This window comes from Oryzias latipes, chromosome 7 (genome assembly GCF_002234675.1).
Source record: "Oryzias latipes chromosome 7, ASM223467v1".
Classification (NCBI taxonomy): Eukaryota; Metazoa; Chordata; class Actinopteri; order Beloniformes; family Adrianichthyidae; genus Oryzias; species Oryzias latipes.
Genome location: NC_019865.2, coordinates 18852968 through 18918043, shown reverse-complemented (window position 1 = coordinate 18918043; position 65076 = coordinate 18852968). Strand labels below are relative to the sequence as shown.

The 65076-nt window shown below is 39.8% G+C and overlaps 3 protein-coding genes and 1 non-coding gene across 10 annotated transcripts; 3 read left to right on the top strand and 1 right to left on the bottom strand.

The window, feature by feature from the left end:
- Nucleotides 1-8555: 8555 nt before the first annotated feature.
- Nucleotides 8556-16136, bottom strand: LOC101155768 (translocating chain-associated membrane protein 1-like 1). Its single transcript, XM_023957144.1, has 11 exons — nt 15623-16136; nt 14951-15011; nt 14761-14879; nt 13610-13726; nt 13437-13495; nt 13084-13168; nt 12185-12255; nt 11958-12062; nt 11737-11880; nt 11504-11664; nt 8556-11412 (listed from the first exon to the last, which is right to left on the bottom strand). Exons 1-11 carry the CDS (start codon nt 15740-15742, stop codon nt 11339-11341), a joined length of 1116 nt encoding a protein of 371 aa, XP_023812912.1. The 5' UTR covers nt 15743-16136; the 3' UTR covers nt 8556-11338.
- Nucleotides 16137-16849: 713 nt separating this feature from the next.
- trnak-cuu lies at nt 16850-16922 on the top strand. The gene has a single exon. It is a non-coding gene; the product is annotated as a tRNA-Lys (tRNA).
- A 425-nt stretch (nt 16923-17347) lies between these two features.
- Nucleotides 17348-35915, top strand: LOC101161311 (protein kinase C-binding protein 1). Of its 5 annotated transcripts, none has more exons than XM_011477386.3 (21): nt 17348-17499; nt 17594-17828; nt 23448-23518; nt 24517-24680; nt 25965-26186; nt 27106-27219; nt 27342-27434; nt 27572-27659; nt 27754-27809; nt 27881-27958; nt 28048-28163; nt 28245-28720; nt 28804-28926; nt 29024-29170; nt 29875-30387; nt 32010-32441; nt 32617-32681; nt 33446-33526; nt 33616-33694; nt 33795-34034; nt 34781-35915. In XM_011477386.3, exons 2-21 carry the CDS (start codon nt 17815-17817, stop codon nt 34957-34959), a joined length of 3351 nt encoding a protein of 1116 aa, XP_011475688.1. In that variant the 5' UTR covers nt 17348-17499; nt 17594-17814; the 3' UTR covers nt 34960-35915. The 5 variants fall into 5 exon arrangements, with proteins under 5 accessions (XP_011475688.1, XP_011475687.1, XP_011475684.1 ...); XM_011477385.3 differs by having other exon boundaries at nt 17349-17499; nt 26043-26186; nt 32536-32681; XM_011477382.3 differs by having other exon boundaries at nt 17349-17499; nt 32536-32681.
- An 889-nt stretch (nt 35916-36804) lies between these two features.
- Nucleotides 36805-63986, top strand: LOC101161056 (death-inducer obliterator 1). 3 transcript variants are annotated; one of them, XM_011477380.3, is made up of 16 exons: nt 36805-36921; nt 38413-38453; nt 39118-40255; nt 40353-40599; nt 40695-40955; nt 41092-41272; nt 53672-54197; nt 54347-54506; nt 54583-54699; nt 54779-54883; nt 54977-55133; nt 55257-55854; nt 55967-56120; nt 56192-56281; nt 56373-56568; nt 57176-63986. In XM_011477380.3, the coding sequence occupies exons 2-16, from the start codon at nt 38414-38416 to the stop codon at nt 63373-63375; spliced, it is 10170 nt and encodes a 3389-aa protein (XP_011475682.2). In that variant the 5' UTR covers nt 36805-36921; nt 38413; the 3' UTR covers nt 63376-63986. The 3 variants fall into 3 exon arrangements, with proteins under 3 accessions (XP_011475682.2, XP_011475681.2, XP_011475683.1); XM_011477379.3 differs by having other exon boundaries at nt 53669-54197; XM_011477381.3 differs by lacking the exons at nt 53672-54197; nt 54347-54506; nt 54583-54699; ... (5 more) ...; nt 56373-56568; nt 57176-63986 and having other exon boundaries at nt 41092-43910.
- The last annotated feature ends 1090 nt before the right edge of the window (nt 63987-65076 follow it).

The following is a 65076-nucleotide window of genomic DNA, read 5'->3' as shown; positions in this document are numbered from 1 at the left end:
AAAAAAAATTCAGCCCAGGTTTATTTTGAAAAAAGATTTTATTTTTGATTTTATAATAATAATAATAAGAAGAAGAATTGATACTTTATTTACCCCACGATGGGGAAATTCTTCTCCGCATATTGACCCATCCCCTGGGGGGAGCGGCGAGCTGCAGACTAGCCGCGCTCAGGGGGCAACAGCTGGCTGGGGTGAGCGGGGATCAATCCGCCAACCCTTCGGTTGTTGGACGACCTGCCTGAGCTAAACTGCCGCTCATAGTTGAAAGTAACATGTAATTTGTGTCAATGAACCACAAAATATTGTGATAATCTGGTCTAACAACATGAGGAAAAGACGTGGAAGCTTCCCAATGAAAGAAAACCTGTGACAGAATTGTTTTCGTTTGCTGCTTTTATTGTGAAATTTAAAACAGTATTAATAAACTTAAAGCAAGTCTTTGTAACAGATTGTTGCAGTTGCAAAAGCTGAAATGTGGCCCCACATCCTGCAGTTTTTTCCCTGGAATGAGCCTTTGTTGAGCAGACTTTGTCTCACTGAAGGACTCCTTCAGGCCACCTATCTTATAGATGAGTCCCATACGTGAGCTCCATATGCGAGCTGGAAGGGTCAATGTTCAGCGGTGACGTCGGAACTGCGTGGCCTATGAACCGGGACACGTCAGAGAGGCGCTCCGACTGCTGCCAACACTCACAAGGCAGGAACAGATAGCACCAAAACCCATCACCATGGAGATTCCAGGCAGAAAGGAGCCCTGAAAGACGGACAGATTCACGTGCAGGCGCATGGACACATGCAAAGTGAATAAGGACCCTGTTGAGTCGACAATAGTGGGAATGAAAGACGAAGAAGAGGGAAGCGAGACGAGATGATGAGATTGCGGAGTTTAGTTGGAGGCAGTTGGTGAAGGCGTGAGGACATGATCACATATTATGATAGATGTGCCTATTACCAGAGGAGAACGATAAAAGAGGGAAAACCGAAAGGTGTTAAAGAACACAAAGTGGAGAAAAAGAGGAGAGAGAAGGAAAGTGTGAAATTGTAGGTGTGATGAAGGACAGGAAGAAGTGTTGATGTTCAATAGAATAGAAATAAAAAGCCAGATGAAACTGCACTATTTTGATGTGAACATTGAGAAAAAGAAAGACTCAAAGGGGAGGTAAGTCGGACGGCATGAAAACAAGCTTGATCAGAATTTAAAAGTCTCTGGGTTTGTAATTACTCATCTTTCAAGATGAGTCACAAATGAACCGAAACCTCCAGTTTCAAGAGTCTATAGACTTTGGAACAGAGGATGTAAAGGATTTAGTAACAATTTTAGTTCAAGACAATGTACAGTCTTGACACAAGAACTGTTGGTGAGACATCTGTGTGCTTTAAACACTCCCATAGAGAAGGCCAAAGACCTCAGTTCTGTCTGGTAGATAAACTGGTTCCTTTGGTGAGTGGTCAGTCAGTTGGTTAGCGCAACACATTTTAGGATCATCATTTAAAAAATGCCACAAAACATGTTAAAAAACCACCACCAGAGTGGGTCTTTAAATGTTTGAGTTTTTTCTCTGGTATCAAAAATTCAGGACAAACATTTTTAGGTCCCAAGGTGTTAAGGTAATAACAGCTTTTCAATTTTATTGAATACAGACCTGTTTCTAACATATATTTCTGTGTCCTTTAGGTACACACTATTCATGATCAGCTGCACTCTGATAATAAGTCTAACTGCTGTATATTGAGGCAGACAGGTCAGCATTCCGATTTTAAGGATGACTGACACCAAGCTCAGCATTAATTGAATCTTTATAGTTAATTGGAAAACAAGGACATAAAAAAGCAAACAAGCTTATTATATTTGAAGATGAAAAGTGATTTTTTTTGTCCGCTCCAGCATTAATGTGCTGTAAGAGTAGTCATTAGTGAGTATTATCTCTGTGAAATCTGTTTATCCACCTTAATCTCTTGATTTGTTAAGGATGAGTTTTAGTGTGCTCTCTGAATGGTTGAACACATGAGACAAGTAAATAAAAAAACTAAAATATTTAATGAGTTCTAAGATTAAAACATCTTCCTGTGTGCATGGCTTGATTTTATTTTAAAGGCACGTATTACATTTTTGCAGATAAATCACATTTCTGCACAACACGACAATCAACAGATCTTGCCATTCTAACCTTTGCCCGTCAGCCCCGTTACCCTGAATGGTGCTTTGTTTCCAAACTTTGAATTCTACACATCAAAAGGTTTTTTAAATATATTTTATGAGAAAAGTATTTTTACAAACTTCTACAACCTGTCAATGGATCAAGAAGCCATTTAACTTTAAATGTCATGTTCATTTTTGACACCTCACCTGAAATAATCAATATACCAAAGCAATGTAGTCCTCAATAGGGTGTATGGAGTGTACTACTGGGTGTACCTGATGACCTCAAGAAAGTACAGCAAAAACAAAACATAAGTGGCATTTTTTTAATCCCAAAAGCCAGATATAATGACCAGGGTCAGGTCACAGAGGCCTTTGATTGCCACCCAGACTACATTACACCACCCCATTTTGAGCTTTCCTGTGGGTGGTGGGCCCACAAGGGAGTGATACCACATCATCCCATTAGGTGGGTCCATGGGGAGGGCCACAGCCACCAGGTGCTCCCGTGAGCCCCCACCCCAGGCTCGATGACCTCAATCTGAATCTTGATTTTGTCTACCCAAAAGGGTTTTTGTGTGCTGCTCATCCCCAAGGACTTGTCTGCCATGGAGACCCTACCGGGGGAGTTAGCCCCAGGCAGCTTGGCTTCTAGACTCTACTGGGAGCTAAGCTCTCAAACTCCCCCACCACGTTAAGGTGGAATTTCACAGTGGGGCTCCTCCACATTGAAAGGAGCCAGTTGAGGTGACTCAGGCATTTGGTTCAGATGTTTCCTGGACGTGTCCCTGGGGAGGTGTTCTGGGCACGTCCCACCGGGCAGTGAGCCTGTGGAAGACCCAGGGGAATCCCTAGGAATTCCTAAGGATTCCCCCAGAGGAGCTGGACGAAGTGGGCAGCGAGAGGGAAGTCTGAGCTTCTTTGCTCAGATTGCAGCCCCTGTGACCTGGTCCTGGATAGGGGGAAGAAATTCAATGAATTGATAAATATATTTTAAATTTTTTATCTTTTTTAAATTTGACAGATGCAACATATTTTTTTTGTTTTTTCCCAGTAGGAAACATTTTGCACTTTTATTTTATTTTTAATTCTTTGACTTTCCATTTTTTCTTCTAAAAATCAATCAGATGTGTTCATTGTTTTTTTAAAATTCTGCCTTTGATTTCTCTTAAACTCCATGTGTGAGAAAGGTGCCAAAGAGATCAGGCTGCTTTGCTTCGGGGGTATTTCACTAAAAAATAAAAATCTTTCACAGGGGGGTTCATTACAGTGGGGTAAATTATTGCAAAAAGATTAAGAACAACTGCAGTAATGAGTGTAAGCAAATGCTGCAATTCAGCCAGAAGGAATCAGTAAGAATGTGCAAAAGCAAAGGATAATTGTTTAATTCTTTCAAAGTGGGCACTTATGATTTAATGAAATTAAAATGTCATGCTAGCTAAACTGAAACAACATTTCAAGCAATTTCAGATCTTTGATTGCAAGACATTTCACTGAAATCTGTTTACTGAGCAGTTGAATGCCTATGAGAATGTCTGCTAATGAAGCTAAATGAACATTTTTCTGTTGATTCCTGAAGTGAAAGGCTGACATTCCTCTGCTTTTTAAATGGTGCTCAGAAGATAAGAGTGAGCCTTTCACAACCAGATGGCTGAAGGTTAGTGTCCCATGATATCTAAAGAAACATTTCTGTTGTTTTCAGTGTTTATCATTTAGAAAAAAGAACAATCTATGAGGATGCTGGAAGAAAAAAATGGTAATAGTTACCATAAATACGGGGGGGGGGGGGGGGGGGTGTGAAATGAATAAACACACAATAGTGTCACTGCAAAAGTATCTGAGATCACATTTAAACATTTTAGAACAACAGATTTAACGGTCAAAGATGGCCAAGTAAAAGTCAGCAAACATGTTATGAAGACATTCTATGAATGGGAATTCTGGAGACAGATATCAAGTCTCAGGAAGGTGAGAGGAATAGGGAAGCTGCTTAAAATTCCAAACAGGTAGGAAAGAGCCTTCAGGAGGGTAGAGGAATATCTTCTATCACACACACGTTCATGTCGATCCTTCTGTTTCCTGATGACACAATGCATTCCTCAGCCCTTCAAGTGATGTTAGTCAAAGCAACCAGCAACTAGACTTTGGCTGATTTCACACTGAGATAGTCCCAGTTTGAATGGGGGGGGGAATGCAGATAAACGTTGCCGCGTCTTTTTGTTTGGTTTCCCACCCAAAATGATACAGTTCCATCAGCTGCGAGTTATGGGGGCAGTATTGTCAATCCTGAAAGTTCTGAGTTTAATATGATTTAAAGAGGTCAATCAGAGGTCATTTGCAAGGGAAGCAACATCTACCTTTCTCCAGAAGACCAGGGTTCACTTGTTTGATCTGCATCAGACTTTAAGGGCGTTCTTTAATGACTCCTGCGGGTCCACAACACCAGTGTGTTTACCCTTTAAGTACAACCCATAGTAAAGACCCACTCCTTTCATCTTACAAGCTATTCTAAGTGTTCCCAGTGGTTTTTTTAATTATGGTTATGCTGAATCAAAAACGTTTCTGTAGAACGGCACACTTTCATTAAAAAAGTGTGGGCTGTGACAAGAAGAGGCAGAGGGCTGGATCCAAGTGCAGCAGGTTTATTAGCTCAGCTAAAAGCTCAAAAAGCTAAATCAGGGTCAGGCAGGTGGGGGTCAACAGCCGGCATGAGATCATCAGAGGAGAGACGGGGTTGTCAAGATCCAGGCGAGAGTCGGGGCAGGCGGCAGGCGGCTGTGAGGCAGTGAGGCAGTGAGGCAGCATCTGAGAAAATTGTCACAAGAACATGTTAAAAACGCCAAAAGCACAATTTTTTTTTTTTATCAGAGTCGGTCTTTAGCAACGACACCCAATTCAACCAAACGGAGCTCCTGTTTTCAGGACCAGCTGGAGAAATGATATTTCTCAGATGGCCTTAAAGTGCTTCCGTTCATCTGAAAGAAACGGCTGCAGAGAGCTTTGACTTTTACTCCCTTGAAAGCTGAACCCAGAAAAGTGGGAGACAATGGATGTTGTACATTTATGAGAAGCTATATATACCTTTGTACAGTAGTGTTTCTATGTTTTATAAAAGAAACTAGTCACATTTAGATATTTATAAAAAATATAGCAAAATAGTCACTTATATTTATACCCCATTCTGAGGCGACAGTACATTCATAGTATTATGCAAACGGTAAAGTGAATACCGGTACTTTACATTCTGTCAAAGTGTGATATCTTTATTGTCTTCCTATAAATAAATTACAACATATTACAGAAATGTCAGGGTCCTACCTGCTTTTGGAGATACTATATGTTGGACTATTTCCCCCCTAACTGTCTCATATTTTGTCTTGGATTTAGAATTAAAAACAGATTTATTGAAAAATTTCTTTTTACTAATTAGACACAGTTTAATTTTAAGGGTCACAACATGATCAAAGGTGAAATTTGACACCTTTAATTGCCTGATAATTTTATAAAACTATATTAAAGACATAAAAAACAAAAAACACTTCCATCTTTGTTGAAAAGAAAACATCAGAAAAAGAGAACGTTTATCAGGTAATACTTAGTGTCCATGTTTGTGCTTCTTCTCCCTTAAATCTGTTTTAAAATGACATTAATAGAAGAGTTGGTTCAACAAAAAGAAAAGTTCAATAAAAGACATGATGGTGATTTAGGTGACACCAACACATGGCCAACAAATGACTTTTCCCTGCCTCCAGTTTCGTTTGTGAAACTCAGCCTCCATTATAGATTCGCAAATCAATGTGACTGGATTAAACAGATAAAGTGCAGAAATGGGGTCAGTTGTTGAACGGCTAGCTTCAAAGCCTCCACACTGTTCGAGCTTCAGTTCTGTAAAAACAATAAAGCTAGAGCAGGACTATGACTTAAAGAAAGGCTGTGTGCTCTTTATCTCAACGGCTGTCTGTCGAAGCAGGTAAAGCCTTAAACTGTCTGTTGACACACGCTGACCCTGTTTGTCCTGCCAGTTGTCCTGTTTACCAAGTGTGCCAGTGCAGCTCCATGTGCACTACAGTGTATTGCACAACTACATGAAGATGTCAAACAAGGAAAACATGGCTGAAAGTGGAGCCTGGACCTTAGAAGGCCTTTAAATGGATTTAGATGCTCCTCAATCTGTAAAAGCAGTAAAGAAAGTATGCTGACCTCAAAACAGAACATCAGGCTTCCGTTATGCAAAGAGCCTAGCAAAATCAAAGTGATTATTTTAAACAGATTTTCTTTTCTTTCTAAAACTACTATAATGCTTGTTTTTTGGTCATTGTTTTAACATCTTAGGGTTATTTTTCTCATGATGGAGGACAGGAACAGACAAAAAATTGCAGTCTGAAGCTCCCTGCTCTGCTTAATTCTGATGCATCAGATTGCAAACAAATGGATTCATGGGCGTCTTTGTTTTTCCTCGCCTGAGCTGGAATCTGGCTCAAAACTGTAAAGCTGAATATCTCCGATATTGCTCGCCATTTTTGTTGCACCAGTAATTAATTTTGGGTTGTTGTAAGGGACTGTAAGCTAGTGGGAGAGAGAGTGTCAACAGATGGAAAGGGGGAAGTAGAGGCAGGCTTATTTCACACAAACTCAGAGGCAAATTTCTACTTAACTACTGCTGCTCTGCAGAAACTATGTCCTAGAAAGCGACACAGGATTCTTAAATTTGGGCAAAAAATAGTAATCCTGTGTAAAAAGATCACTGGGAACAATTTTACAGAAGATCAAAAGATGATTGGAGTAGAGCTTAAACATTAATGTACTCATTTTAATACTTACAAATATGTCAGATGGGGATGAGAAAAAAAATAAAAAATTTTACTTCTTCTTTTCCTCCTCCAAATGTTTTCTCCTCTTTTCCACCCTCTTGATTCCTGGTGTGCACCTGCTCCATCATTGCCCTCACCTCCACCCCCTTTTTTAATGCACCCAGAGGTCAAAGAAGCACAAGCATCTTGGGCCTTCCTCCATGGAAGCACCTCAGGTGGACACAACCATGAAAGCAACAGCTGCTTTTGCTTGTAAGAAGAAACTCTAAAAACAGCAACCAAGACCGTTGGGTGATAGAAACACTCACCGTCTCCGGTACTTCCAGGAGATCACACACATACACACACTCCTGTCCTGCTAATTGTTGGCTATTAGTCTCCAAGTCTGGGATTACTTGTCTTATTAAATCCAGAATTCAAAATGAGCTCCGTTAAACAAGAAAGTGCTCTAATTTTAATGAATCTAATTTATATGGAAATTGCACATAATTCTGACGATTCAGCAAGAGATTTATCCTCCCTGGGAAAGGCGTAGAGGACTGCAGAACAAAACAGAGATTTTTTTTTCTTGTTGTTGCAGTTTCAGTCAAAGATGAACACTGCAGTGTTTTTGTTGACTCGCCTTAGATCAGGTTAGAGTTTGAAGCACACCTCTAGAAGGTGAGGGGGTCATGCACGCCTGCTCTGGGCACAGTCAGCAGCACCCCTGTGAGTGTGATGAAGAGCATGTGAATGAACTTCTATCCTTGTGCACCCCCTGCAGAGCTGCAGCCTGCCTCTGTGCCTCGCTCTGATCAATCAAGCTGTCTGATTGCCTGAAGAAAAGCCATTAGTCTGAAACAACACAAGACATTAGCTGTGAGCGCCTGTCTCCTGTCTGTGCCGGGCTGATTCCTCACCGCTCGTGGATGAAGGCCGTACTGACTGGCCATTTGATTCCAGATAACAGTAATAAAATTTTTACACCATTAATCTATGTGTAAATGCATGTGGATTCCTTTTTCCTGTTACCTTTTGTCTCTTTTAAAGCATATTTTGTAATCAAGCCATAACATGACCACATCTTTCTCTGAGGGAAGAGGTTCGGCGTTGCCCCCTAGTGGTGATTACTTAAAGATCTAAGGATGGCAAAAATGTTCTATTGTCACAGGACTAAAAAAATGTGGGAAAGGTTTCCAAACACACTCTAGCAAAATGCAAATGATTAAAAAAATGTAAGATAAAATGTAATTAAAAAAAATCTTTGATTTTGCTTCAGAGCTCCTCCCTAAAATGACCTTTAACCTCAGTTTGAGATTAAATTGGGAAAACAAACTTAATACTGTTGAAATATTCTGTCCATGCAGCATAACCCCTTTAATTATTTATATATAGAAAAGCAGGTAAAATGTGAAACCAGGATAAGTTTAACCACATCCGGAAACAAGACTTCATGACAGAGGAGGTATCAGACAATTATTATCTGCAACCTTTATAATTTACGGTGCACTTTTGCAACCGCAATCTTTCAGCGTCCTTTTGCCTCCTGTTACCTTGGAGACAAATGCATTATTCAGTGTATGCCCTCAAAGACAACAATGGAAACAAATTAAATGATCAAATGATACAGGTTAACAAACAAACGCTTTATTCAAAACATCAAATTAAAAAAAACAAAGTCAATGATTAAAAGTGGACAGTAGTGTTCAAAGCTATTAGAATTTAGACAGCAGATTTAAAAAAAGGAAAGTATAATATTTGTAAAGTTAATCAATTGTATAATTATAATGAAAATGCCATCTTCATAGACTGCAAGTGTATTTTACGAGCAATTCTAGTTTTTAACTCTACCATCCTACCATGACAAAGTTGGATAAAGGTGGAAAGATTTCATGTAATCCATGGACACCAGTGAAGATCACAAATCATTGAAGAAAAAAGGTTCAGAGCACTGTCTAGTGGGTCTAGATGACCCAACTCCCAATGTTAAAGTGCCTAGGATAGCACAAGGGTTAATACTTACAAATATACGTCAGATAGGGATGAGAAAAAAAAAGGGTTACAAGAATAAAGAATCCGTTGAATTGGGAGGACTGGCGCCATCTAGCGGCTGCTCGTGGTATAAATCCATTATATTATTGACAAAATTAACATTTATTGGAACAATCCCAGTCAATACGTGCCGAAAATACATGGGGGGGGGGGGTATGGGAGGAGCCTAATAAATTATAACAGCAAAAGGGAACTCCTGTAGGATCCGACAGGCTAAAAATCATTTTCCAGAGCCACATCGATCGCTGATGTTTAGATGGGACAACATGAATTTAAAAAAAATATTTACTTAAATTAAAAAAAAAGAAGAAAAACAGTGTAGGTTCGAGTCCTGTAAATCATGAATACAAAAACCTGCATTGTACATCTGCAGCGTTAAACAACCGAGTCCACTTAACTCTAATAAGGCCATGAAGTTACAGAAAAGAAGACAGTCGTAGCACAAAGCAAACACACATCCACAGGTCAGCAAGCTGCATCCTCACTACATACAGAAACAGGAGTGTAAAACAAATACTCACACATGTATACGCAACAACAGTCAACTTCAACAAGTTTTCTTTTATAAAAATACTTTTAAAATCTGACACGTTTTTTAGTACAGTGTAGGGTTAACGTTATATATTTTCCTTCAGAGACATGTTAATAAGAGGCTGGTACAGCAGTCCTCTGCTCCTTTCCTCCTGTGACATTGCCACTTGCAAACATGGGCCTCGACCGACCGGGAAAAGTCCAAAAGAGCGCCAGACCATCTCCTCCCCGCTGGAGGGCTGAGAGGAGCGGCTCGCCGCACATGTGGTGATGTCACGATCACTGAAAAGGTGTGGGCATGGAGCGCAGGGGGGGGGACAACATAAAACCGACCGACCGACCCGTCTACAGTTCAAAGCTGGAGCCAAAGAGATCTTCAGGGCAAAAAAAAAAAAAAAAAACCAAAGGCAGGCAGGACAAGGTGGACAGATTGTCACTTTTTCGTGTACAAGCATTTGGGGGGGAAAAAACGAGCGGTTACATCGTCGCTGAGCGTACAGTCAACTAAACAGCACTGTACACGCGTCATAAAAGGTGCACTGAAAGCCCCTGAACCCCTATAATCAACTGCTCCAAAGCCCCAAGAACCGGAGAGAAGAGAAACCGAGCACAACACAGGCAGGACATGTGACCAACATCGTAAGGACACTTGAAGAAAGATTGTATTGTTTTGCTATGGACCGCTGTTTGCTGGTTATAGCTTTTCCAAGCATATAAATATTTATCGCAGGACAAAAATAAATAACTGAACCCTCTTGCATCAGTTGTAAAAAAAAGGCCACTGAATGCTGAAGTGTGTGATATGCAACATGTGAAGTAGCATTGAAGTCCTCAGCCTTTTAAACCACCATGCATTTAAAAAAAAAAAAAGGGGGAAAAAAAGCAAGCTTAGAGATGCAGTTTCTTGCAAACATTACCAATCATGCCCATCGCAACAAGGTTTAACAGGATGCAAACAGCACAGTGTCGCCTCCTCGCCCTGCCAGGCAGGCTGCTCTGCCAGCGAGGAGACGGGGGAGCCGCAGAAAGAATCCGCTCAGCTTCAACGCTGTCATTTAACCAGCAAGGTAAAAAAAAAAAAAAAAAAAAAAAGTGGCAGTAAAATCTCACTCGTCACCCTTTCTGAGAGTCCACAGTTGAGCATTAAAGGTTGAAGTTCTGCGGTTTGGCTTTTACGCTTTCTACTCGCCTCAAATCACTTCCCCTTTGACCTGTGGAGAAAGAAACTTTTACATTTGGAAACTTTCTCCCACTCACAATGCTTCGTCTCTTTGGCTCAGACACCTGAGGCTAAGTTCAGGTTTTTGTTTTTATTTATGTATTTATTTTTAATAAGAAGTTGCCCCTTTAAGGACAGCCACTCCACTTAGTGTTAAAACGACATGTGGGCCTTGAGCAGCCTTCATCTCTACACCATATTTTACATTTGACCATTAGCTGAGGGCCAACAAAACTCGTTCTTTCTCGAAAGCGTCATAACACCGTAAGGTCCAAACTCTGGACGCCAACACCTTCCCGGAGCTGCACTGAAGTCGGTCGCCTCCACAAAGTCTTGCAACGTTAAAATTTCGGAACTTCTATTCCACAAAGGGACGCCTCAAAAGAGGTGCAGAGCCATCCCCGTTAAAGCATCAAAACCAGCGATCACCCTGCGGCCAAAGAATGACCAACACCCACAGCAAACCGCAACACGCAGCCTTCTCAGAGGAGGAGCTTCAGCTCCAGACGGACGCTTTAGCGCGGTTTAAATGTTGTTTTGTTTGTTTTGGAGAGCAGGAGACAGAAAGCAGGTGTTAAAGTGAAGAAACTGTGCGCCGCTGCGTCCTCATGAAGCTTTGGCTTTTCTTGCCCGCGGCGACGTTTTATCCTCGGATTTGACCACTCCGTTGGCGGCGCCGACTGAAGACACAAGTCAGTCCAAACATTAGGAGGGAGTTTTGTCTTCATGACCTGAAACTCAAAGATGGAAGAAGATGAAGCGTCTCCTCACCCCTCGTTGGTTCCCTTTTATGAAGCTTGCTCTTTGGGCTAAACGTCTTCTTCTTCGACGCCTGACTCTGGCTGTGCTCTCTCCACTTCTTCAACTGGAAATTAATGAACTTCCACATCATCCAGGCTTGAGTCAGGCAGATGGCTGCCAGGCACGTCATCCTAAGGGGATGAAAAAGTTGGCTAGAGTTTGATCGTTTAACTAGATTGAATCCCCCTTTTCCCTGCACCTACCTAACGGTAAGCACGTTGAAGTTCCCGTCCGCTAAGGAAAAGCCGAGGTTTTCCGTGCGGGGAAGGCCGAAGCCAAACGTCAGCACCGAGAGCGTGAGGGTGAGGAGACGGGCGATGACGAAAAGAAGAGCCCACAGGGTGAAACTGGAGGAGCAAAGCCAACCACAGATTGAGAGAGAAGCAGACCGCCACGGAGAGAGCGATGCAGAACAAACGGATACCCTTTTTGCTTGTTCTCGTCGCTGAAGTAGAAGAGGCGGGAAGCGTGGAACAGGAGCTCCACAAGGTAGTGAGGAACCAGCAGCACCAGGCCCAGTCGGTGGAGGCTGAGAAGACAAGAGCGATGGAGAATCAACGACATACATAACACACCTGAAAACCGGATAACCCATTTCAAAAACTACAAGCTACTTTTATGCTCAATTTCTTAGTGACCAGTGGAACTCACTTCAGAACATAGGCACCAGTGATGTGGACGATGTAAAGGCAGATGTAATACAGCTGGCGCGGGATGTCTTCCTGTGGAAAAAATGACAGTTTGTTCCGTCAGTTCATTAAAAGTCTCACCGTGAAAGTCCCTCTTTGATCATCTTCTGATACATTTTCAAGGTGGTCTTTTAGTAAGAATGATGCCACTTTGAGCTAAATTAAAATTAAAATAAACTGTAATGTTTTCTAGGACAAAGTTTCTGCAGAGCAGCAATGGCTGATTTGTGGGCGGGGCTGTTTCCCATGCAGACAGTTCCTCACTATTTGATTTAATCTCAGTGATGTTTGGGGAATTCTCCTTCCTTATGTTTTTTATTTACATTTAGGGTTTGAGTTTCTATTGTGGAAGCTTAAGAAAAGGGGTTTAAAAATATCAAATGTAAACGTAAAATAACCAGGTTATTGGGAAATGTGAACTTTACATTTATTTTTTCACAAGGATTCTAAAATAAAAGGCAAATCTATGAATATGACATGATGGATTTGGTTCGGTTGATCGTTTCACAAACCACAAGACGGTGTTTTTCTGCAAAGAATCAGCGTATGTAACCCTTGTGCTATCCTAGGCACTTTAACGTTGGGAGCTGGGTCATCTAGACCCACTAGACAGTGCGCTGAACCTTTTTTCTTCAATGATTTGTGATCTTCACTGGTGTCCATGGATTACATGAAATCTGTCCACCTTTATCCACCTTTGTCATGGTAGGGAGAACCGTCAAAGTAAGGGTGGGGTCATCTAAGATAACACAAGGGTTAAACCAATATCACTCTTAATAACAAGCTCTTCTGGCATTAGATAATATGAAAACCTAAACACGGAAAAACATCTTGTTCAGGAAAAAAAAAAACAGCACTTACCTTTCGCACTTTCTGAAAGTACAGCTCAGGAAGAGCGTGGAGCCAATATGCAATTTGGCAAATGTAGAAGAACTTAACCTGAAAACTGGATCAGCATCAACTTAGGTTAATTATGAATAGTTTCTTACTCCAGACTATGATTTACAGGCTGTTTTTCTGCATTTATTTCAGACGTTACCATCATTTCATAAACTGAACAGGAAAACAAAATTTAGAAAATGCATCACATTTAACTTCTTTATACACTTACTCGCTTAAAAGTCAAAACATGTGCTAACATTTGTGCAGTGGGAGACATTTCTTTGTAAAAATGTGAACTATTGCTGAACAGAGATGTGTTGGTTTTTACTTACACCATGCGAGTGTGTGGGTAGCCCTCCCATAAGAATGTAGGATTTTTTGCAAAGTCCTCCTGCCATTGAAAACATAAACAAACCAAAAAAAAAAGAAAGACTGTGAGTTAGACAAAGCCCTCTGCAGCAGGAGAGCGCATGTTTTGATTTTTGGGAACAAGTGAGCCTCGTACCGCTGTCAGGATGCTGCAGCCCCAAACAAAGGAAAACAGGTAAAACGCTGCCAGCTGTCCAGACTCATTAAACTTGCTGTGTTTGGTTTTAGACAGATGCAACCTCCTGTTTATTTTCTGAAATACAATTAAGAAAAAAGCACATATAAAAACAAATGGTGCAACTTTCTTTATCTTTTTTTCTTCTTATCTAGCATGACTTTTTGCTCTAACGGGTCCTGCAAAGATCAGATGAGAGAAGTCCTCTGAGGGCCTTCGGGACGTCTGTGTAGAGCTCATCTGGATGAGAAACTTTAAAAAAAAAAGTGCCTTTCTTTGGTATTAAAATAAAACAAAACACTTGATTTTTCCCATTTTTTTCCTCTGCCACATCTGCTTTTTTTATGTAACGGTAGCTAAAAATGTATTTACATTTTTGCTTTTCATTCAACGCTGTCTGTTATTTGTATTAACAATGTACCCATATTATGGAGGCTTCGTCTTCATGGCCCAATTCACGAGATTCTTTGTTTCCGTGGACATAACCAGCAAAGTATAAGAATCATGGGGCTAGCACTGGTTTGTAGGAAGGTCTCCTTTATTTGGCAATACCAGGGAGGCTGTGGTAAAGAATAAACCAAAAATTTATTGTGATATTCCTACAAAAACTACATTTTTTCCCACAAGTAGCAGATTTAACGTGAAATATTTTCATTGTTTTGACATCTGCAAACGTTTTAGTCAGTTTGCAAATGGTGATAGTTTTTTTTTTTTTTTTCAAATAGACGGTGGTGCAAAAATTTCCCCATGTGAACCACAAACACGTTATTTTATTATAAAACTTTAAAAAATGAATAATAAAACTGAGTAATTACTTATTTTAATAGTTTATCAGAGGCTGAAAACTGAGGTACAAGTGTTTCAACTCAAAAAAAGGTCAAGTGTGTAAGATGATCACTTGCAAACAGAAATCAGAGTCGATTCAAACACAAGTGAAGCCTGAAGTTGGATATGATCCATGACTAATTCATATTTTTCCACCAACTTCATGTACTCACCAAAAGTCAATACAATGTAGAACTTTTAAAGCCATTTGGGGGGGTTGCATCACAAGTTAAAACTGAAAGAAGGCTAAACTAACAAAGCTATGGTTTCCGAACAAATGCACTTACATCGAGAATGTATTCCTGTATCAAGGCGTGAAGGATGACCGCTATCAGCAGGTAGAAAAACACAGTCGCCACGTCTTTGGGGCCGTATTGGTAAAAGTTAAGCGGCTCGCTTTTCTCATCTGCAAAGAAAAGACCAACGATGAAAGAGCGACTTCTGGAAGGATTCAAATTTAGATTCACGTCAGCGCACCAAGGACTTCAGTGACGTTGTACTGGACCGTGATGAACATGATGGCAAACTTTGCTGTGACCTGGAACCAAAACAAAACAGATGTCAATGAAACAATGACATCAAAATGTGCTTTTAGATCTATCTACATCAGGAAAAGGACACATCCTACATTCATTCTTCTCAAATAAAACAAGAACTCTAAGATAATACGTGGATCGTGCATACAATAGTAGAAAGCACAGCCAAATGATGCCAACACATAAATATTATAAGCAAGGGTTCCTCACACGGTGGAAGGATGCTGACAGCCGCATATTTCTGTGGGTTGAGGGTGCACACCATTACTTTACATCGCAAAGATGTTTTGGGTGGATTTGTAAGTTGATCTGAAAGTTTCAAGGCTGTGTTTGGGAGGAGACTTACTAGCTACTGCTATTTTGCTCTCTTTAGCTAGCTAAGCTACAGTCCCTGTGTAAAGTGCAGCAGGCTGCATGCATCGATAAAAATCACATGCTTATTATCTAGGGGGCATTAAAAGAGTCGTGTTTACAGAACTAGTGTCTGATGGGCTTTTAAATTATCTAAAAAAAAAAGGCAAGACGCGCGCGCCATACTCTGCTGTCATGCATGCTAACGACAGCTAGCATGCTATGAAGAAAGCTGAAGCAGAACTCCTAAACCAAGCGGTACCTCAAACATCAGTCCGAGGAGGATAATCATTGCCAAGCACGAAACCATGTCGGCGTGATTCTGGATCACGAACTCGTGGCTCAGCACCGGCGGGCTCTTATTTTTCTTGCGAAAACCCATGGCTCGAACGGCGGGTCCTGTTTCCTCCGTTGGACTGTGTTATTGCTACAGATGCCGCGCGCCTCAGCTGACAAACGCCAGGGGCCGATTCCTTCACTGCTGTGCAGAAGTCCGGTGAAACACAGCACGCTTTTTCTTAAAAACACGCATGGAGACGCGTTGCAGCGAGCACAGCACAACACCCAGTTTTTTCCTGCCTGGAAAAGTCAGAGTACTGGGCCCTCCCACTTGAGAACCCCATTCATGAACCGCCCCGTGCCAATGACGTAAAGGAGAACCCATGACTGCGATGCCTTCACGTACCTCACGTAAAGGTTTTTGCTTTTTTTAAATTAGCTTTTCAGACGAAAATCACAGTAAATCACGTCTCATATATTTTAATTTAATATTTAACAACAACAACAATAATAATAAATTAGTTGTTTTTATTTGTAAATGCAAATGTTCTTAGATTAAGATGTTGCACATCTTAATGTAATTCTGCTTGATTTAGTTACTTTCTTCACTTTCTGTATGTGCTGGATATATAAAAAAAAAAGAAAAGAAAAAAACACGATTTCAAATCTCCAGCAATATGCATTTTGTATGTAATTATCAGTCATTCAGTATAATGAAGTGCTCTCTAAAACTGCTGAAGTGATTTTTTGGTTGACGTTCATTACAAAAACTTTTAAAGAAAGAAAATAAAGAAATGAACACCCTCTCCCCTCCACACAAACACACAGAACACAGAGATGCATTGTTGCCAAGATTTATCATTTTCTTGTTTTTATACTTTATAAGTTCAAGGGGAAAGTATTAATTTCTTACATGCTGCTTTGGTACCGTTATTATTTTTATATATATATTTTCACGTCTGTAAGTTTTAACTTAAAGAAAAAAATCTTCTCGTGGCTAAATGTACATAAAATGTGCGTTATTGACATGACGACATTTCTTGTTTGCCAATTTAACAATTGACATTTTTCCCCTAAATAAAGTGACATTTGGCCAATAAATAGTTTTTTCGTTTTATCTCCTTTAGAGGGCGACATGACACAGACCTGGAACGACAGCAATGGTTGTTCCGGTGGTTAAGTAAACTATGTGATCGTTCCTGTTTTCATTGCCCGGCTAGCTCAGTCGGTAGAGCATGAGACTCTTAATCTCAGGGTCGTGGGTTCGAGCCCCACGTTGGGCGTAGATACTTTTTTCTCCCATTGAGTTTCTGTCTTATGGCGATTTTGTGTCGAATCTCGCATTACGTTATTTTTGATCCCCCAAAATAAGTTGGACATTTCTATCACGTCCCTGTTTGTTTTTGTTGATAACATTACTGTATGTACATTCTCTGTGCTTGATTGCATTTATTTCCCAAATTCCAACACAGAAATGATTCTTTGACCAACCAAAATCATTGTCTTATGTTTATGAACGGACTGCCTGTGCATTTACTATTCATAAACTTCTATGATCAAATTGAACCCTTAGTTTAAACTGTTCATAAAAATTATTGCTCGCTTTTTGCGACTTGGTTATAGAATTTGTTCATTTGAACAGGTGTAGGTGGATTTGGTGGAAAACTCTTTTCTCCCTTTGAGCCTAAGTAAGAGGGCGGAGTTTAAACAAAGGCCCTCTGCAGATGAAAATGGAGGCTTGTGTGGAGAAGCCATGGAGCCCTGTCTCTTACTGCACGTGAAACCCTACCAGCTCCACCTCACGAGGCTTCTATCTCAAAGACTCCACTCCAGAAGGTTTCACAACAACCGTCACAGAAGGTTTGTATATCAGTATCCTTGTATTCGTCTTGTATTTGAGCAGTTTAACTACGCTTAACGCTCACTTTTCCTCCCCTGCGTCTGGCTATGACAGCGCTGCCCCTGCCTGCACCGAACAAAGATAATTACCCAGGAAACATTTCGGCCAATCAGACGCGGCCTTGTATCTCGCCTGTGAGGAAAGCGACCAGTCAGGATCTGGCTACCATCGCTGGGCCTGATCGCCTTGCCTGAAGAACGGAGGCTTCCCCAGCTCAGGGTTGAGAGTGTCCTCCATGTTTTATAGGTGTTGACATAACAGTGTGTCAGGCAGCCATGCATCCACAGAGGTAAGCTCTGTCTCTTTTACCTTCACCTTCCGATAAAAAACATGGCTTCCTCGTTTTTGCTGCGGTGACTGTTGGTTTCCAGTGATCAGTGTACACACTTTTAAAGCCAGTTCTGTTGTGCAGGAGGAGGAGGAGCTCGGGTGGATTGGAGGCCTCATCAGGCCTCTGCTCTCCACGGGGCTGAGGGTGGGTGGGTGGGTCCCTCACCCTTGCTCTAAGGGTCACATGGGTGCCTCGGACAGCCAGGCTACCATGTATGAGGAAGGGTGCACCATGACCAAGTGTTTCCCTTTTCAGAGCAGCATTTAAAAGTGGGACTCACTGTTCCTCTCTGTTTAGTGCCTGGCATGGACAGACCTGGGGGGGATGGGCATTGTTCTGTGAGGAGTGTTATGTTCTGTCATTAGACTTTTCTGTTCTGGTTTTAGGTCTAATATCATGATAGGTGAGAAACACAAACATGCTACAAGGACAGGACGATTTTTTTCTTTTAATGTGAATATAGATATGCTGAACCGGACGTCATTATTTTGACACTGCACACTTTGTACAGCTCTGTCTCCCTTTAGTCATGAGGCAATCTCACATTGATTTTTCCAGAGTGTAGACAAGAACATTAAAAAAGGACAGACATCTTTGATCTGAGTCACAGGCCTTGACTTTTTTGCACCTCACTTCCTCAGTTCATTGTCAAAAGTGTGACCCTGTTGGTCTATTGCTCAGTAGAACTATAGGCTCTTCCAACTGATAGGGAATAAACACCAGCTTTCCTTTGTTTTTGTTTTTTATTAATATAACATGTTGAATTGGGGTCTTTACTGGAAATGCTGTTTTCCTTTTTCTTTGGTCAGGTTTTTCTCTCTTCCCGTTTCCACTCTTCTTCTTTTTCAGCTTCAAACTGCAAAAAACCCAAATGTACGGAACCACACTAAAAGTGTAACAACTCCAGACCAGACAAAAAAAAGCCGTATAAAAAAGCTTGTAGTTGTTATAAAATCTACAATCGGCAGCCCACAGGTTCAGCTCCGCACCATCCCACTGATCCACTTCCAGACAAGAAGGTCCATTTTAGTCTTCATTTTCATTGTCAGACATAGCATTTGGGTCAAAACTGTACAGCTGAATAGCTAGCCATTGGCGTTGCACCAGTAATGTTAGTTTGGGGGTGTCAGGCTGTAACTAGCGGGAGAGAATGTAAACAAAGTGATGATGGGGAAATGAAAGCAGGCAGTCCCGCCCACAACTCAAAAGTGAATTTCTGATTAACGGCTGCCGCTCTGCAGAAACTATGTCCTAAAAAACAATAGATTCTGGCAAAAAAAAACAACTGCATAATCATAATTAAAAGACCACTGCAATTGCTTTTTATAGTTTAAAAGATAAAGAAAGAAAATAAATCCTTCTAGATTTGGAAACCACGTGATTTAACACATTTAGTATTATTGTGGAACCTGTAAAAAGCCGTGTGACTCACGCTTAAGTAAAACATTACAATGTTTCCTTTTAGATCAAAGGTAGTTCAGTCGGAAACCACAACTGACATATTATTAGTCACATGGACCAAATAAGCTGACCTTATAAATGTTTTATCAATATGTCAGGAATGTACCGCATCCTGGAGTTGAGAACTGTTTGTGGAGAACTCTCTGTGGTTGCCTTTAAACGGGCAAACACATGCAGTGGTGCGTAACTCATTCCCTCTGACTTATGCATTACGGCCAGTGAACTAATTTCCCAGAAGACCATTATCCCCCCCCCCCCCTCCAGATTTATATTATCGTGATCACAAAAGGAACCAAAACAAGCTGCATATTGGAGAAGAAATCTCTGCATTGCAGCAAAAATTATATAGGCTTTCTGAGAGTACGAGGCAGCCTGCACTGGGTGGTCGGTGTGGCACAAGGCAGCCGACCAATAGTGTTCCAGCCTGTTGGCCCTCCAGCCAATTGTAGCAGGAGCTGAGGTTAAAGATCGACAATCAGGGGGGAAACAGCACAGAGAGCAAGGGCCTTCTGGAAAATTCCACAACCATCTTTGATCCACTCTCAACAGCATTATGCAAAATCCAGGTCAAACCTCAAGAAAAAAAGAGTACGGTATATGCTGTTACTAGCAGCAGAGCAGGATCTGGATTCACACAAGAACAGGCATGTTGGTGGCACACAAAATACTGTTGATATCACCCTGGTGTTTTGTTGTATGACGAAAGCAAACTATAGTTGTTGTTTTTTATTATGAAGTTGTCTGAGTGTCATAAAATGTTGGTATGGGGTTTAATTTCTGGGATTTCACAATCTCCGTCGACAATCGGACATTTTACTAGCGGAGAACAGACTTGTTGGGTTGTAGTGGTCACTAAACATTCAACAAAACCGTCTACGACACTAGTGTCCACAGAGAAGAAGGGAGGAAGGGCAGGCGGGTGCGCCTTACTTGGCCAGATTTTCCAGTCTGTGTGTTTCTCCTCCATGTGTGACGGTGAAGGTCTGTCCTCTCGCAACTGCTCGTGGGTTTTGTTTTGTTTGTTTTAATGACAAATTTGTACGGCTTTCTGTAGATCTCTCCTGGTCCTTCTGCGTGGATGTGCCAGTGCCTGACTCTCAGCCTTGGAGTGGGGGATGGGGGGGTGGAGAGGTGGTGGTGGCGGTGGGGGGGAGGGGAGCAAGCTGTGGCCTCCATTTTCTGTGACGAGAGAACCCTGCTCGTCTCTCACAGGAGCTGAGTCTGAAGCCACTGGCTCAGTGCTGCTTCCTTTTTGTCCATCAGGTACTAGACTGCTGACAGAGGGGGAATTCAATGTTTTCTTGAGCCGACCTTCTTTGGAATCTATTCCACAAACTGCTGGGGATTTATTCGCCTAACTGTCTTTGCCTAGTGGATCATATTTCCTGATCTAAGAAGAACCATCTGGATCATACTTTTTCTTTATTTAAAAAAAACCCAAACAAACCTCTGTCTGTTGTTGCAGCAGTGTTTGACACCTAGACCTCAACAAGACATGAGGGTGAGGGTTCTGGGTTGCAGTGATGGTGTGTCAGAATCGTAGACATGCTGTCTTTTCAGGGCTGTGGTGAAGAACGCAGATTTTGGCTAATGCTACATTTTCATGTGGGCCTTGTTTGTTCACTCAGTCCGGAACAGGAAGGCCCTGAAGGCGTGTGTGTTTGTGGGTGTGGGTGTGTGTGCATACTGGCAGGCTGAAACATGAAACCTCTGCTCTAGATTTCCTGGGAAACTTCATCCAGCCAATGTTTGACATTTTCCAAACATTGCAAGACATGATCTTCATTCCCTGAAACTTTGGGTCGCTGTAGATTTACTGTTGTTGGGTACAGTGTGTCCAAAAAGGGGCATGAATCGGCAGAATTTCTTTGTTTTGTTGTTGCTTTTTAGAAACTTTCTGTCCATACCAAGCTCAGAACTGTATAGGAACTTACTCAGCTTTAGACAGATTACAGGGAGATGGAAACATTCCTTTAGGTTTCCCACAAATGCGGTTGACCTTTCTTTTTTCCCTCATTCTCTTAAAAAAGCTATCATCTTAGCTGGAAGCTAGCTGTAGCCGCAGCCACAAAATGGTCAAGTTTGTGACTGGTCATGAGGTTTGTGAAGGGATTTTCCTCTGTGGGCCTACGGATAAAGGATCTATCCTTGAAACGAGTTCCTCTTGCTTTGACAAAAGAGGAGCCAACGTTTCAAAGACCCTCTTTAATTACCAGCTCCCCAAAACCTCATCTGTTCTTTCATTTTTCTTTTTTTGTGTATCAGTGTATATCTAAATGAATGAGGGAAGGAAGGGCTAGGAAATCCTGCATTTTTGTTACTCCTACATTAGAGACTGATGTTAGCGTTTGTCATAACGCTTTTTCCCTACACCTAAAACATGTAGGATCTAGATAACTTGGTTTATTTCGAGCCGTTGTTCTAAAACTCTGTAAACCAACAATCTTAATGTTTCTGGTGAGCTTTCAGGACAGGAGTCTGCAACCTGATGCTCTAGAGCATTGACTGTATATGAGAACTGGACTGAGGATCCCTCCTTTCTTTGCGTTCCAAACAGGAAGTACCCACTGGTCCCAAAAAGCCAAGATCCATAGACTCCAACAGAGAAATATACAGCTATTACTCAGTCATTATGTTTGTCAGAAAAACCATTCTTGATCTGCTGGCTTTTTTTATTTTTTAAACGTTCTTGCTAATCCTAATTTTTTTTCACGATATTTTTGCTTTAGTGCAAGTTATTCAATAAGTATTTCTCAATTAAAATAGGTTAAATTGCTCCTTACTGGTGATTTCTGGTTCCAACATGGCGACCACGAAAAAATGGCAACTGAATTTTCCAGTCTAGTCAATTTTCTTGTAGACACATGCGGGTCTTTTATTCCTCCATTGGGGTTCTCCAGCTTTGAAGAAAATTAATATCAATTTCAATAAATAATGGGTTTGTAGTTTTGGTTAATTGGGTTTGATAATCAAGTTTTTGGTTTAGACTTTTAAAATGTCAGATAACTGAACAAAATTATGGTAAAAGGTTTAATCTATTGCCAGAGTGGTTCATTGATAAGATAAAAGCACATATTCTGATCTGCTGCTGCACAGCAGTGTGTAGTTGGTGTTCTTATAGTATATTTATATACCGGTATATGTACACACTCATTTACATGTGTAGATTTAAAGAAAATGATTTTACCTTATTTTACAGGAGAATCTTATTTAACACAGGTTGTATTTTATTTTGAAAGAAATATGTATATGCTGTGTTAGAAGATAAGAATGTTATATAAACCCATAGAACAAATAACACTTTAAGATTCTATTATTGTAAATATTTAAAAGCTACATGTCATACATGACTGTATTGACCACAAAAACATATATAACATATGTATAAAACACAGTTTTGTAGTTTTAACAATTATTTTTTTAAACTTTTTGGCTCTTATTGGGTTTTGGTTGGTAAGAAACTGGCCCAAATTGCTCTTTTAGTGTTAACGCTTGCAGACCTCTGATTTATGGTAGCGATATTCAAACACACCACATTTTGAAGATCATTCGAGGGATTTGTTTCATTTGGTCTGAAAGAAAGGGCCCAAATCCTTTGTTACTGAAGGGGCTTTCATAAGGCAGTTGTTCTTAGCGTCCGTGTGTCTTTAATGACACCAACCGTTTTGCTGTGATTAAATATTATATGGGTGGGATATGAAAGCGTAGGGCATCATAGCCGTAAAGAACAGAGATGCATAGTAATATTGGCGAGACGACCCAATGTGTCGGCGTGCATATAAACGACAGCCTCACAGAGAGGACTGTTGCCATGGTGATTACTACTTTTCCTGGTCCCGGAACGTAAAGAACCTTTTCTTTTGTGTCTTGATTGTCCCTGACGACAGGAACAGGGGTTAAGCCTCGGCCTCAGACGGCAAATCAGCTGAAAACAATAACAATGGATGAAGGCAGAATCCCCGAAAGACAGATCCTCAGGGACCTAGGTGTCTTCGGTGGTGCTCCACTTGTTTACTATACGCTGATATGGTTGCTGAACACCCTCGCTGACTTTGTGTTCGCCCCTCTTACCGTGTGTGTGTGTGTGTGTATGTGCTCTTGTTTGTTGCTCTGCAGTTTGGCTGAGGACGAGATAAAGACTGAATCTGATGTGGTAGAGGGGATGGATGTTTCTCTGCAGTCCAAAGGTAAGTCTCGAGGCCAAGAGTCTCTCATTAGCTGACAAACACCATATTTTTCAGACAAAACTGGTGCTGGTTTGTCTTTATGAGAGCACAGCCTCGTTCATTAGACTATGGAGAGCTGTTTGCGCTGCAGCAGAACGGTTTGTTTGGAGCCTCTGAATGTTTTTGTTACAGATACTTTTGTAAATGTAACTAGTACTTTTTAAATGATTGTTGTCCAGATGGAGATCGCTCCACTGAAATGTTAATGACATTGAGGTTAAAACGCACAAGCTGTGAACTGAGCTGCTAAAAGTGCACGCTTTCTTTTGCTTTACATTGTTAGTACTGATTATTATAAGATTGTTTTTTTTGTACATTGTTGGATTAAATCTATATACTTAGTCTTTTGTGTACAGAATTCTTCGGACCATAAGGCGCGCCTGTTTATAGACGAGCGCATTACCGAAACTAAACAGTCGTATAATGTAGTATGACTACAATATCCAGAATGCCAACGGAGGCCAAGTGGCAGGCAACTGGTCAGAGGTGTTGATGGGAAGTTTTCTGTCTGAACTGTGTAATTGTTCATGTTTGTCTCTTTTATCTGTAATAATCAGCCTTTGCAGAAAGTGCGACACGACAGATAAGTTAAACCTTTTTGACAATAAGTCAACATTTTTCTATTGTAACATAAAATACAAAAAACAAAACATTTCAGTTCACGACGTTGAGGCACAGTACTTATCATTTCGCCAACCCCTTGACTGCGATAGCTGTAAAGCTCCGACAATCCATTAACTGCAGCGTCTCCGTTGTTGACTAAATTTGTACTAAAACATCTGTGTGGTTTGAGGTCAGTAAGATCCACCAGAATTCATAAGGTGCATCAGTTTATAAGGCACACTGTCCATTTCTGAGAAAAATAAGGCGTTCAAAGTCTGCATTACGGTCTGATAAATGAAGTAATTAGTTGGACTTGAGTGATTGAAGCTTCTCGCTGTTTGGTTCTTTGCACCTAGTCCCTGATCCTCCAGGGTCAGCAGAACGGCCCGCTCCACCACAGAAGCGAAAGGTGTCGAGTCCCACCCATTCTTCCAATGGACACTCTCCCACAGATACCACTCCCAGCCCAATTAAGAAAAAGAAAAAACCAGGGGCTGTGAACTTTAACAGCAAAGACCAGGTAGGACCTCTGGTGAGAGCAGACCTGGCTTGTTCACAAAGGACATATTGCCTTTTGAAGGAATTGTGTGCGTGCGTGTGTGAGTGTGTGTGTTTTTGGGGGGCACAGGGGGTAGTTTATAAAAATGGAGAAAAATTTGCTTTGAAAGCCAAAGTAGAAGATTGCATGTGATCACAAGGCCTAAACCAGCACATATAGTGGTTTTTGTGAGTCTTCTGGAAAGTTTTTATTTTTTATTTAAAATCTTTTTTTATTGTTTAGGTTAAAAAGAAGTTCCACTTTATTATGTTTTTAAAGCTGCTGCTTTTCCTTGAAACTGGTCATTCTCTAGCATAGTAATCATGCCTAGCATAAATGAGCATCCATGGTGCTAGACATTGTAGAATGCACTGATTAGAACACAGTTAAGTCTCTTAAATCCAGCTTAAAACGGCATTTTTCATGAATACAACAATTATTTAAAAAAAAAAGAAGAAGAAAAAGAAAAGTACAGAGGCAGTCATCTGCCCTTAAAGTTTATAGCTTTCATATTACACTACAATGGGCGGCTCTTCATCGTACAACACTGTTGATCACTGAATCGGTTCTTCAATGCATAATTTATTTTGCTCACGTCACTGTTTTACAAGATAAAAGCTGAAAAGAAACCAGTTTCAATGAAAATGAGCAATAAGAAAGATCTGTAAACAGTGTGTGGACTGATAATGAATTTTGCTTCAAGTCTTGTTTGTTTTTATTAAGCTGTATTTCCTTTAAAGACCCACTCCGATGAAAATCGTGTTTCTAACGTGTTCTTGTGGCATTTTTCTGATGACATGCATAGGGAAAATTAAGCTTAAAATTAAATTTCCAAGAATTTCTTTATTTAAATTGTTGTGAATCAGGAGCAGATGAAAAATGCCCTTGGAAAAAGATTGGATTTGTGACGTAGAAAAAAAACAATAGGCGTCCCACATGCTCCCTGCTACGCTCCGAGGAGCGGAAGTGGGGCGGGGTTGCTCTTCGCCAACTGTCATGCCCATAATTCAGTCCTAGAAAATGACTTTTTGTGTGTGTGTGGCTAAAAACATCATTAACATAGATTTTTAAATTGAACAAAAGATGATCAGAGTGGGTCTTTAAAAGTGTTATTGTTTGCAGAAAATGATGTTGTGTTGAGCTGAATGTGATTGATGCTGTTGAAAGTCCTGCTTAATTCCCTCACTGTTGTTTTTCTGTTGCACCTTTTTGTGTTCCTGCGTGTTTTTGAAACCTACTCCCCTGTTTCTCTTACCTGCATTTCAGTCAGAGCTAAGACATGGTCCCTTTTACTATATGAAGCAGCCAGCACTCACAACAGACCCTGTTGATGTTGTACCGCAGGACGGCAGGAACGACTTCTACTGCTGGCTGTGCCACCGCGAGGGCCAGGTGCTCTGCTGTGAGCTCTGCCCCAGGGTGTACCACGCCAAGTGCCTCAAACTACCAGCCGAGCCCGAGGGCGACTGGTTCTGTCCAGAATGTGAGGTATTTTGCTAAAAACGTGGACGAGGACTAGCCGGTTTACCTTTACTCTTAGCTTTGTGTTTTTCAACCTGTTTTTTCGGCCAAGGTCCACTTTTTCCTCTGCAAAAACCCCAAGGCACACCAAATATTTGAAAAAAGAGAACCTCTGTAGACTGTAATAATGATGTAACAGTCCCTCTAGGATCTCTCATGCATTTTTTGTAATAGCTGCGGCACAAAAAGTTTGAAGTTGCAGCTGTTTTTCTTAAAAAATTGCGATACATTTCAATTATTTTCAACTAAAGGCTGCAGGAATATTTGCAAACTGTTCTAACAGACTGGTCGATATCTTCATTTGTTTTTCTTCATGACAGTTAACAATAGCACAGTAACAGATCGCATTAACCCAATGAATCATGGGAGATGTAGTGAAAAAAATGGTGGTGCTGATGCCAGACTCGCATCTTTACGCTTCATTCTAACTCTGGCTTCTGTGAAGCTTCACCGTGATACAGTCTTTCTTATTAAAAGTGCCTTGAAAAGAAATCAAAGAAACGTCTTTTTATGATCTTTCTTATTTCTGTGAAATCTGGTTCCATTTTGATTAACGCAGCGTGGATATCCTGGAAATGGGAAAGGCTTTTTTTAGACCAATTAGGTCAAATTGCACACTAGTGCACCCAGGCCCACTGGTTGAAAAACACTGCTGTAGCGTGACTAAACATGGCCTAACTTTTGCAAGCATGATATAATGCTGCAAACTTTAAAAAAAGGAAATTTGCTTGAAAGATTGGTGCATTTTTGAAGTGCAACTAATAAAAGAGGGTGCGACATGTAACCTTTTACCACAGTTCATACTCTATTTGGATTTATTGAACTTTACATGTTTGTGTTCTATTATAAAGCAATGCAAAAAATGCACTTTTTTCTTTTGGTGCAGAAAATAACAGTTGCGGAGTGTATTGAAACGCAGAGCAAGGCCATGACAATGCTAACAATAGACCAACTCTCATACTTGCTCAAATTTGCACTCCAAAAGATCAAACAGCCTGGGGTAAGAGAGCTGTAATCGTTTTTCTGCATGTTTAATATTTAAACATATTTCAACAAATATGGCCAAAAAAATGGATTTCCAGAAAATGAAGAATTGAAATTTCAAATGTTTTGTCTTAAAAGACGGAGCCCTTTCAGAAGCCTGTATCTCTGGATCAGCATCCAGATTATGCAGAATACATCTTCCATCCTATGGACCTGAGTACCTTGGAGAAGGTAAAGTGCCATTCCAAATGAAAAAATAAAACTAAAACATTAAGGGAAACGGCAGAAACGGATTCCAATGCATATCCGAGTTTAGAATTTCCTGCCCCTAACTTTTTTTTTTCCTTCCCCCGTCTCCTTTGTGATAGAATGTCAAAAAGAAAATGTATGGCTGCACTGAGGCTTTTTTGGCTGACATGAAATGGATTTTGCACAACTGCATCATCTATAATGGAGGTTTGCTTTCTTTTACTCTACATATGTCTCCTACTGTTCGATTTTATGAAGAAAACTGAAGTAAAACCTTTTTTTTTTTTTTTTTTTTCCTCAGGAAATCACAAATTAACAGCAACAGCAAAAGTCATCGTCAAGATTTGTGAGCATGAGGTAAAAGATTCTTGAAATCAGTGATGGCAGCAGCTGTTTGAGACTTGTTAACAGGACTTTTTGAACTTCAGATGAATGAGATCGAGGTGTGTCCAGAGTGTTATCTGTCTGCCTGCCAAAAACGGGAGAACTGGTTTTGTGAACCATGTGTAGGTCCTTTTCACAAACTATTGTAAATCGGAAACAGAGAAAACTCTGCTTTTGAATGATTTTATTTTGTATTTGTCTTTTGGATTAGAGTCAACCCCACCCCCTGGTCTGGGCTAAGCTGAAGGGCTTTCCGTTCTGGCCAGCCAAAGCACTTCGAGAAAAGGATGGTCAGGTGGACGCACGCTTCTTTGGGCAACATGACAGGTGAGGTGAACATTCGGTATCTACCGTTCCTCCGTTTGAGATGTGCTTTCGGTGTCGTTTTTATGCTTCGCTTCTCTGCAGGGCCTGGGTTCCCATCAACAACTGCTACCTCATGTCCAAAGAGATCCCTTTCTCTGTGAAGAAAACGAAGAGCATTTTCAACAGCGCCATGCAGGAGATGGAGGTGTACGTTGAAAACATCCGCAAGAAATTCGGGGTCTTCAACTACGCGCCCTTCCGCACTCCCTACACACCCAACAACCAGCTGCAGATGCTGTTGGACCCCTCCAACCCCGCTGCTGGGACCGTGAAGACGGAGAAGCCAGAGAAGCTGCGCTTCAACTTCGACATGACCTCTTCCCCAAAAATGGTCCTCAGTAAGAGTTCTACACACAGCAGCATGAGCCGGCGTGTGTCCATGACGGAGATGCCCCGCTCACCAATGAGCACCAACTCCTCGGTCCATACTGGTTCGGATGGGGAGCAGGATGGGGAGAAGGCCAGCAGGAACCCAGCCTTCCACTACAGCACAGGGGAGGAGTCCATGGACTGCACTAGTAAGCAAACTTTCTCAGGTTGCAGACATTTCACTTTGTCAAATGAAAAATAAAGATTGTAAACTTTTTTTTTTTTCTTTTAGCATCTCCTGCCTCAGGAAAGATGGGTCCTGCTGGCAGCGTGGCAGAAAGTCCAAAGTCTCTTAACCCTCTCCCCAAGCAGGAGAGGACCTCAGGAACGGGCGGCATCCTCAATCTCAATTTGGGTCAGAACCACCAATCTGTGTTTTCTTAAAAGATGCTGGGGCAAACGTCATCGGTAATTCTTGAATTTATGTGGGCTTTTTCAATGCAATCGTGCAGATCGAGTAAAAGCTGAAATGGATCTGAAGGAGCTGAGTGAGACTGTGCAGCAGCAGCAACAGCATACGCTGCCGGCTGCTGTCACCACGCCAAAGAGACCCATCAGGAGTCTGGATAAAACTATAGAGAGCTGCAAGGCACAGCTCGGTCAGTATGCAAACACCAGACACATGGGATTCTCACGTTTAAAAACATACTTCAAAGAATATTGGCATACATTGATGCTAAAAGTGTAAATTTGATATTTGAAAACCTATTCCGATCATCTTTTTCATCTATTTTAAAAGCCTTCCCAGTGGTCTTCAATTATGATTTTTTTTTTTTTTTTTAGGTAAAATCAAAAAAATCAGTGTCTTTTTCTAGATTATCCATTCTGCATAGCAGCAAGAGTTCATTAGAAATTCACCTCTGAGTTGTGGGCGGAACTGTTGGCATGGAGGAACACCGCCCCTCTTCCCATCCCCGTTGTTGAGCAGAGCCGAAAATAGAAATTGTGGCCCCCCCCCAGTGTATTTTCTTCGTCACAATTAAGCTCTTTTTCCAGCCACATTTTTTCTTCTGCTCCTGATTTACAACAGTTTCAAATAAAACAAATACTCAGACATGTAATTTTAAGCTTGATTTTCTTACATGTCCTTCATAATCAGAAAACTGACACAAGAATAGGATTAAACGGTTTTCATTGAAATGGGTCTTAAGTCATTTTTGTGCAATCTAATAATAGCTGCCATTTGTTTTTTTTACCGCAGGATCAGTTTATTTGTGTATTTATTAGGAATTTTGATCAATATTTTATATAATCTGTTCAGACAAACATCTTTAAAAAAACAAGTGTTGGTTTTTCCACACAGGCATCGATGACATTTCTGAGGATGTTTATAAAGATGTGGATCACAGCGACTCCGAAGACTCTGAAAAATCGGACTCAAGCGACAGCGAGTCGGCCAGTGACGAGGAACACAAAGCAAAGAGCTCAGTCCAGGACGACAAAGACAAGGCAAAAATGTCCAAAGCCAGCGCAGAGGGAGAGCACAAGGAGGGAGTCGCAGGAACAGGGGATAAAGCCACCTCTGAACCCCTGGTGAAAGAGAAGCAGGGCAGCAGTGGGGCAGATAAAGATCAAGACAAGCCCAGGACGCCCCAGTCTCAGCCACCCACTGAAAAGCCTAAACCCTCCGAGGAGGGCCGAACAGCTGCTGCCCCCGCCGCCGCACCCGTGACCGACCAAGACTCTGACTCGGAAAGAGAGCTTGTGATTGACCTGGGGGAGGAACATGGAGGCCGTGACCCAAAGAGGGCAAGAAGAGAGCTGGGCTCTTCTGTTGCCAAATCCCTAAAAGAGTCCAATGTTGCCAAGCTGGATGGTAAGACGTTCTTCACACTCAAAGGTCAAAACGATCAGAGGAAGGGAGAATGCTAGTGAAATGAGTACTCATTATACTAAAACATCTATTAATTGTTAACTGATTAAAAAGCAAAATAATGACTTAATTCAGGTGTTGGTATTGGCTTCATAACAACCATTCTATTTTTTGGTCGCCTGGGTAACAAACAGGCTTATGTCATTTTTAGAAGAATCGGCAAAAGTAAACTTTGGGATTTCCTCGGCAGCTGAGATTGTTAACCACGCCCACAATCCTAATGTCTTCACATCATACGTCATATCGTTCTGTTCAGCTTGAGCCAGGAATCTGTATATAAAAATTTCACATTTTACCAGCACAAAATACGCGAGCAACAAACGCTCATCAAAAACATCATATTCCAACATTTTAATAACTCTGGAGGAGTTATAAGGCAATCAAAATCCCCAGGAGTTTAAATTTGTAGCTAAAACTAGAGGCAATTTTAAAAAATGTATTTATTCAACCTATTAATCAAAACAACTTGTGTTGGTGGTTGTAGACTTAAGTTGTCAAATTTCACACTTTGTTACATAATGACCACCAAGCCCTAGGCATAGGCTTCTATGGCCATCCCATAATGGATTTCAAAACTTTGTTTGGATAACCCTGACAGCGTGTGTTGTAGTTTCGTTAGAGGATTTGAAAAATCTTTTTGAGTGCCGTAAAGATACAGACACGCTGAGCGTGTGTCGTGGGTTCTTGGACACAAACACACTCTTTAATAATCAGACAATGTTTTTTTTATTTTTGTTTTCATTGTGACTTTCATAGTTTAGGTCTATCTCTCTGTAAGTGGGGGAACTTGCACAATTGGTGGCTGACTAAATACTTTTTTGCCCCAATGTATATGAACAAATGAAATATATAGTATTATATCATTCCATTCAGGCACAAACTGCAATTATTCATTTCTCCGTCATGATCAATTTTTCAAATGGTTGGCACTTCCGTAAGTCGTAAGGGACGACGCTACCAGATCAAAGTCCCTGATTGGTTAACTGGTTTTACTTTCAACTCATGGAAATTGGCTGCGCGTTTTGCACACGCAGCCCGAAGCGGATGTGGAAACCTCTGTAGCTACGTGTGACTTTTCTTTGGAGGTGGATGCCTGATCACACGTTTCCAAGGGTGGTGTGAACGTAGCTTAACCCTTGTGCTATCTTAGATGACCCCACCCTTACATTGACGTGTTCTCCCTACCATGACAAAGGTGGATAAAGGTGGAAAGATTTCATGTGATCCATGGATACCAGTGAAGATCATAAATCATTGAAGGAAAAAAGGTTCAGCGCACTGTCTTGTGGGTCTAGATGACCCAACTCCCAACGTTAAAGCCCAACTCCCAACGTTAAAGTGCCTAGGATGGCACAAGGGTTACGAGATTTTATCCCCATTCATTCAAAGGTGCAGTAAGAATGAAGAATTGCGAAAACAATTTGGTCCTTTCAGTCCTAGACTGCTGCAGGCCATGAATGTTGTTTTTAGCCGTACGAAATTGGTGTGTTTTTTTTTTTTTTTTTTTTGTAGAGATTTTTATGTTTAGTTCACCCTAATTATTGAATATTTTTTTTCCCACCCAGGCAAACTGCCGTCTGCTGCGCCAGGTCCACCTGCACGAGAGCCTTCCTCCCACCTGAAAGAGCCGTCACAACCGCCTGTGGCAGCGGCTGTTGCTGCCAGCGCTGCGTCCACTGCAGCAGCCGGTCAAACCAGTTCTACCGCAGCTCCCAGCGGGTCCTCCACAGCGCCGCCCGCTCCTGCAGCGGTGAAGAAACAGCGCCCACTGCTGCCTAAAGAGACGAGCCAGACCGCGCAGCAAGCAGCTGCTTGGAGTCCTAACAAAATTCCGACCTCTTCCCAGAAGTTGCAGGTGCAGAAGGTGCAGAAGCATCAGCAGCATGCAGAGCAGTCAACTGCGCAGACACAAGCCCAGAGTCAGGTGCAGTCCCAGCAGCAGAGCTCCTCCAGTGGTTCCTCCAGTACTCGCTATCAGACCAGACAAGCAGTGAAGGGTAAATACACCCCCCCAGTTCTGCATGTTGATATAACTCCAGAATGTCTCTAAAATAATTTCTCTCTCATTTCTGCCGATGTCATCATCTTCAGTGCAACACAAGGACTCATCTCATAGTGTATCTCCTTCAACAGCTGGCCAGCTCACATCTGCCACCTCCTCTTTAATTTCAGCAGACCTGCAGATCCCCACAGTTTCAGCAGATGTGGCTGCAGATATCGCCAAATACACCAACAAAGTAAGCCAACATTCCCAGCTCCCTTTGATGTCCCTTTACTCTTGAAGCAAAAGCATCTCACGTGGCCACTGAGGTTCCAAATCTACTTTTCAAATGGAAATAAATAAAACACTATCAGTATTTAGAAGAGCAGAGGCACAACATCAAAATTTCTTGAGGTTTAGAGTTGAGTTCCCCCCAGTGCCAGTGTGTGTGTTGGCCTGAGACGCCACCGTTATGTCAGCTTAAGGTCAGCACAGCCATCAACTGTCTTTTGGAGCACTTCATCCTGTCCTCACCAGCTTTATGGAGATGCTGATTTAATTTTCCAGCGGGAACTCTGGCAAAGGATGAGTGTCTGGATTACAGACCACTGTCTGGTTGATTAGCCACAGAATTCATAGAAGCTCCAAAAAGATCCAAGAAGTTTTGTGAAGAGGAAGATACAAAGATGGCTGATAATGCATTGCTGCAGCAATAGTTGCAGATTTCAGAAAGTTAACTTTAGTTGGTTAAATTGTCCAGGATTCAGATTTACAGATTTTAATTTGTTAAAATGTATACATGTCTGCCTTTTTGTTTAATAAAAAAAACTCAAATGTAGTCTTTATTGAATATGTATACATTCCCTCTTTCAACTAAATTACTGAAAGTCATCCACCTCTTGACACCGACTGAAAGGCATTTTCTTTGTTAATAACAGATTTTTAACATTTTCTTATGTGTGCATTGAAGTTGTGTATTTCTTATTTTTATAGTTTGAGGTTTTTCTCATCATTTTTCAGATTATGGACACCATTAAGGGGACAATGACTGAAATCTACAACGATCTCTCCAAAAGTACATCAGGAAACACCATTGCAGAGGTAAAAATCCACCCTTCAAAGTATGAAGCACATATAGTTGTCCTTAAAATAACAACAAATAAGTGTAACAAGGTTTACTTTTGCCTCAGATAAAACGGTTGAGGATAGAGATTGAAAAGCTCCAGTGGCTGCATCAACAGGAGTTATCAGAGATGAAGCACAATCTGGGTACGTTGTTATGTTTCTGTGAATGAATGAGGGCTTGGCCTCCTGGGACGGCATTTGAACATAAATCCTTGTTCTTCCTCTAATTGTCAACATATTCAAGAACTGACAATGGCAGAGATGAGACAGAGTCTGGAGCAGGAAAGAGAACGTTTGGTGGCTGAGGTGAAAAAGCAGATGGAGCTGGAGAAGCAACAAGCAGTAGATGAGACCAAAAAGAAGCAGTGGTGTGCAAACTGCAGGAAGGAGGCCATCTTCTACTGCTGCTGGAATACCAGCTACTGCGATTACCCCTGCCAGCAAGCCCACTGGCCAGAGCACATGAAGTCCTGCACGCAGTCAGGTAACACATTACAGTCAGCTCTGTTTTAAGTGAGACAGATCAAAAAGTGCTCTGTGTCAAACTGGACACAGTTGCATGCGTCTTCCTGAAACTTCTGTCCAATCAGAAGGTCTGAATACTGTGATGTTGCCTAAGCCTGCTGGAAAGCCCTGCTGACACCAACTCAAAATCTGATTGGTTTGAAAGAAATGAATGACTGAAATTGAGTTCACATCACAGGACCTTCAGAACTCTTGGTGAAGGCCCTTATCCTTCCTGGCAACAGAGGACAGCTAAAATGCGATTGGTTTCCTTGAAGTTTTGTGTCTCTTAACTTGTCAGGAGGATAAAGCTTGGGTCCATTTGGGGAAACTAGTCTTACACTGAGGTTGTGCACAAACACTAAAATCAAATCATTACCTGATTTCTTGAGTTATTCCATTTTTGAGTCACCATATTAACATAATAATCCAACAATCTGACAACAGCAGGTTTTGGATGTGACATTGGATGAAAGCGTGTAGAGTTTCCCCCCCTTAGAGCCAATATTTCTGAACATGTTTATCCTTTTACCAATTTATTTCGTAGTTCTACATCTGAGCATTTGGGAATCTACTCTGTTTGAGAAAAAACTGAAGTGCAGCAGCAATACATCACTTTCTTCTACTTGATGCTTGTTTTTATTTTTATATATTAAACCACATAATTCCAGAACTGTCTTCTTTAGGGTGCCTATTCACGTGTTTTTGTGTTTTTTTTTATTCCAGCCACAGCATCCCAGCAGGAAACAGAAGTGGAGTCCAGCTCAGACCCTTCACTGAAACCCTCCAGCCACTCCCCTCCCACACAGACACTGCCTTCTGGGTCAGCGTCCTTATCAGACAAAAGCAACTCGCCTGCATATGTGGACAAAAACAGGGACAATGGCGGCGTTACTGTGACCTAACAGTTTCACTACAAACACTTTTGTGCACCAACTGTGGGGCTTGTGGCCCTCTGTACTTGAAGGCCTGTATCTCTGTGACAAATCACTGTTTGATTTTATTTTTTTAGTAGTTTGCATTCCTTTTTTTAACATCTTCTTGGTGGAGATCTATAAAGTTCTTTCATTCATCGTATTCCCTGTTCTGTTTTCAGGTCAGCTCACCATGTGAAAGTAGTCGGTTTGGAGAAACAAGCTGTACGTCTTACTTTTCACACTGTACTTTTGTTAGCTCCGTTGTCATTTTCCAGCTCCAATGAATGATTGTATGGATGCACAGAATAGTTTCCACATGATCCCTTTTTATGCTGCTTTATAGTTTTTTTTATTTTTCCTGTTTTCTTCATTCTTTGCTTGTTTATTGTTCTCCATATTGTGAGACAAAACAATCAAAAACTCCCATTTATCACAATCGTATCATTAAGGCATTTAAACTAACTAAAGTTTCATTTCTGACACTTTTCAAATGAGCCACATTTATTTGAAATGTCTTGGTTTAAACATTTCATGTTGTGGCATCTTTGTCCTAAAGCAGCTTTGTATGTTTTTGTTGTTTCACCATAAATGAAAAGACCTGATTTATAAAGAAAGACTACAAAATTTCAAAGTGTATAAAGCTTTTGTAAGAAGATACCTGAACAATATTTATAGTGTTATATGTTTTTATAGTATGTTTATTGAAATCCCATTTCTATGTGTCCTAAAAGTTATTTGAAAAGAATTACTCCATATGAATGTCATCTCTTGGTGAAGTCTGTGTGAGGTCGGTTATCTGAAGCTGATGCCAGTTTATAAAAAACGAAAGCTGCATTTTGCCCAGTTCCTTCCAGTGGGTATGTTTGTGTTCAGTTGTCTTGTTCTTTACGTTCTGTACATACAAGACTTGTGAAAGAAACAATAAAAGCTCTCCTGTAAATGCATTGCTTCATTTTATTAATTTCCCATTGTTGATGGGGAAATTCCTAACTTTACAAAACAAAATAAAGTGGAAATGAGTTTCTCTAGAGCTAGATAATTAGATGTACTTAAGTACATTTGTAAGGGGAAAAAACTATTTCTAAAAGTAGTCCAATTGCACTGGAGTAACTTTCTTTGGTAAATGTATAATAAATACCAAAGCTACTTATTCTACTCACCAGCAATTATTTTAAAATCAGAATTTAATTTGTGCTATCAAATACCACAACTCTGAAATGAAAAAGTTAACGAGGCTTATTATTTTCATGCAGTGTAACCAAATTTGAACCCTGGAGAACCCAAAAACCTTTTCTTCTGGGTCTTTAATTTAATTACTTTTTTTTGTTTGTCTATTTGGGTAGGAGCAAGTAACAGGAGCTAGAAAATATAAACAAACAAATCATAATAGTCTAAGGAAAAATCAATCTGTCTTGTCTGACACAAGTACTAAGAATATACTCATCTAAGTGAGTATTTTACTGGAAATTATCTTGCTCTTACTCTGTGAATTTTGTTAAAAAATTAGTTTTTTTGTATTGCTTTAGAATTTAGTATATTAGGCGTCTGTTAAAATGTCTATGGCAGAAGATAACTTGATTGGTAACAATGAACCTAATTAGGTATTTGATTTAAAGCAATTACTACAAAGAAGTGTATTCTTTGACAATATCATTGTTTTATTTGAGAACATTTGTAATAAATAGACATAATTATTTCTCTACATGGGCTATACTGACCTACTCACTAATTTTGTTTTACTCAAATTTTATTTCATATATTTAAAAGTTCTTAAACTAAAATCAATTGAAGTAGGTACTCACCATAGTTACTTCAGTTGGGGGAGGAGTGTTTGGGTTTATGAACAAGTCTCGCGAGATGTCTGCAGTGGGGCAAAGAAAATGGAAGCTTGTTAGCATGATAGCACCGCCGTTGACACAATAACTGGAAAAATAACAGTTTACAACGAAGGTATGACATTTGTATTGATGTGTTAGTGTCGATATCTCATTACTTCAGTAGAAAATGTTACAATATTCGTAATACTTTCATTTGTTTTGACTTATTGCCGAGCAAATGGCTGATAAATAGCTTAGCGAGCTACAGATCATCATCATCATGAGGATTTGCCTCGCTTCCTGCTGCAAAACACCCGAAAAAGAATGTCACTACCTCTACGCTGTGAAGTGTGAAAACGTTTAGGTTTCGTAGTTATTTAACCAAAGCAGCAATTAGTTTCGATTTTGGTGAAGTTTGACATAAGACGTTCAGTCTACCCTGAGTTTAATGCTTCTTACAAACTGCGCACATAAAGCTTAAATGTTGGGTCTACTAGTTGTTCAAAATTCTCCAAAACAATTATGCTAGACTGATTAAAGTATTTATTTTTATGAAATCAAGAAATTAATATAGCGAAATATGCAGGTTGTTGCATTAAGTCAACTTGTGTCCTTTGAATGCATTGTGCGTTGTTTTTTGACACAAGCCTCACACACACACAGCACATAGTTGTGCATCAGCATTCAGGACTTTATCATGAACAGCTCATGTTAAACGTTCACAGAACTAGAGCAGTTAGTGATGGTCAGAGGAGGGTAAGGGTTGAAACATTTTTAAAATCTATATGTAACATTTTATTTTCGAAAAACCATAGTTTTTTTCTAAAATGAAGACTTTTTAAGCATAAATTCACAACTCATTTCCTCATAATTATACAACTATATTTTCGTAAAATTTTCACATTTTAAAATTTATTTTACGACTTTATTCTCCTATATTTGTTTATTTTCTTCTTTAATGGTTGCCCTAATACTCAGTCATAGTATCTTATTTAAGTCAACTTTAAGTATTGTCTCCATACTTTTCCAAAAATGCCATCTGGAGTTTTTCCTATTTTATGTGATTTTACTTTTTAATAGGCTAGGGAAAAAATAAAGTGCTTTACTCACGAATTGCAGCTGCTTATGTTCAGTTACTCTTCAAAGCATTTTTACAGCAGTAAGTCATACACTCCCAGAGGCTTTGCACTCCAACTTTGTTCAAAAACTGTTGCAGAGCCTAATTTTCCCATATTCTTGAGAAAAGAAACAAATTAACTTGATTAACAGTTGATATTTAGAGGTTAGTAATTGATTGCAAATGCAACCTTTTGGTGCAAAGTTAACAATTTTAAGAACGCATTTGTCATTTGGGTTTAGTTAAAACATCGTTTTGAATGATTTGAAGGGTTTTTAACGCCAATTTCTACGTGTAGGTACATGGAGGTAATTACGTTTTTGAATAAAGGATTAAAAAAGAAAAGGTTAGCAAATCTTTAAAAAAAAAAAGCACCAACAGATATTTTTGGGATTTGATGTTGCCGTAATTAATCCTTGCTTAATTTACTCTGTAGTCATCAGCATTCTTTACAAAACCTTTTTCAAACTAAATTTGTCTTTTCTTTTGCTTACTTTCGATCACTAGAATGGACACAGTGGAAAATAACACCAACATTGAAGATTCAGGTACATGTCCCCCCCCCCCCCCCATTTTTTTTTTTTTTTAAAGACCCACTTCGATGAAAATTGTGTTTTTGGTGTTTTAAACAAGTTGAGGGTTTTTTCTCATGATGGAGGACATGCATAAAGAAAATTAAGCTAAAAATTTCATTCCCAAGTATTTCTTTTTTCAAGTTGTTGTAAAACAGGAGCAGACAAAAATGCCATTTAAAAAAGAGAATGTTTGAGATGAAGAAAACACCTTAGGCGGGGCCACAAGCTCCTTGCTCAACATCCGTCTGATGCATTCACCTGTAGACAGCTGCAGCCAGACCTCCATCTGGCCTAAAACAGTACGGCTGGATAGCTCCAATCAATATTAGGTTGGGAGTTTGAGGGGCTTTAAGGTGGCAGGAGAGATTGATAACAGGAAGTGTGGCGGGGCTTACTCCGCACCTACAGTCCCACCCACAGTTCAAAGGTGAATTTTTAATGAACTACTGCTGCTCTGCAGAAACTGTCATAGAAAGTGACATTTGACATAATCATAATTTTAAAAAAACCACTGGGAACACTTTTACAATCGATCAACAGATGATTGGAGATGATTGATGAACAGATGATTGATCTTTGATGAATTTGTGTTAGTGGACGGCTCTTGTTTACTCTGTTTGCTTCTGCCTTTTTTTAGACGAGCAGCAGAGTACTTCAGAGGGATCAGACCTGGGTATTAGGCCAACCCTGTCACAGTTTAGAAAGTCCTGGGGTTTCAGGCGGACAACCATTGCGAAGAGGGAGTTCATTGAGGAGGTTGGAGAGCTTGCCCACAGTCCTCCACTTGTTCGGAGAGGCAGAAGTCGCAGAATCAACCAAACACCGCAGACCCCCACAGACAATGAAAGTACACAAAAACCTCTAACAGCTAGGAGTGTTTTAGATGACCTCCAGTGGTCTGCCCCATCGTCACCTCTGTCAGACGATGGAAAGCTTTCCTCTGAAACCTCTGCAGGAGATGCCCTTGATCCCCTTTTATGGCAGGATTTTGGTTCCGCCTTCCACACAGCCTTTTCTCTACTTGGTGGGAATGAGGGCCTGTCGATGACGATGATGGATTCAGAGGAAGTGTCTGACATTCTAGAAGCTACTGATCCCACTACAGCCCCAAGTCCTCCAGCTATAGAGGAGATGGAGGTGGCAGACAACATGGATGCCATTGGCGACGCACAGCCAGCTAGTTATGGCTTTGTTCAAGAAGAAAAGATCAGTGAGACCATTCTGATCTCTAGTCAAGAAGATGACAGCGATGATCTGACTCTGTTACAGGTGAAAGAGTCTGCTTACCCTAGCGGCAGGCAGGGTGGCACAGTGGCTCGTGGGGGTAAAGGGGGAAGAGGAAGGGCCAGAGGAAGGGGGAGAGGGAGAGGGAAAGGCAGGGGCAGGGGTAAAGGCAGAGGCAGGGGTAAGGCTCTGGAGCTTCAGAGAATCATTGTCGGTGCAGAAGACAGTGATGATGAGGTGATGATTGTTAGCACAGCCGAGCAGCAAGATACGCCAAAAGAAAACGATCCAGATATTCCTGCCGAAAAAGAAGCCTCTCCTGTCAACGTCCCTCTAGACCCTGCTCAGCAGCTCAGCCCAGACTGTGTAGTTTTAGACGGGAGTACAAGTCAGAGTGCTGCTGCTATCCTTGGCCAGTTTGATGATGTGCTGGAAGAGATTGAGGGCAAAAAGAAAGCAGAGAGTTTAAATACATGTACAAGCATATCAGACACTGAGGGGTGTGACCCCAATGCCCTGTGCTGCATCTATCACCAAAAACACGATCAAAGGTAAATTCTCATTTCTGGTAACCCCGTTTCTTGGTTGAAGTCATTTGCAAACCTGAACCATGTGTTACTTTCACTTCCTGGTCAATGTTTCTTTTAGGTTCATGGTCTGCTGTCACAGCTGCCAGGCGTGGTTTCATAATAGTTGTGCGGATGACAGTTCAACAGAAGTCTGGAAGACTGAGAGGAAGGAGCACAGAAACACTTGCCCCCAATGTGCCACAAAGACGCAGCTTGTATTTGAATCTCCCTCCCAGCCAGAAGCTGACCTTAGCCTTCCTGAAAGCTGGAGACAAAGTCCTACTGGAGATGATTCTGTGACGCAAGAGCTGCTGCATAACTTCAAGGTTGGAATTCTTTTAAATTTCTACTGAAAGGATGATTCCTCTTCTGTGCTTTTGTTTAGTCCGTTTCAGGTTTTAAGGGGATAATCTGTTTGCAGGAACATGAAGCTGACAAAGTGGAGGTGCAGCCGAACTCTCTGATGAAGAAGCACGAAGTTGAGATGGAGACTGACCATTCTCACCCTGTGTGCACTGGGCCTGGCTGCTCCAGACAGGCACTGCCAGATTCAGTGTACTGTGGCACAGACTGCATCCTTCAGCATGCTGCCATCACTATGAAGACGCTCTCTGACCCCAAGGTGCCTAAAACTAAGGGGCGTGGGTCGAGGAAGTCAGCAGGGGACAAACCCACTGCAAAGGTAAACTGAAACATTCAGTTTGTTAACATCAAAGTGGGTTATTTTGTTTTTCTATAAGGTATTTTCGGTAGTTTTTCAATACGGTAATAATTTTGGAGCGTCTTTTTTTCTTTTTCTCTATAAATCCCCATCACAGACACAAAAACCAGGTCGGATGTCCAGGAGATTGGCAGAAAAATCTTCTCAGGATGCTGACGAGGAGGAGAAAAAGGAGAACGATGGGGAGCAAGAGGCTGCTACATCCTCTATAACCTGCGACCCCAGTCTCACAGATGTTCAGTCCACTTCCATCCCACCATCTTATTTAAACACAACGTGTATGTACCATTCAATACTCGTACACATCGAAGCAGTTTTACACCATGTACAAAGCACTTCTTTGGCATTTCATGGATGCCTTCTCCCAGTTTCTTTTAATCAACACACCAAAACAGTCACACATAACCTACAAAAATCTTTACACCTTTGAGTTCTCTTTTGGACAACCAATAAGTGGCAGGGGTCAGCAGTGGGTAAGTATGACACCTTTTATAGCTGCTCTTGTTGAAAACGTTGCACCTGGAGGAAACAGGTTTCTGGGGCTGATTAATCACCAATTTGAACAAACGTCGGCGGCGTCTCCTGGGTTATCGCCACGTGTCTGGTTCCACTAGAAAGGGGTGTTTGGTTCTGCATTGTGCTATTCCACAGGTTTGGGCTCGACTTCAAACTGTTTTTCAAAGGTTTCCCCTGAAATCAAACATGACACTCAACAAATATCTGGCAGTGAATATATTTAATCTTTTTGAGATGCAACAAACACCAAAATGAAAATCTGCTTTGAAGAATTAAACTAAACTGCACATAAAGCTCTGATTACCTTGCATATTATAAATATTTCTCATCTTCTGAATATACTTACTACAGTTTGAGCATTCCATTTTAAATCCTAAAATAACTGCCTAAAAATGTCGTTTTTAAGATCTTTATGAGAAGTCCAGAGAGTGTGACAGATTTGATATAGATGAAATACTCTCAACTGTTATCAACTGCATACCTTATATAATATACTGTCAATCTGATGCTAAAATGCATAGCCTTATGTGAAAAATCTCATTTTAAAATAATCCAGTTTTGAAGATTTGATCACAGACCTTCAACAGTTCACAGCACTATTTTTCATCAAAAGTTGCTTCAAGGCGAATCAAACAAAAATCATGGTCTCACAATCAAATGAAGTTTGATGGATATGAAGTAGAAAAGGTAATTATGGGCTACAACAGAGCTTTTGCAGGATTTTCCGCTCTACTTTATGATTATAAGGACTTAAGTCAACAGCTGGTATGTGGCATTCTTTGTGTTGAAGTGATCGGGTTTCATATCAAGCCTGCTTCTCTGAACGGAATGGCAGCGGTCTGAGCTGCCCTCAGTCCTCAGACTCATCACCTTTACAGGATTTTTAAAAGCCTGACGTTACCCAGACCCCTCGCTCTTTAAGAGTCATACAAACTTATAAGTAAGGTTATATATGTTCTTTATTGTTTGATTGAAAGCCAAGCAGCAGATTGATGCCTGCAATGAAGGTTAAGTAGACTGACCATGTGCCTTTAAGAACACTTGGAAAATGTTTTATTACATACACACAACTGTGCTTCATTCAGCTTTCCAATATATATTTTTTAAAAGCTTTTGGTCTTGAATCTTCCACTCCCTTACACCCACAACACTGTTCACACATTTTTTGAGTTAATATGGAGATAAACTGGTCTGAACATCTGAATATCTAGAGATAAAAAGTGGACAGCTGGCATGGGGGAGTTGTTCTGAGTACAGAAGACACCACAGTGTTCAACAGGGGAAAGCTGGAGATATGTTACACTTAACCAACAGACATGTCTCACTTCTATAAATACCAAGTGTAACCTGGTTGCATTCTTTACTTTGAGTCACTTGAACAGTCATTGCAACTGAACACATCTACACACAACCATTCCGAGGAAGAAAAAGAAAACATCTTTTTACCAAGAAGTACAGCATTGCCTGGTCCTCATCCAATGCAGTTACCCTCACTGTACACACATAAGCAAAAGCAAGTAACCAAACTCAAATATTACCTTGACGTTTACTAAGCTGAGAAATGAAGTCACCTCTGTTTTCTATGGAACTGCTAGAATTATCTTCAAAATGGAAACACACATGGTTCAAACTAAACTAAAGTTGGTGTCAGAATATTCTCTATAAATAAACACACAACAGGCCTGTTCAGGATGGACTGCCTTTGCCAAAGCTGAGATTGGCTCCAGCATAGAATGTGAATGGATGGATAAATGCACAATATTTTACTTTTGCTTCATATTTAGTAGTTAAATATTTCCAAACAATCCTCACTATGACTCTACTGACAACAAAGGGAAATGGAGAGCAGCTGACTATTAGGAAATATGAATAATTAGAACACAAATCCATCAAAACTGCTTTTTCCTTTGGCTGGGGGACGGCGGCCATGGTGCAGAGGAAGAGCGGTAGACCTCTGATTGGAAGATCGTAGGTTCCGGTCCCGCTCTGCATGCTCATGTGTTGAAGTGTCCTTGAGCAAGACACTAAACCCTGATTCTGGTGGTTATAGGCTACCGCCAGTGTTTGGCAGCAGAGCCGCCATCAGTTTGTGAATGTGGATGGGTGAATGGGACTATGAAGCGCTTTGGGCCTTCTAAGAAGGTAGTAAAACGCAATGCAAGTATACGCCCTTTACTATTTTGCTCGTCAAGACAGTTTCATAATGTGACCAAATACAAGGATCTTGCTAAAGATGAATTGATCAAAAAAGTAAAAAATAAAGTTAAACCTTATGAAAACATGAGAAATTTGTAGTTTAAAAACCTACTACGACAAAGATCATGTTTTCTGGGTCAAAATGGTCATGTGGCATTTTTCTGATAATTGAAGACACATAAAGAAAAGTAAGTTCAAAATTTCATTTCTGAGTATGTCTTTATTAAAATCGTTGTCAATCAGGAGTAGACAAAAATGTTGTTGGAAAAAGAGCTTATTTGTTATGTTAAAAATATAATTAGCGGGCCAGAAACTCCATGCTCCACCCCGTTCTGATGGATCCACTTGTAGGAGACAACTAGATTCGTCTACGTCTTTTTTTCCCCGTCTGAGCTGGTATCTGGCTCTCACCTGTACGGCTGGATAGCTTGGATATTGCTTGCCTTTTTTTTTTGCACCTGTATTGTTAGGTTGGGGGTGTGAGGGGCTGTAAGCTAGCAGGGGGATGTGTAAACAGAGAACTCTCAGCAATGAGGAGAGGAAAGGGGGTTGGGGTTTCTCTTTGGGGCACCTGTTGCTCTGCAAAAACGTATGTCCGAGCAAAGGACACAGGTTTTTTGATCTTGGCTAAAAATGCCAATCAGAATTAAAAGACATTGAGAACACTTTTACAAATGTTCAAAAGATGATCAAAGTGGACTCTTAAGTTTAGTTTGTCCCTAAAATATTTTTGCTCTGACATAATACCAATAATGTTTGCTAAAAAATTTACCACATAGTTTTATTCATGAACACCGGCATGTTCTAGATTGTGTAACTTTGAACAAAACTCCCATAACCTTTTAGTAGATTGCTGTGAAGTCACTGAAATATGTGATTAATTATATTAAAAAATATATACACTGAATTTTGACTAATATTTAGGATCAAAGCTAAATTCTAACAGAGTGATGAACTATTAAGGTAATCTTTTTTTTTAAAATAACTTTTTATATTTTTACATTTACTTCACATTTTCAAAGATCAAACATTTAAAAAATGAATGAGAGACCACATATTTTTCATACCTGTGGCAGTACTGCCAACCAATCCATTATGTCCCTACACAAACACAGAGAAAACAAAAAGGAAAACAAGAACACAAGGTTAAAATCACATGCTTGTTGTCCTGCGGACCTTCAAAACCTCGTGATGACCAGCTGCACCAGTGTCTGCCTCAGAATGTGCAACTGTGAGGTGCTAAACCACTTCTGGAGGACATGACCCAAACTAAGCAGCTGGCTCCAGGCATGACAAATGTCATTTGACCACCTCCAGGATCTCACAGTGTCTAAGTGGGGTTGAGCAACATGGGATGAGACGAGCTGGGACGACATCTTCGCTCATGGTTCCATCAGGACAGCTTGGCTCTCCAACCTGACAAGCAGAATTGCTCTGATCTATAAAAGCCAGTACTTGAGTTTGGTGCTTCACTATGCAAACTCAGTCACTGATCAAATAGAAAAAGGTGAAATAATTGCACAAAATTCAGTACAGAACTGTTGGTTCTACGTCTTTCGTATTCTAGAAAATTGGTTTGAAGAAAACTACATCAACCCTGTTTTTTTATACGCCACATGATAAACCAATTATACGTTCCTAAGCTTGGGACGTCTCTCCTTTATGGCACTACTAAGATTCAATGGGTACATCTTTTGCTTGGTTCAATGTTTTTTAAAGTCAACACTTCTATTACTCAATTTTTATTTGTTCATACAGTCAGTAGAGATGGGATAAACAGATTTCTTACTCATTTTGATCATTGCTTACACTCACAAAACCAGGTCTTCACCTTTTCTTCTGTGCATACAGCATTCATGAAAAAAGGTCAACGTTGGCTCACCTCACACCTTCAAACAGTTCACTAATAATATTGAGCTTTCCAAATCTGATAGGATAAAATGAAAAGTTAAACAAATAAGTAAGGAAAGCAAAAACAATTCCACAAACGTAGTCCTAATTTCTTTAAAAACTTTCTATCTGAACATACCGTTTTAAATATTGTATCCTTGTGTAAGTCTGCATGTTGTAAAGCAGTAGCAGATGTGTAATGATTGTGTATAATCATAGGTGTTTTGGTGGCGTTGAATACCTTTCCTACGTGGCATTGAGAAACAAAACAAATGCGTAAAATGAAGATGTTCTGTCGTAATATGATCCAGAATAGCTAAACAATACTACTCCTGTAGTCTTGATTCTGCCTTTGTTTAAGCTGATGGCTTAAAAGAGGTGAACATTTTCTTTGACATACAGTTCATCCCATTTTAACATCAGAAGACTCAAACTCATCTTTTGACTTTTTCCAGCTTTTTTTTTTCTATTCAAAATTCTAAACCTGATGCAAAATGGATTTTCTTTCTATTTATTTGGAGTGTTTCAGTTTTATAATCTGAAATATAGACCTTGTTTTAGTTATTGCTTTAATTGCTGCGTACACCTTTGTTAGAGTAGGAGGGGTGTTTCGGACTGACCAATAATTGAGCAGGGGAGTGTTTGCAGATATTTCTGGAATAAAGGAAGTGAAAACCTGATTGCAGATGCACAGCACCACAATAAATCAACCATGTCAGAATGATGCAGGTGTAAAGTTCAGTAAAAAAAAAGGGCACAATAACAAGTACAACTCCATTTCTGCTTTTTTAAGGAGGAACAATTTAACACATGAATGGACAATGTTCTGTTGTAGACTGAACATATATTTATAGCAAGAGGACAGAAGTACTTTGAAAAATATTTAGTTTTTCCTTCTGCAAACATTGAATTGAAAATATTTCTTGAGAGATTTCTTAAGAATAAATACCTCTACATGTGACAAAATTATTCATGTATAGATTTGTTCCACGAATTTGAAAAGATGTTCTGCTTCATTTTATTTCTTTACCTGGAAATGTTAATCCTCTTGTTGTGAAACTAAGACTACCTGCTCCCTAAATAAGAAAGGTGCTTATAATCTAATGCTAAAGAGAAACTTTCTCACTGCCACAGTTTTGCACTTGGTTGTTGTTCAGGTGCCATTTGAGCCAATGGTAGTATGTGAACTTTTTCCAATGGTTAAAAGCTCCAAAGTGGGTGGAGTTTGTCTGTGTGAGTCCTAGCTGATTCAATGGCGAGATCAGCAGCGTTCAGATTTATTATATGAATGCTGCAGCTGTTATAGGAGGAAACTTTCTCTGCTCAGCTGCAGTTGTAACAAGAAGGCACATTTCTACTTTACTTCTATTGTTTTCTTGGCAATCACAAATGGTAACAAGAAATGTTCTTTCTGGTCTTCTTCAAACATGGCCTTTTTCTTGAGTCTGCACAGGTGACATGCGTTACAGACATCCAATGAATTTTGTACTTAATGTTGAAATCTTCTAAACATATCATGGCTGAAATTTCCTCCTCTTAATTCTTGGTTCTTCTAGAAAGCCTTCATGTTTTTGGAGCATACAGTAATATCTTAGCTATTAAAAAAAGAAAATGGTTATCAATAATTCACTTCCTGTCTAAAAAGTATCTTAGTATTTGTGAAATTTAAAATACCGGTAGGAAAGATTAGAGTGTTGGTGAACATCTAGGACATTTTGTTTTTCTTTTTTAATGAGTAAGATGTCTGTCATTGAGTTTTTACAATCTGCTTATATCTTACAGAGTATTGTATCAAGTCCATTTATATTTAATGATCTAGTTTACAGCCAGGGTTGTCTTAAAATGGTGGGAAAGAAAACCTCAACATCAAGCTTTATTATTTTGAATCCCATTCATTTTAGCTCATTCCAAGATTGTCTGAAGTGTAAAACAACAGTCTGTATAGTTGATATATTGCATGATAGATATTTGGAGTAATCCTTATTCTGAGCGAGCAAAAGGTGAAAATGGAAAACCTCAAAATGAAAGATTTTAGGGAAGAAACCTCCAACAGAACAAGACAGTTATAGGAATTATTGGCTGTGACAAAAATACTGGAAGCTCTGTTGGATAACAAACATAAATGTTAGTAAAAGCAGAAAAGAGGAAGCAGATTGATTAACACAAAATCATTGAAACATCTCCTTTAAAAAACGACTTAAAAGTTAATCATTGCAGAAGTAAACGACCATAAAGCAGGCGAGCACAAAATTACCACATTTCTGTCATCAGTCAAAGGAGAGATGTTAGTGAATGACAAAACAACATGAGGATGGTTAAAGGCAAACATCTGTGGATTATCTGTTATAACACAACCAAACTTAAAACTATTTTACCATCTGTTAAGACTCAAATAGTTACTGGAATTTTGCAAGAGAGAGTGAAAGACACAAAAATATTATTATCTGACAAGAAACATAAAAGTTATTGAAGTGTAATTCTTTAAATGATTTCCTTGTAGCTTTTATTGGAACAGTAAAATAAAATCTCACCAAAAACACAAAAAAGATTTTAGGAACATTTAATGACAAAAAAATAACAAACAAGGTTTTTTTTATTTTTTTTTATTTTAAGCAAATTTCCATTTATTAAAGAAAAGTGATGAGATTAGCTGTAATGTTACTAAAGGTCATCTAAGGAGTGTACTGCTGTTGTTGAGGCTCAAACACTTCATGTTTAAATAGATACATTATTGTTTCAAGTAAAGTGATTTCTCTTTGAGTTTGGAGACTTTGTTGTCATCAATGCAATAATTAAAATAGAGGGAAAATGGGGAGAACATCATAGTCTCAATGCTGGGATTAAAATGAGAGAACAAGAAAACCTCAGTCTGAACTGAAAACACTTATCACTGCACTGATGAGGGCTTTGTGTTCTGTTATATGAATCAATACTCTTTGGGTTTTAGGATTTTGAAGAAATTAAGTTTTTTAAATAATGCTATGTAAAAACAAATCACAAGTACAAATCCCTAAATACATGCCATGAAACAGTTTTTTTTCTATGTCAGCCCCATCTTTTTCAGAACATTTGAGTTGTAGTTTCCAGTGTTTCTGTCTGGAAAGGTGCATCGTTGATACGGCTCAATGCTGTAGCTCTGTCTATGTTGTGTCTTAGTCAAACTGGCCGACTGCAATGTGTCAAAATCAGTTTAAAATGCTGTGCATCTCTTGCATTAGCAGAACAAAAATTAGGGTATAATCCTGTTTTTTGCACACTATCACTGTCACAAACTGACAACACCTCTAGGCCCGTGTGGTTTTTTTGTTAACACTAACCCTTGTGCTATCTTAGATGACCCCACCCTTGCATTGACGTGTTCTCCCTACCATGACAAAGGTGGATAAAGGTGGAAAGATTTCATGTAATCCATGGACACCAGCGAAGATCACAAATCATTGAAGAAAAAAGGTTCAGAGCACTGTCTAGTGGGTCTAGATGACCCAACTCCCAATGTTAAAGTGCCTAGGATAGCACAAGGGCTAAAATGCTTCTGATGTCTCTGTCCTGAGTGTGAATGCAGAACACATGCACCCTCTCCTGGTCAAATAAGTGTAGTACAGCACAACAGGGGTTTTGCTGGTGTTTCATTGTTTTAGTTTCTCAGTTAAACCCTTAAGATGATAAAAAATATAATGCAACAATCCGGAAAACTTCAAAAATCATATCTATAAAACATCTGTTAGAGGTAAAATTCAACATTAACAACAAAAAAACAAATGATTCAACTTGGTCCATCAACTCACCTTTGTGTGTAAATGATGTTTGTGTGTGTGTTATAATAACCACATTATATGCGCTTTTTGGTGCACAAAAACAAAATGCCACTTGAGTGAAATTCCTGATGCTCTACAGAATGACTTGAATTAAATTGATTGAGGGTTAATGGTGAACATTTCATTAATCGTCTTTCCTTTGATTGTTTCTTTCTCCTTAATCCTTTGTTTTAATAACAGTTCATTCATTTGGGGATGTTTGGATATTAATGTCTATAAAGGAACCTTTAGAAAAAGCTTTATGATCCATGCACAGTATTTTAGTTTAGATTTGTTCTCTATAAAGTTCAAAGTTTACAAGACAAAGGTATATTTGTCTTTGATTAAAGATTTCCAGAGGATCCGTTAAAAGACAGATTTTGGGGCTCAGACCTTCTTTAGTTTCTGAGAATGTTTAATTCTAGCATATGTGTTTGTGTGCTAGTTACATTCACACATTTGTGTGTCTTCATTTGCTTCTGCTGTTGCTTTTTCCCCCCTGAATGATCTAGACAGAAATTTCATTTGGTGCTGACATGACGCTAATTCTTGAATAAGAAATCAGTGTAATGAAGTTATTTTCAACCACAACCTCAAGAGTTGTTGTGAAGTTCTCACCATTCAGTCATGTTAAGGAGGTTCCGCCCACTGTGTTGCACTGCAGGATGTTTCTACACAACTATATGTTCAAATGAGGAGAGTTTTCTGACATTTATCACAACTCTTCCACTCCCTTTCACTTCAGGGAATGACTGTTTGTTGAGTTGAAAAACAAACCTTCTTCCCAAAACTATTTAAATATTACTTCAATAATCCATAAAAGCAGATTTTGTGAATAAATCAACATCTGCCCCTTCAATAAGAAAAGCTATTTTTAGCCCTAAAACCTATAACAGTAGCCCTTGTGGATCATCAGACTTCGTTCTACTCAGTGCTTGGACATTTATAAATATTCTGATTAACCACATCAGTCTTTACTTTAACTCTTTTTACTTTACTAACCTGCTTCAATTGGAAGGTTTTCCTTCTGTTATGTCGAATTAACCCAAACTACAAGTCAAACTACAAGTCAATGATGTGTGGAAAACGGTCTAAAGTAAGACAATAAAGTTTTATGCTTTATAAATAAGCTAAAAAAGTTTTTAGATCAATAAAACTTTAACACAAACATAGGATTTATATCATCAATGTATATATTATTTGGACATGTCTGCTTAATTGCTGCTCTTAAAGTTTACATCCTGAAGCAACAATTTATTCCCTGGAACATCTGCTGTGCCACATTTACATAGATATTTACATTTTGGCAAATCCTCCTTTATTGCATTTCATGAATGTTGTAGAACAACAAGACTTGTCCATTACTTAAAATGATCAGAAAAAGTAACCAAACACAAGGAAAGTCAGCTGGGGAAGTATTTTACAGTGAATTTGGATTTGCAATAACATTTCTATTCTTTTCAATTCAGAAGAATTATTTGAATAATGGATGGAAAAGATTATTTCTCTTTAGCCTCAATTTTATGCATCACAAAAAAGCTGTGCAGACACCAAACAAGGCTTAGATAAATAAAAAATCTATAAATGTTAAGATATACATTCTGTACGTGAGAGTGAAAGGAAACTGTTGAAAATGTTTATTGGTGATCAGCAGGATAATCCTAAAGAATTTTTGATTTTTACCTTTAAAGTTTTATAGCAATGCATTCATTTCACCCATTACTCTACCACACTGGAACATATTTGGCATTTGACCAGATGTTTACCCCATTTGCAGAAACAAACATGGAGTTGTAGAAAATTAATATGAGGCACATGACAGCTTGCATGCTTGATTCAATCATCTTATAACCTCCAGGTTTCTAAGTAAAAAAAAAAGGTTGCCTTTAAAAAAAGTGTTTCCAACTTGATTAAAAACTTTAACAGACCCATAATTGTTGATGTAAAACAGTATTTTTTTTATATAATAAATACATTCATTCAGTTGAATATTCTCTGGAGCTCCATAGAGTCTAAAGGTTATCCAAACACCATACTAAAAGGAATCTTAAAGGTTATTGGAACACATAAAGTTTGGATACCTCACCTCACCATCAGTGCACTTCAAAAGAAGAACGAAACAGTAGACAGAAAAAAATGGAATGGGAAATTTGTCATTAAATTATTTTCTGCAAGATACAATAGTGCATTTTCTGTTGTTTTACCCAAAATAAACTTGTGATATTAAAAGCAAAATGCAAGTTTCCTATAAAGGAAAGTATTAAGTTTAGTTTAGTCTGTATAGTTGAAGTATGATCCTTTTGATTGTATGTTTACTTTACAGTTATCGGTACAAAGCCCATCGAGACGACTGTTGTGAATTTGGGCTATACAAATAAAATAAAATAAATTAAACAAAAACTGCAACGATATACACACAGCCAAACATACATCCAAAAGACCATGATTATTTAAGTTAGAAATGATTGACTTCGACTTTGCTCCTTTAATCATAATATCTATGACTCGTATCTGTCAAAACTAGAACAGGGTACAACATGCTCAAAAATTCCCCAAAGATGAACCCCAAAACACATGCATTTGGCTAAAGTCGTCAATCCATAAAATATGCAATACCATAACTTTACTCCATCAGTCTTTTGTGACAAAAAGTATAACTGAAATATGCATTTTGCTAGTTTGTCCTTTCTTAAAACAGCTTCATAATAATAAAACTACCTGTTTGAGTCCATGAGTATATTTTTCTTTCCAAATACACTTGACATTAGCTTATTTAAACCAAAACAGAAACCTGCAATGAATCTCCTTGTGGACAGCTATATACAGATAAATCCTTTTCATTTATTGTCTGTTCATTTAATGACATTTGTAGGAAAAAGTCTGAACAACCAAAGTACCATTATTCCACATTTTAAATTTCAGTTTACCTTGTTCTTGTCATTCACTTATTTGTTTACTTCCCACAAAAACGCTTGATGCCAAAAGCGGAAAAGGTTTGGGAAAAACAAAAAAAGTAAATGTTTCAACTGACCAGAAAAGTTGATCATAGACATAATTATGTTCTTGCATAATTTCAACAAAGGTTCATGAAAAAATATAGTTTAATCAACAGTAGTATCAAAACATCAAAAGTACATGTTTTAACTGCAGTAAAATTACTTAACTGAAAAGTTAAGAGGTGCTTTTATGTAAGTATAAGATTATGTTAACCTACATTTTTACCATTCCTGCATCCAGTTGAAAAAGATTATTGACACTATTATTTGCATTTTTAAAGTAATCAGCTTTACTGGATTGACAGTAGTTTTTGTGTGTAGCACAAACCCACTATGTAATAAGAGAGATGACAATGATGTAGAGATCTGAATCAGTTAGTAGTGCTCCAAAAATACATTTAACTTGCAGCAAAGCACAACAATTTGTAGCTCATCAAAAAATGCTACACATTGCCATTATACCTTTAAACATTCTTGTTAAGGCACACTGAAAAATGGAACAATGACAATATTTACTACTTAAAGGGCCTATACCATGCAAAATAAATTTTTATAGCTATATGTATTTTGATGTTCATTCCTCACAAAACGAAACCTTAAAAGTGGTATTTTGATCGCATTTCTGAGTTTTCCTCTAAAAACCTGTACTCTGAGCTCCAGCCCCTCCCAACCCACGAAAACAAGCAGGTTCTCACGAGTTGAGATAGACCAGTAAGAACAGCCCCTTCCAGAAAGATTCTGTGCTGCCGGCACCGCCTCAAGGCTAACACACACACACCCACTTTCTCAGCGGTGGTACAGATCTCAGCAAAACCCCGCCCTTTTATATGCACAACATGCACATCCATCTTTCCAAGAGTTTGGAGGCTGTTGTTTTCATGGGCGAAACACAGACACGCTGCCCAGGCCGGCTCTAGGATGATGTCATGAAATGGGCGGCTCCCACAAGGAGTGGCGGTGCCTCAGAGATCGAGTTGTCTTCTGGGTTGGAAAAGAACTCAGGAAAATAACTAATATTTAATTTTAAAAAATCGTTCTTTTGTGTGCATTATATTATCATATACATGGATATTGTTTACTATTTATGCTCTTAAAATGTATGAGTGGATTTTAAACACGAGTGGATTGAAAGATTATGTCAACAGCTGAAAAGTTTAAACATCAAGTTATTGTCAGTTTAATAAACTCTTGAACGAAAGAGAATTATTTTTTCTGTTATTTTAGCAAAGGTAACTAAAATAATTTCAATTTTACACATATACACTTCTCTCTTTTCTTTCAGCAGTGAATGAGGCCGACAAAAACCCTGTGACTTACTGTGAGGCTGGATCTTCACCCAAACATCTTCCAGATGACACCTCAAGAAACCCAGCTGTCATTTCCAAGTCTGCAATGGAGGAAGCAGCTGCACAAAGTCAAACCCCAGAAAAACCTAAGGACCCGGAAAGCAGCAGCGCATGTCCTGAAGGAGCAGTTACTTCAACAACGCCTTCATCAGAAAAATCTGGTCAGGTCCTGATTTTAAAACCTCCAACCTCTTCAGCATCTAGACATCATGAGAGCGGCGCCCTCGTGGTCTCAAAAACCACATATGTCATCCCAAAGAAACCGTCTGCATCCCAATCTGTGTCAAGACATATTTCAGCATCAGCTGCGGTAAAGAAACCCTCCTTGGGCCTCGGTTTGTCAAGTGAAACCCGAATTCTGCCTGTGTCGCCGGCACCCAGTGCTCCCTCCTCCAGACCCTGTCAGCCCAACACCCAGATCAGGCAAAGCATCCAACGCTCCCTCACAAGCATCCTTCTCAAAAGGTGGGAATCTGTAAGATGACAGTTTTATTCACTCAAAAACCATCTGTTATGTTTATCTTTTATAGCCAAATTGTATTTTCCAACCACAGTCAAAGAGAGTTCCTTGTGATTTATGTTGCGCTGACATTGTAATTTCTTTATTTCTTCAGGATCTGTGATTGTGAGGACCTGGAGATGTCTGAGAGTGAAGTTGCAAAGCTTGTTGCTTGCATTGAAACAGAGATGTTTGACATATTTCGCAACACAGATAGCAAATACATGAACAAATACCGAACAATAATGTTCAACTTAAAAGACCCAAAAAACAAGGTTTGTTTAATGTTGTTAGTTTTTTCAAAATGTCAAATTCTATGGAGTGTGAAGTTGTGAATCTGTCGCCTTTTAGGGCTTGTTGTATCGGGTTGTGCATGGAGAAATTGGCCCTTTCCGACTGGTCAGAATGAGTCAAAAAGACATGCAGGCTATTACGGCGCCTGAGCCTAAAGCTGCAGAAAAATCCCAGGTAAAAAAATAGTTCCGAATAGCTCAACAACTAAGGATTTTGCAGCGATTGTGATGATTCAGTTGTTTTATTTGTACAGAAAAAGGACGGGACTGCTAAATTGACAAGTTTGCAGAAACCTGAAGCTGTGAAGATTGATTTGCCTAGTTTGAATCCTAGGATTGAGAAGAAATCTGAAATCTCAGTATGTACACTTCAAATTTACATTATATTTTTTACAGACTTTTGTAAAGCATGCATGGATTAGATCTATTTGACGGTATAATTTGCTTTGCAGGACCAGAAGAAGAATCCTGCTCCTCCTTCATCGAAGGTCAGAGCTTCTCACCCTGGCCAGGATGGTGCTGCTCCAGATATTCTCTCCTGCATGCTAAAGGATACAACATCAGAACACAAAGCTCACCTTTTTGATCTGAAATGCAAGATATGCACAGGTGAAACAACTTAGTTGCTTGACAAAGGCATGCAAATTTAGAAGACCCCAAACGTATAATATACAATAGCCCAAAGTTGCTACTTATGGTTATTTAATTCTATATCTCTTCTGCATCCAAAAGGTCAGAAACAAGGCACAGAAGCGGAAGAGCCTGTAAAGAAAAAACCTAAATTGTCTTTGGGAAAAGATAAAAATGAGCCACCTTGGAAAAAATCTGTGGAAGAATCTTCCTTGCGCGCACCACCTGACTTCGTTGACAAGGATTCGCCTGCATCTTCATCAATAGATTCCTTTTCCCACCTGTCTGACTCCCCAAAGTTGACCATTGTGGAATCGCCTGCTTCACCCACGGATTCACATGCATCCCCTACTTTTGAATCTCCAGCTTCCCCTGTCATAGAATCTCCCGCCTCCCCAACTCCAGACTCTGCTTCTGTGACTCCACCAAAGAGAGGATACACACCTGTTGTAATTCCAGCTGTTTCTACAGTTAGCATTTTGAGACGGGATCCCCGCACTGCAGCGAGCAGAATGGCTAGTTCCTCTAGTAACAATAACACAATTCAAAACCAAGCTCCCTCTTATGCCCCTGTGAAAGACACTCCTCGTTCATCTTCTGCCCCATCATCTTCACTGCCAGCACACAAAACATTACCCAAGTCTATCCTACTGAAGCCATCTTCAACTGCTGATCCCAGACTTTATGGCTCATCATCAAGGTATGTAAACAGTTTTTCAAAATACTGGAAAGAACTTTCAAACTACTCACTTCTAGATGCAGCATCTGACTGGAATCAGTGTAGTTTCTTTATCATGTTTATTGTTTCTCAGAGCCATGGCCTCTAAGGCGCCAGCTGAAGGTGACACTGCCCAGTTCTTAGCCAAGCAAGACATTCTATGGAAAGGCTTTCTAAATATGCTCACTGTCGCAAAGTTTGTCACAAAGGGATACTTGGTTTCGGGATCAGCAGAAAATCTTAAAGTGGTATGTACATACACATTTTAGTTTACTAAACTGTTGTAGAGCAAACATGAAAAGCTGCTACTTTTGTGTAGGATCTACCTGATACGATTCAAATTGGAGGCAGAATCTTGCCTGAAACCGTGTGGGACTATGTCGAAAAACTAAAAACCTCTGTTACAAAGGTAAGCAAAATTTGTCAAATGTCTTTGTTTTCTTTGAACCCTATTAAGAATATTGTAAATTAATATTTTCCCTTTGCTTTTTGTTTCCCAGGAGTTGTGTGTCATTCGGTTTCAGCCAGCAACAGAAGAGGAGGAGGTGGCGTACGTCTCCCTGTTTTCCTATTTCAGCAGCAGAGGACGTTTTGGAGTGGTTGCAAACATCAGCCGGTCAATCAAGGATGTGTACCTTGTCCCACTCAGTGCAAAAGAATCAATCCCATCAATGCTACAACCTCTTCAAGGACCAGGTGTGAATGCATTTTATTACAATTTCTTTAATGTTTTGATTTGCCTTTAAATGCATAGGTGTTAACACTTATAAGACTATAAGTGGAGAGAGGTTATATTTGGCCACCGAGAGAGTTTGCATCCTTTAACATCAGAGAATGAGGTAAAAAGTAGATGTCATGTGGCTCAAAGGGGGTAAAATCATTTTGTAAAACAACAATCTGTAAAACTCTGTCCTTAAAGTTGGATTAGTATTTTTACGCTTTAATGCTAGTTTGTTGTTTATATTTGTCTTATTGTTGCTGACGTAAACAGCTTAAAGAAACGCTAAAACATGTATAGCTAAAATAAAATCTGACAATTGTGCTCAGGTCTTTAAAATTATTTAAATATATTTTTGGGCAAGAACACCATTTTTATTCTAGTATTCAGGGTCTAGTCATACTGTTAATGAGATATTTGATCTGACAATCATTTCTTATGAAAGCAATTATACAAATCTGACTTCTTTTTCTGTTTGATCTGATCTGGACTTTGATTATGAAAAGATTTATTTAAAAAATGTTGGTTAAAATTGCAGAATAGAAATATAAAGGCTTTGCTTGTTTTTTTTTGTTTGTTTTTTAGGGTTTGAAAAAAATCGACCCAATCTTCTCTTGGGTTTAGCAATTGTCCAGAAGGCAAAACGTCAAGGAACCTCTCCTCCGGAAATTGAAGAAAAGAGATCCAAGGTTAACATGTCCAAGGATCCTATGTGGATTCCAAAACCACCAGTCCTTTATGGGTCAGATAAATCGGAGATGTTTCAACCCTATGATCCAGAAACACCTGCTAATTCCTCTCCTCTGTTATCACCGTTGGACTCTTCAGCTTCTGGATCAGTTAAAACACCATCTGTTTTAACCGCCCACAAACCACCTCCTCCTGTCCCATTTGTTGTTGCCCCAGAGTCAACATCTAATAGCAACTCCGAGAAGAATACAGCACAAGCATCGAATGAGAAGACTCCGCTACAATCTATTTTGAAAACTTTGTTTAGAAATAAGCAGTCTGACTCCAGTGCCTCTGAAGAAGGTTCTGCAAAACCAACTCGTGGTACCAGGAAGACCCCAGTGTCTCTAATGTCTGACTCAAGTTTGGATCCAATTGTCCAACAATATGGACAAAAATCTAAAGTTCAAAACTTGGAGGAAGAGGAGAGTGACTTTGACAGACCATATGACCCTGAAGAGGAGTATGATCCTGCAATGAAACAAACAACAGTTACCCCACAGACAAAAGAAACAAGTGCAACTGATAGCTCTACGGTATCAGAGTTTGTGGAAGATGATGTAGCCTATGATCCGGAAGATGAAACCATCTTTGAAGATATTCAGAGTAATAAAGCCGTAATAAAGCAGACTGCTCCAATTCAGACCCCAAATTCTCCATCATGTCCAGAACCAGCTCTAACTACTACTTCAACACAGAGTTCTGTTCCAGTTTCAGTCACATCAGAACTTCCCACTGGTACTGTGGTTGTCTCAGCTGCAACATTAACGGAGCAGCAGAGGATGCTCGAAGAGCTCAACAAGCAAATAGAAGAGCAAAAACGTCAGTTGAAAGAGCAGGAAGAGGCCTTACGACAGCAAAGAGAAGCTGTGGGTATGTTCATGGCTCAGTTTTCTGTTTCTGACTCTCTTATGTCTACTCCAACAAAAGCTTTCCCTCTTAGCCAGCTATCATCTGTGGAGTCTGGTTTGTTAAAGACAGAGCCTATAGCTTCAGACAAAACCAACATTACAGGGGCAGATGACAATTCAAAAATGATTTCCAAAATGTCTAAGATAGAGGGCACTGTCTTAAAAGATGATAAAACGAAGCCTGATGAAACAAAGACAAATGTTGAGGAACGGGACAAATATTCCTCAGCTGGAGAGATTGATGACTCTGATGTAGCTTATGATCCAGAGGATGAGTCCCTTTTTGATGAAATACAAGATGATGTTTTTAAAGGTGGGAGTACAAAGGCAGGTGATATTTCATTTAGATCAAGGCATAGTGACACTAAGAGTGGAGGTTCTCCAGATTCATACCATGGCAAAAAAATGAAATCCTCACCAAAACGACGGAGTCGTCGTGAAAGGCACCACCATGGAAGTCCTTCAAGGAGATCCCAGCCTCGGTCCCACTCCCGTTCCAGTAGACATAAAGACAGAGATAGACATAGAAGAAGTGAAAGGGACAGGTCAAAGCATAGGGTCAGAGATCCTTCTGAACGACAGAGACACCATCACAAAGACCCCAGTGCATACCGACATTCTCGAGGACATAGAAGATCTCCATCAGCTCCTCGAAAAAAACATTCTGTATCTGTTTCTCCAAAACGACACAGGGCCCCCCTCTCTCAAGGTGTTGAAAAAACAAAAGAAAGTGATCTTCTCGAATCTTCTGACTTTGCTGCACAGAATAATGAATCAATTTCTCAAGTTCCAATTAAAAATACTCCAGATGGAAATCATCTGGAATCCATCTCACAAATGGCAGAAAAGGATTCACTCAAAAATACTTATAGTATGAAGACAGATATTCCACATCTGCCAATGTCTCAAAACAGTGAAAATAAGGTATCTGGCTGTAATCTTTCTACACAGACATGTAACTCTGCCCAGCAGGTTTCATTTTTTACAGATAAATGTGAAAACACAATTCCATTAAGAGAAATTGAGCCTCCCATTCGAGATTCTCCTGAGAGCCCTGATCCAGATCCACGTTTTGTAAAACATTCCCCCATTGAAGGCGATGGTTGTTCTGAATCTGAGGATGTGAAAGATCCAGAAGTGTTTACCAATGACTCAGTGTTAATTAAATCTGAAAAAGACTGTTTACCGATTGGTAGTGAAACAACAATATCCTTTAAGGTACTAAACCAACAGAGTCTTGGTGTCAGAGGTCAATATTCAACACAACAAAAGGACAAGACAGTAGCAGATTCCAATAAAAAGGTTTTGCCTTTATCCACCATGGAAGATTTGAGAAATATGAATAGTTTACCAAATATTAACCAAGAGGTTAAACATCTGCACCTGGCTATGCAATCAAGAGTTGACTCACATTCACCAATGGAAGAATCGAGAAAGCAAAATGAAAAGGCAGGTAGACACAGAGAAGACCTATTGGTAAATAGACCTGGGCTTGATAATATGATCTCACAGCCAAGGGATCAGTTGTCAAGTGCTGATAGTTTAAAAACAGATGCTAAGGGATTTGCTTGTGGAGACCAAACCAATATTTATCAACATCAAGGCTTGCATTTAAAAATGGAGAACCTTCAGTCAAAACCTGGGGATACTTGTAGATGGACGGAGGTTTTACAGGGAGAAAAAGATGTAACGCCAAACAATCCAAATCCAGGTTGGAAATGTCATGAACCTTTCCAGAGCAAAGGTCTTCATTCTCATACCAGAAATTTTGAATGGAATGTACCAACATTTGACAGGAATAGCAATCAGTGGGATCAGAGTGGACCAGTTGTTTTTGACAGAAAAGGCATTGAGAGCCTCCAATGCACACCGCCAGAAAATAGCACTATAGCTACAAGCTTAACCTGTGAGGAAGGACCAGGGTGTTCAGGTTTCATGGGGCTTAGGACAGAAATAAGGGGTCCTGACATGCATGACAAACAGTTAGATCAAGGACCTGAAAGGACAATAAACAATACGGTGACATTGAATATGGATTCAGGTTTTAATAGAACAGATCCTGTAAGGGCTGGTCTAGAAACTAAGCTTCCAATCCAAGAAAAAAGAAGACAAGAGGCTCCTGATTTTATGGGGCAAAAATATGGAGGTCCATCTGTGGTCAATGAGGGATTTGGTATAAAAGGGCAAAGTGTTACAGGGTCTTATGGGCCAGGATTTAATGACAGAGGTTTATCTGTGGGCGTGTGTGATCCTGACAGAAAAGTTTTTGTTGGACAACATTTCATAGAAAAAGACCTTGAAACAAAGGGTGTAATTAAAGGGACACAAAGACCATACATAAAAGAGTCAGCCAGCCCAGATTTAGGAAATAAATGGCCTGTAAGGAGAGGACAGGGTATTGCAAGTCCAGGACCTGGTATGAACAGTTCCATGGAAGAATCTGGGCATAACACCGACAACACAGGAGGTCAAGGATTTATTGAAGGGCAGTGTCAAAACACAGAGCCCCCTTGGAATAAAATTGAAGGACCTAGACACTCAAATTTCAGAGAACAAAGGCCTGGAGGCAGAGGTTTATCTGTGGAAGATCCTAACCTTTTTAGAAAAGAACCTGCTGAGCTCCAACTTAGAGGACCTGGGTGTGAAAGGGGAAGACCGGTTGAAAGAGGTCTTCACAATAGAGGACGTGGAGGTACAGTTTTTAGAGGGCCACGGCCCAACCAAAGATACTTTTCCAGGGAGACAGTTAGTCAAGGTTCGGAAATAGGTTCAGATTTCTGTGAATTGGCACCTGATCTTAGAAGCTCAGATATTCATGATCCAAGGGCTGACAAAAGAATATTTGAAAGTTCAGATTTTAGAAGGCCGGCTCTTAAAATGAGAGGTCCCACTTTAGACAACCAATATGCTGAGAGTAGAGGGCCAAGAGGGACAGATGTGTGGGTACCTGGTTCAGAAAGGACAGGTTCTGGAGAACAAAACATTGGTGATCTGGGTTTTGACAGAACAAGAACTTTTATGCGTGATAATGGGGGTAACTTCATAGGAGGGGGGCAAGAACAACTTGACCCAGGTATGGAAGTTCTGGGGCACCACAGTAAACAAGTAGGGCAGCAGTTTTGGGATCATGGGGGAGAAGGTAGACATCCAGATTTCAGAGAACCAAATACAAATGTAGGTCCAGCAGGTCCAGTTCCACGCAGGAGAGAAGATGAAGGTCCAAATATTGGGAGGCCAGGGCCTCAACATGCTAGTCTCAACATGGAAAGCCTAGGACCAGAAAGGAGAGGTCCAGAAGGTCCAAATATCATATTTGGGAATGAAAGAATTCCCCCAAATGGGGAAGATATGCCAAACAAGTGCTTTCCAAGAGGCCCACAGTTAAGGCCTTCTGAGCCAGGAATAGCCCAGCCAGATATAGAGGGCCAACAATTTGGCAGAAGAGGGGCACACTTTGGAAGTGTGGGGCCTGATAGAGATACCATGGGAAGTCAAAGGCCTATTAGTAGATATCCAAATATTTCCAGAAGACCAGAAATTGATGAAAGAGCTCCTGCCAATGAGATCCCACTTCATGAAAGACAAATATCAGAAGGCTTAAACTTCAGAAAACCTTGGCTTGAAAGACACTGTGGAGAAGAGAAGGGTGAAAGACATGACTGGAAAGAATCAGGTTCGAATTTTAGAAATCCAAGCATTAGGCATCAGGGGACAAATTCAGAGACACCAAGACATGAAAGACATAACGAATGGGTAGAACCCGAATCTGTTCAAGAAAGTCCTGATATAGAAGCTCCAAGGTTTCATAGAACAGATCAAAACTTTAGGGGTCGGGGACCCATGAGAAGACGCTCAAGAGGTGCAGGCCTCAATGTTCGTTCCTTTGGACCTGGAAGGTGTGACACAGAATCTGTAGAGAACTGGACTAGTAGAAGAACATCAAACATTGAAGCTATAGGAAACAGAAGGGGAAGAGGCGACAGACATGGCATAAACATAAACTCTCATCCATATCGTCCAGACAACCAGGACCAAGAACATAGTCAGCAAGAAATTCTTAGTGAATGGCAGCAAGATTTTCATGGTGAATGGGAGGACCTTTCAGCAAGTGAAGGTGGGATCCTACATGAAGAGCATGATGTCCAATATTCAGACCATGCATCAGGTCCTGGAGGCGACTGGAATTGTGCAGATTTTGTAAGTACAGGGCCTGATCAGGTGAATTCCGATGCTTTTTTTCCTGGACCAGGTAGTGGGAGACAAGAAAACGAGTGGAGAGAGCCTTGCAAAAGAGTTGGCAGACCCTTTTTCAGAAAGGAAGGGGATCTTGAAACAAGAGAACAATCCTTTGATAGAGGCAGAACTAGAGGAAGAGTGAGAGGAAGAAGTAGAGGTAGAGGAATAGGTAGAGGAGGAAGAGGGTCAGCAATGCAACACAAAATAGAGGGACCTCAACCCTTTTCAGGAGATCCAGATATGATGGATTCATTTCCAAACAGGAGTGAATTAGAGATGATGGATCCTGATTTTAGACACCCAGGACCCAGATATAGAAATTCCATCCCAGAGTACCCTGGTTTTGATGGTGAGGCTTCTGATTTTGGGGAGGTGGAATCTGAAATGCTCAATGTAGACATGGCGGCCCATGAGGATAACTTAAGAGAGGAATGGAGAGATCCAAATATAAGACAGCAACGTCGGCCGAGAAGTTGGGACAGAAATGTGGAGTTTCCTATATCTGACAAAAGACGTGCAGACATAAAGGATGAGCAACAAGGATTCAAAGGGCAGTCAGCTAAGAGGGAAAGAAGAGGTTCTCATGCACCAGGCAGATTCCAGGATTTTTACAAATCACATTCAGCATTGTTGAATAGTCGTGATGATCCAGGTCCAAGCAGAGGAAGAAAAACACTCCCTGTATTTAATAGACCACAAAACCAGCCAGTTGTAGAACCCCAGAGACACAGAGGTGCCTTACTTCCTACTCCAAAAGAAGGTCCTTTATTAAGACCAGATCATTCAGTAAATCATGATGCTTTTAGCATGACAGAAAAAGAAATGGGTCACCCAAAACACATGGAACCAGACAGAGGCCGAGGAATGGATTCCCGACACAGAGGGCGAGCAAGAGGGCATAGATGGTAAAGCCTAACTAGTGAGTACCTTAAGTCAAGAAAAAGTTGAAGATATCATTAATTATTTATGTGCAGAAATGATTACCAATAAAAGAAACTAGTCAACATTACTTTCAAACAGGAAGTAACGAGTCATATTCGTCAGAAATTGACAAAGGCAAACTAATCTTTTACCTTTGCTTAAACCATGAACCAAAACTACTGAAATACACTTAAGACTTTACACATAGGTGTGTTTAATGCTTTCTTTGAATACTCTTATGATTTCAATATAATCTGTAGACAGAACCTTTTAACATTTGGTTTGGGAGCTGGAAACAGAAAAAAATATGTATCTGTAACTTGTATTTTTGTTTGTTTTGCTGCATTTGGATAAAGATCTTGGGGTTATGACTAATGCCTCTTAACGAGATTATTTGTTTTTTTCTTAATCCAATGTAGTGTTCATGGTAGAAAAATACTCTGATTGTTGTACAGATCATGTACAGCTCTTTTCTTTGTAATCATAATGTCGCCATTGTAGTGTTCATTTGACTTGTATATTTTGCTGATTAAAAATAAACCTTATTCAGGATGTTTTAAAAATGCTAGTAGTCAATAAAGTGACATGTTTTTTAAAAACTTGTTTTGTCCTATTTTGTCTGTTATACTTTGGCTGATTACTTACTGCACCAGTCTAAACCAGGTGTTTATATGAAGGTACATGGCAAGGACCAACTTTATGAGAGCAACTCAAATGCACAGTCAAAAGTTTAACAAAACGTTTGTATGAAATAGTTTTTCTGGTGGAAGAAAGATTCAATTTTATGCATTTTCACTACGGACCTGGAGTTTTTGTTATTAAATTCGTTTTCCAAGGGGGAATTCAGCTAATAAGTGCAATGTAAAACTGGTAATTGCAGTTGGCTAGTGTAATGTAATGCCTTTGAAATCACTCATTTATTCTTTTCTGTTTTTAGATGTTTATTTTCAGGTAGTTTCATATCTGTCTAGTGCAACCTATTACATAAAATATTACCCGATTAGAAAAAAAATGATTAATTGATTTGACTGTACAATTTGACTGCATTTAAGTTATTGGTCAAGTAAGTGATGATGGTTGACAAGGTGTCCATTATCAGAAATTAACGGACGATGCGGAAGCCTTTGCTTTGGACGGTTCATGCATTCCACAACCGTGAGGCTGCAATGCTGGACCCCAGCCCCCAGCAAAGGCAAGAACTGCGGCATCAACCACCGGCCAAGCCTGCAAGCCCCGGCACAAAGACACCCTACAGATAAACACTGGGGCTAAAACCATAATAAGAAAGACATTACAATTACATAGGTGTCATGTATGTAAATACATAAAATTAAATACTTATTAAAAAATTTAATACAGAAAAGATTATAAAAAGGCTAATAAAGAACATATATAAATAGTTAGGTGATCTGGAGCCTTCTCCTAAAACCTCTACAATCACTGTGGCCCTGAGGCTCTCTGGCAGGCCTCACTATAAAACTTGGTCCATACCTCAGGAACAGCTAAAAGACCAGTGCAGGAAGAGCTCAGGGTCCTAGGGCTCATAAAACATTAAAAGACTAGAATATCGCTGAGTTAAGAAGGCCCAAGACCATTAAAACCTTTATAAACCATCAAAAGTATCTTAAAATACATTGTAATCCCGCCTAATGTATTCTTGTCATTAATCTTAGATTTTGGGCCAACATT

Coding starts and splice junctions, on each gene's coding strand:
- LOC101155768 (XM_023957144.1), bottom strand. CDS start 15,742: ATGGGTTTTCGCAAGAAAAATAAGAGCCCGCCGGTGCTGAGCCACGAG. Junction 13,169..13,436: donor TACCCACACACTCGCATGGT/GTAAGTAAAAAC, acceptor ATGCTGATCCAG/TTTTCAGGTTAAGTTCTTCT. Junction 11,665..11,736: donor TTCAACGTGCTTACCGTTAG/GTAGGTGCAGGG, acceptor TCATCCCCTTAG/GATGACGTGCCTGGCAGCCA.
- LOC101161311 (XM_011477382.3), top strand. Junction 27,959..28,047: donor ACTGGTTTTGTGAACCATGT/GTAGGTCCTTTT, acceptor CTTTTGGATTAG/AGTCAACCCCACCCCCTGGT. Junction 29,171..29,874: donor GAGCTGCAAGGCACAGCTCG/GTCAGTATGCAA, acceptor TTTTCCACACAG/GCATCGATGACATTTCTGAG.
- LOC101161056 (XM_011477379.3), top strand. CDS start 38,414: ATGGACACAGTGGAAAATAACACCAACATTGAAGATTCAG. Junction 41,273..53,668: donor ATCTTATTTAAACACAACGT/GTATGTACCATT, acceptor CTTTTCTTTCAG/CAGTGAATGAGGCCGACAAA. Junction 54,884..54,976: donor AGAAGAAATCTGAAATCTCA/GTATGTACACTT, acceptor TTTGCTTTGCAG/GACCAGAAGAAGAATCCTGC.